Genomic DNA, 72,089 nt, shown 5'->3' with positions numbered 1-72,089 from the left:
AGAATGAGGCATATAACAGGCGGTGCAGAGGGGACTGGGGTAGAGAAGACCTGGAACTAAGAGAGCCCTGCGGACCTGGTCGCGGCTCGACAAACCTGCAAAGAAGGACACTACCTGATCCTTGGAAACCATCTGAGCCCTGCTGACGTTGTCGCGGCTCCCGAGAACACTACGAACCCCGGGGCCTGCTGAGAGACTCGCGGCTCCCCCTGACCCTAAGACCATCGGGGCCTGCTGAGAGACTCGCAGCTCCTCCTGACTCGAAGACCATCAGAGCCCGCTGAGAGACTCGCGGCTCCCCCCCCCCCCCCAACTCTAAGACCAGCTGAGCCTGCCGAGTGAATCGCGGCTCCCCGAAGATCTCCCGATTGACAGTTCCTTCCTACCGGAGCCCTGCGGACGTGGTCGTGGCTCGAGAATACCCTGGTCCGGCTGGACCCAAGCCTATACCGTGTCCCCCGGCTCGAGGATTGAGAGCTGTGCGAAGGATACTCGGCATTGACTTTGAACCTAGAACTGTCCCGCTACCCCAATCCCCTTTATCAAGGACTTACCAAGCTTGTTGTATTGACCAAAGACTACCTTGCGGATCATAAAGATCCAAAGAATCTTAGATAAAGATCTCCGTTTACTGAACCCTACTGTGTGGTGTCCCTTTGTCAAGTAGTGCCAGCTCAGCGAGTGCGATCCTAAAGTACGAGTCCCTTTCCTGGAAGGGCCTCCCCGCCGGTGCTCGGCCTGATTCTGGGAGAGGTGGGTCACGGGGTGGTCAGGAACGTGTTCCGTAACCCCCTGAGATCGCCCCTTCCAACAGTGTGCATTGCTGCCTTCTTGCTGTTGGCGTGTTTCTGCTTGTTTGTGCCTTTTGCATCATTCCGGATGTTCTGGTTTTCTTCCATTATCCAGTTCGGGCTGGACTGTTCCCATAGGGCACAGGGTCAAGACTGATTTGCTTATGGCTGGGTCCAAACTGGAATGGCATGGTGAGCAAAACAACGATGGATTTAGGCCCAGATCTCTGTACTGAGGTGAATGTATGACATTGTTCTGCATTCTGTCCATCAATAGTTCTTTTTGCATTTGTCACCCCGAGTGGGATGGGTATGCTCAGACGTGATTCCCGTGCTCTCCATGCCACTGGAATCAAGCTAACCTGGCTGAAGAGGGGTGATACCCCGAAACCGGTCCTAGGATGCTTGTTTCCAGTCCAGGGAGGACCTGGCCTGGCAGTTTGGGCTGGACTGTTCCCATAGGGCACAGGGTCAAGATTGATTTGCATATGGTTGGGTTCAAACTGGAATGGCATGGTGAGCAAAGAAACAATGGATTTAGGATCAGATCTCTGTACTGGGGTGAATGTATGACATTGTTCTGCATTCTGCCCATTAATAGTTCTTTTTGCATTTGTCACCCCGAGTGGGGCGGGTATGCTCAGACGTGAGTCCCGTGCTCTCCATACCACTGGAATCAAGCTATCCTGGCTGAAGAGGGGTGAAACCCCGAAACGGTTCCTAGGATGCTTGTTTCCAGTCCAGGGAGGACCTGGCTTGGCAGATTGGGCTGGATTGTTCCCATAGGGCACAGGGTCAAGACTGATTTGCATACGGTTGGGTCCAAACTGGAATGGCATGGTGAGCAAAGAAACGATGGATTAAGGCTCAGATCTCTGTACTGGGGTGAATGTATGACATTGTTCTGCATTCTGTCTATCAATAGTTATTTTTGCATTTGTCATCCCGAGTGGGACGGGTATACTCAGACGTGTGTCCCGTGCTCTCCATGCCACTGGAATCAAGGTATCCTGGCTGAAGAGGGGTGAAACCCAGAAACCGGTCCTAGGATGCTTGTTTCCAGTCCAGGAAGGACCTGGCCTGGCAGTTCGGGCTGGACTGTTCCCATAGGGCACAGGGTCAAGACTGATTTGCATATGGCTGGGTCCAAACTTGAATGGCATGGTGAGCAAAAACACGATGGATTTAGGCCCAGATCTCTGTACTGGGGCGAATGTATGACATTGTTCTGCATTCTGTCCATCAATAGTTCTTTTTGCATTTGTCACCCCGAGTGGGACGGGTATGCTCAGACGTGAGTCCCGTGCTCTCCATGCCTCTGGAATCAAGCTATCCTGGCTGAAGAGGGGTGAAACCCCGAAACCGGTCCTAGGATGCTTGTTTCCAGTCCAGGAAGGACCTGGCCTGGCAGTTCGGGCTGGACTGTTCCCATAGGGCACAGGGTCAAGACTGATTTGCATATGGCTGGGTCCAAACTGGAATGGCATGGTGAGCCAAAAAACGATGGATTTAGGCCCAGATCTCTGTACTGAGGTGAATGTATGACATTGTTCTGCATTCTGTCCATCAATAGTTCTTTTTGCATTTGTCACCCCGAGTGGGATGGGTATGCTCAGACGTGATTCCCATGCTCTCCATGCCACTGGAATCAAGCTAACCTGGCTGAAGAGGGGTGATACCCCGAAACCGGTCCTAGGATGCTTGTTTCCAGTCCAGGGAGGACCTGGCCTGGCATTTTGGGCTGGACTGTTCCCATAGGGCACAGGGTCAAGATTGATTTGCATATGGTTGGGTTCAAACTGGAATGGCATGGTGAGCAAAGAAACAATGGATTTAGGATCAGATCTCTGTACTGGGGTGAATGTATGACATTGTTCTGCATTCTGCCCATTAATAGTTCTTTTTGCATTTGTCACCCCGAGTGGGACGGGTATGCTCAGACGTGAGTCCCGTGCTCTCCATACCACTGGAATCAAGCTATCCTGGCTGAAGAGGGGTGAAACCCCGAAACGGTTCCTAGGATGCTTGTTTCCAGTCCAGGGAGGACCTGGCTTGGCAGTTTGGGCTGGATTGTTCCCATAGGGCACAGGGTCAAGACTGATTTGCATACGGTTGGGTCCAAACTGGAATGGCATGGTGAGCAAAGAAACGATGGATTAAGGCTCAGATCTCTGTACTGGGGGGAATGTATGACATTGTTCTGCATTCTGTCTATCAATAGTTATTTTTGCATTTGTCATCCCGAGTGGGACGGGTATTCTCAGACGTGTGTCCCGTGCTCTCCATGCCACTGGAATCAAGGTATCCTGGCTGAAGAGGGGTGAAACCCCGAAACCGGTCCTAGGATGCTTGTTTCCAGTCCAGGAAGGACCTGGCCTGGCAGTTCGGGCTGGACTGTTCCCATAGGGCACAGGGTAAAGACTGATTTGCATATGGCTGGGCCCAAACTTGAATGGCATGGTGAGCAAAAAAACGATGGATTTAGGCCCAGATCTCTGTACTGGGGTGAATGTATGACATTGTTCTGCATTCTGTCCATCAATAGTTCTTTTTGCATTTGTCACCCCGAGTGGGACGGGTATGCTCAGACGTGAGTCCCGTGCTCTCCATGCCTCTGGAATCAAGCTATCCTGGCTCAAGAGGTGTGAAACCCCGAAACCGGTCCTAGGATGTTTGTTTCCAGTCCAGGAAGGACCTGGCCTGGCACTTTGGGCTGGACTGTTCCCATAGGGCACAGAGTCAAGACTGATTTGCATATGGCTGGGTCCAAACTGGAATGGCATGGTGAGCAAAAAAACGATGGATTTAGGCCCAGATCTTTGTACTGGGGTGAATGTATGACATTGTTCTCCATTCTGTCTATCAATAGTTCTTTTTGCATTTATCACCCCGAGTGGTACGGGTATGCTCTGACGTGAGTCCTGTGCTCTCCATGCCACTGGAATCAAGCTATCCTGGCTGAAGAGGGGTGACACCCCGAAACCGGTCCTAGGATGCTTGTTTCTAGTCCAGGGAGGACCTGGCCTGGCAGTTCGTGCTGGACTGTTCCCATAGGGCACATGGTCAAGACTGATTTGCATATGGCTGGGTCCAAACTGGAATGGCATGGTGAGCCAAAAAAACGATGGATTTAGGCCCAGATCTCTGTACTGGGGTGAATGTATGACATTGTTCTGCATTCTGTCCATCAATAGTTCTTTTTGCATTTGTCACCCCGAGTGGGATGGGTATGCTCAGACGTGAGTCCCGTGCTCTCCATGCCACTGGAATGAAACTATCCTGGCTGAAGAGGGGTGAAACCCCGAAACCGGTCCTAGGATGCTTGTTTCCAGTCTAGGGAAGACCTGGCCTGGCAGTTTGGGCAGGACTGTTCCCATAGGGCACAGGGTCAAGACTGATTTGCATATGGCTGGGTCCAAACTGGATTGGCATGGTGAGCAAAAAACAATGGATTTAGGCCCAGATCTCTGAACTGGGGTGAATGTATGACATTGTTCTGCATTCTGTCCATCAATAGTTCTTTTTGCATTTGTCACTCCGAGTGGGACGGGTATGCTCAGACATGAGTCCCCTGCTCTCCATGCCACTGGAATCAAGCTATCCTGGCTGAAGAGGGGTGAAACCCCGAAACCGGTCCTAGGATGCTTGTTTCCAGTCCAGAAAGGACCTGGCCTGGCAGTTCGGGCTGGACTGTTCCCATAGGGCACAGGGTCAAGACTGATTTGCATATGGCTGGGTCCAAACTTGAATGGCATGGTGAGCAAAAAAACGATGGATTTAGGCCCAGATCTCTGTACTGGGGTGAATGTATGACATTGTTCTGCATTCTGTCCATCAATAGTTCTTTTTGCATTTGTCACCCCGAGTGGGACGGGTATGCTCAGACGTGAGTCCCGTGCTCTCCATGCCTCTGGAATCAAGCTATCCTGGCTGAAGAGGTGTGAAACCCTGAAACCGGTCCTAGGATGTTTGTTTCCAGTCCAGGGAGGACCTGGCCTGGCTCTTCGGGCTGGACTGTTCCCATAGGGCACATGGTCAAGACTGATTTGCATATGGCTGGGTCCAAACTGGAATGGCATGGTGAGCCAAAAAAACGATGGATTTAGGCCCAGATCTCTGTACTGGGGTGAATGTATGACATTGTTCTGCATTCTGTCCATCAATAGTTCTTTTTGCATTTGTCACCCCGAGTGGGATGGGTATGCTCAGACGTGAGTCCCGTGCTCTCCATGCCACTGGAATGAAACTATCCTGGCTGAAGAGGGGTGAAACCCCGAAACCGGTCCTAGGATGCTTGTTTCCAGTCTAGGGAAGACCTGGCCTGGCAGTTCGGGCAGGACTGTTCCCATAGGGCACAGGGTCAAGACTGATTTGCATATGGCTGGGTCCAAACTGGATTGGCATGGTGAGCAAAAAACAATGGATTTAGGCCCAGATCTCTGAACTGGGGTGAATGTATGACATTGTTCTGCATTCTGTCCATCAATAGTTCTTTTTGCATTTGTCACTCCGAGTGGGACGGGTATGCTCAGACATGAGTCCCCTGCTCTCCATGCCACTGGAATCAAGCTATCCTGGCTGAAGAGGGGTGAAACCCCGAAACCGGTCCTTGGATGCTTGTTTCCAGTCCAGAAAGGACCTGGCCTGGCAGTTCGGGCTGGACTGTTCTCATAGGGCACAGGGTCAAGACTGATTTGCATATGGCTGGGTCCAAACTTGAATGGCATGGTGAGCAAAAAAACGATGGATTTAGGCCCAGATCTCTGTACTGGGGTGAATGTATGACATTGTTCTGCATTCTGTCCATCAATAGTTCTTTTTGCATTTGTCACCCCGAGTGGGACGGGTATGCTCAGACGTGAGTCCCGTGCTCTCCATGCCTCTGGAATCAAGCTATCCTGGCTGAAGAGGTGTGAAACCCTGAAACCGGTCCTAGGATGTTTGTTTCCAGTCCAGGGAGGACCTGGCCTGGCACTTCGGGCTGGACTGTTCCCATAGGGCACAGAGTCAAGACTGATTTGCATATGGCTGGGTCCAAACTGGAATGGCATGGTGAGCAAAAAAACAATGGATTTAGGCCCAGATCCTTGTACTGGGGTGAATGTATGAAATTCTTCTCCATTCTGTCTATCAATAGTTCTTTTTGCATTTATCACCCCGAGTGGTACGGGTATGCTCTGACGTGAGTCCCGTGCTCTCCATGCCACTGGAATGAAACTATCCTGGCTGAAGAGGGGTGAAACCCCGAAACCGGTCCTAGGATGCTTGTTTCCAGTCTAGGGAAGACCTGGCCTGGCAGTTCGGGCAGGACTGTTCCCATAGGGCACAGGGTCAAGACTGATTTGCATATGGCTGGGTCCAAACTGGATTGGCATGGTGAGCAAAAAACAATGGATTTAGGCCCAGATCTCTGAACTGGGGTGAATGTATGACATTGTTCTGCATTCTGTCCATCAATAGTTCTTTTTGCATTTGTCACTCCGAGTGGGACGGGTATGCTCAGACATGAGTCCCCTGCTCTCCATGCCACTGGAATCAAGGTATCCTGGCTGAAGAGGGGTGAAACCCCGAAACCGGTCCTAGGATGCTTGTTTCCAGTCCAGGAAGGACCTGGCCTGGCAGTTCGGGCTGGACTGTTCCCATAGGGCACAGGGTCAAGACTGATTTGCATATGGCTGGGTCCAAACTGGAATGGCATGGTGAGCAAAAAAGCAATGGATTTAGGCCCAGATCCTTATACTGGGGTGAATGTATGACATTGTTCTCCATTCTGTCTATCAATAGTTCTTTTTGCATTTGTCACCCCGAGTGGGATGGGTATGCTCAGACGTGATTCCCGTGCTCTCCATACCACTGGAATCAAGCTAACCTGGCTGAAGAGGGGTGATACCCCGAAACCGGTCCTAGGATGCTTGTTTCCAGTCCAGGGAGGACCTGGCCTGGCAGTTCGGGCTGGACTGTTCCCATAGGGCACAGGGTCAAGACTGATTTGCATATGGTTGGGTCCAAACTGGAATGGCATGGTGAGCAAAGAAACAATGGATTTAGGCTCAGATCTCTGTACTGGGGTGAATGTATGACATTGTTCTGCATTCTGTCCATCAATAGTTCTTTTTGCATTTGTCACCCCGAGTGGGACGGGTATGCTCAGACATGTGTCCCGTGCTCTCCATGCCACTGGAATCAAGCTATCCTGGCTGAAGAGGGGTGAAACCCCGAAACTGGTCCAAGGATGCTTGTTTCCAGTCCAGGGAGGACCTGGCCTGACAGTTCGGGCTGAACTGTTCCCATAGGGCACAGGGTCAAGACTGATTTGCATATGGCTGGGTCCAAACTGGAATGGCATGGTGAGCAAAAAACACAATGCATTTAGGCCCAGATCTCTGTACTGGGGTGAGTGTGTGACATTGTTCTGCATTCTGTCCATCAATAGTTCTTTTTGCATTTTTCTTCCATTATCCTTCTCCACTCTCAGGCTGCATTCACCTTGTCGAAGATGGCCTGCCATGTACAATGTTTTGTTGCCAATGGGGCTTGTGGGGTTGTCTGCTGGCTCGGGTTGCCTCCATTGTGCTTGGCTGTTGTTTTCTGTTTGGTTTGTCTTTCTTTTTCAGGCTTTTGTTGTGCTTATTCCCGCCTGCCATGTGTGTTGTGGGCCTGTCGGTGCTTATCCCTGCTTTCCTCATCGCGAATGGGCTCATCGCACATTTTTTTGTGTTGTGGTTTGTGTTCCTATCTCCGTCGAGGTGGTTGTACTGCGGACATTGGCCGCGGTTTCGGCAGACTATCGCATGGTATCACCTTGTTGTGAATTCCACGTTGACACTGGGTTATTTTCCCGCGATAGGCTGCGATGTGTAAAGTTGTGTTAGCATTTTTTGGTGATGTATAGCACACGTTCTTGTGAATATCCCCCTCAGTGAACTAAAATGTATTGCCTGCAGTGCTGGAATTGGAACCCATAAATTGCGGGTCAAAGTGTGGCAGAGTAAATGGGGTGGAGTCACGAGGGGCAGAACAATGAAAAGCAGAGGCTCAGCTTATACATTTATGTTAGAAAAATCTGATGCAGAGAAATTGGCAACAAAGACATTTGAAAGTAAATTTCTTCTGGCTTAGTTGGTCACAAAGATGCTGAATTTCGAAACATTCGATAAGATTAAGACACCTGATGTAGAGAACTTTGGGGCATATCAGCAACTCTTAGCGTGAGGATAATTATCGCCGGCTAACGAGGATTTTTATTGCTGAGATAGCGTGCTATTAGCAACGCTAATCTCCTCAGCGATAAAAATCCTCACGCTAACTGCCTAGCGTGAGATTATCGCTGGAAACCCAGCGATAATCTCACGCAATGTGGCGTTAGCTTGCTGATAGGAACTCACAAACTTAGCCATGATATTCACCCTCCATAGGATATCATGGCTAAGTCAGTCCTGAAGCAGGCGTAAGGAAAGTAGCGATAACAGGGGTTATCGCTACTTTTCCTGACGCTATGCTTCATAGTGTGGGGCTTGATGATAGGAGAAATGTCGCTTAGCGACATTTCTCCTGTCATGTTAGGTCAGGAACGCCCACTTTGCATCTCATTAGAGGTGCAAAGCTGGGCGTTAAGAATCCCCACGCTAAAGCAAGGTTTCACGCGTTAGCGTGGCCTTGCTAATTAGGCGATAAAATTATCGATGCTTTTCGAAAAAAAATTATCGCCTGCTTGTAAATATGCCCCTTTGTGTGCCCAGCAATTTTCAGGGGATTATAATAATGGTAAGACGAGACTCTTGTGGTTAATGCAGTTGCGGAGAGTTATGTGTTTTGTCCAATTTATACTCATGAAGTAGCATAGAAAGTTTATGTTCCTGTGCTTAGCACATATTGTAACACGCAGACCACAGATTTGTATTTTCGGTGGTTAGGTAAATGGATTACTGCTTTTGATGCAGCGATCCTTTTGTTATTTCCAGTTCATAAATTGCAATCCGTCTATTATTGCACAGTGAGCTATGAACCGGCATCACGGTGCTGCATGCAAACTGCAAGTCATGGATTAAGAAAGTCTTATTGGTTTTTTTGAAACTTTTGTTATTTTATGTTTGAAAAGAATGGTTCCTCTGAACACAAATACAGTCTTGTTAGTAGAGAAAACCCAAATCACTGCATTACATTTTAAATCCCATCTTTGTGTTTCTTCAAACCATCCACTTTTAACATATAATATTTATATGTGGTTTCTACACCTTGTAACCCTCGTTGTCTTATGTAACATTTCTTGTACATTGATTTGCACACTTTTATGATTTATTCTCTCTCTGTGTGTGATGTAAAGGGCTCTGAAAGCCTACGCTGGGATGAGTAGCTCTATCAAAAAATGTAAGAAAACGTAAATCACTAAGGGGCATATTTACAAGGGCTTTATCTCTGCTTTTTTGGCTTTTTAAGCCAAAAAAGCGGAGATAAAACTATCACCCTATCTACAAGAGGGTGCAAATAAGCATAATCGCATGTTAGCACCCTTTTCCCCAGCGCCTCCCTTTGCATCTCTAATGAGATGCAAAGTGTGCGTCACTGGGCGTACCCCGGCTGGACTACCTTGCAAATATCGCTGATGTTCACATCGCGATATTTACAAGGCAGCCCACAGGATTTTAGCAGACGTTAGATATTGGCGAATCGGCCGTTTTCGCCAAAATCTAACGTCTGCTAAATTCCTGACTTACCTATGTTTGACCATAGGGGGTGGATTATGCTGATACGACCACAGGGTCGTATCAGCAAGGATATCGCCGTTTTGCAGGGAACATCGCTGGAAAACCAGCGATGTTCCTTGCAAAACGGCGATAACCTCGCTGTCTCTGGAATTTTTATCGCCCTGGAGAAACGCGTTGTTAATAACACGCTACCAGGGCGATAAATTCCAGAGATAGCTTGCGATAAGAAATTTATCGCTAAGCACGGCCAGCGATAATTATCACTGGCCGTTGATAATATGCCCCTAAGTGCCATTAAAATCGTTATTTGTGTTATTACTCATAGGCATTCATACTGTGCATGCACATTTCCTAAGTGGGGGAGGCATGGTGGGTGAACAAAGTCAAAAACCTGCTTCCAATGCTACTTTCTCCTAAGTACTTGTGGAGTGATAAGCTGTGTGCCTTTGTTTCCGCCCATTGCATTGCCATCTATGTCATTGACTCCAGATAGCTCCCATCCAGGGTGATACTTGAACACAAGAAGAGATGGTGGATCTTTAATTCAGTCCTTTGCTTTGGGTCCAGCTGGAAGTGAAAATAAGAAACCTGACTAGCCACCTTCAAGTTGCTGCTTCCAACAGAAAGCAGACAACTGCAAGCTGAATTGTGTGTCCTGGTGTCAGCAGAGATTTAAACCAAGACGAAATCAGCTTAGTTTACTGGGTTAGCTGTATCCCATATATGGCTCAAAAATATCTGCCGGAAGTGGGATCCCACTCATTATAGCACTGATTGCTTATTTTTCTATTGAACTTTTGAGGAGAAAAATAGGAGGTGTCATTCGCAATTCCTGGCCCGATGCAGCATAAGGAAATATTGGGCGTTTAACCGCGAAATGAATGGCTCCGTTCTGCATAGTTGTTTGCTTTAACAACAAATCCGTTTGTAGAGTGCTTGGTGGAATCAGTTCCATAGAAGAAATAAACAAGGCTATCTGTCGTTTTCCGGTTCACGGATTTTTGTATTTTTAGCTCTTCCCTCTGAACAGCGGGGTGCCTGCCTTCCATCCTTGGCGTCGTTTGTGTGCAACAAAAACAATGATAAATTAATCAGAGGCATGAAGTGCAGATCCCGGAGGGAAATTACGCGGCCCTCTGAAAAGGAAAAAACTACATCTGCGGCCGTCTGATGGTGTACAAGCCATCAGCCATTGTGCCCAGGCGGAGGCGATTAAATATTAAAAACAGAAGCGGGTCTGGATAAAAGCTCGCAGCATGACAGAAATAGAATTTCCAGCCTCGCAGGAGGGGGGTGGTCCAATCAGAATGCAGAGAGCAGGCTCGAACACACGGGCCTCCGAGTACAAAATGGCCGCTGCTCTGGCTGTACCAGGAACTTGGCTGAGGAGCCCCGTGGCCATAAAAGTCGGCAACAGCCTGATCATTACTTCACTGGAAATTGGGATAGAGTCCTTCAAATGAGCTTTCGTTGAGGCGAGGAGGCCTCCTAGGAGTGCACAGATGTTGTTTGTTACCCTAGTTAAAATGAGAAACCTGCAAAAAGCACTAATTTGAGTGTAGGTGCTGAAGCTACTATGCGGGTGCTGTCCACTCTTACCCATAATGGTATGAATACCTGGGAGATGCACGGCCCTAGCTTTACATACAAGACAACATTTGGGAACACCCGCAAGTGAGATATAGAAAAGGGACATTTCATAATCTTATTGTAGCGATGGAAATTTTAAGAAAGAAAGAATATCATGATTAAAATATCGTAATTTTTCACTAAAAGGTCAGTCTCTCATTTTAGTTATAGCGTCGTTCGCAGATTGACACTGGAGCCATCCACCTGGATTCAGGGGAGGTTACACGCCCCTTGTCTTCATGCTCATATCAGCCCTTCCACTTACTTGAGCAGGGACAAAAGGGAGCTGGCTTACCTCGAGGTGGAGTCTTTTTTTGTTAGCCGTGCCGACTCTGCAACTGTTGTGTCTTGTAGTCTTTTTAGGGAGGCCTTGCGGCCTAGGCACAGAGACGTTTTAATGCATGGGCAAAGTGGGCTCTGGCCCAGGGCCCCAGCCTTCCAGGGGGCCCCCTGACAAGAGTCAGCTCCGTTCTCCAGATTTTTGCCCTAATGACCTTGATTATTTCATAAACGGATTGTTTTAAAAACTGTTTCCCTTTAATTTATGTTTTATGTGCCTGATGTGTGAGAGTTTAGTACATCCATTCTGCAGAGAAATGTTGCGTTTATGTTTCATGCAGTATACAGAAAAAAAGTTTCTTTTAGATCAAATCAAGGCCTAACATATGAGAAATGGGAGGGCGTCACATTGATTATTTGCAGTAATATTGGTGAGCTGCTGCTGTGTTACAATATTGAAAACAGACATACCTATCCCTGAATATTAGATATAAACACATTTAGGGCCTTATTTATGAGAAGTGATGCATCGCTGTGTGAAAACAGGGATGCGTCACTTCTTAGTGCACCCTCCTTGCGACATGACGGATGCGTCATATTTACTGTATGTCGCATCATGTCGCAAGGAGTTACAGATACGTCAGTATTTCTGGCGTATCTGTAGGCGCAAAAATGATGCATTGCTGGGGTGTGTCTGAAAATAGATGCAAGTCCAGCAATGTGTCCTTTCACATGGGACAAGCCCCATGTGAAAGGGCCTACATCAGTCTTTCACCTGCTGTGAGGCAGGTGTAAGATATTGACGCAATGGCCTCCTAGAAGTTACGCACTGAGTTCTCATAGATTTCAATTTGCCACTTCTACGAGGATTTTTGCGGGGGAAAACCCACCCTGCATACATTATACCTGGCGCAGGTATAATGTGGTGCAGGGGTTTACAAAGTGACGCATCTGCCTAGATGCGTCACTTTGTAAATAGGGCGCAACATGGCACATTTTTTTCGCTGCCGGTGCGTCACAAAAAGTGACGCACCAGTGGCATAAAAGTGAAACAAGGCCTCATAAATAAGGCCCTTAGGGGCCGATTCACAGAACTAACTTAAGACAAAATCCTAAACTTACTACTTTTGGTATTCACAGAAGTTAGGATTTTGTTTTAAGACAAAATCCTAACTTAAGTCTGTCTTAAGTCTGTCTTAAGTCTGTCTTAAGTCTGTCTAAAGTCTGTCTTAAGTCTGTCTTAAGTCTGTCTTAAGTTTGTCTTAAGTTTGTCTTAAGACTGTCTTAAGACTGTCTTAAGACTGTCTTAAGTCTGTCTTAAGTCTGTCTTAAGTCTGTCTTAAGACTGTCTTAAGTCTGTCTTAAGACTGTCTTAAGTCTGTCTTAAGTTTGTCTTAAGACAAACTTAAGACAAAATCCTAATTTCTGTGAACACCAAAAGTAGTAAGTTTAGGATTTTGTCTTAAGTTAGTTCTGTGAATCAGGCCCTTAGAATTTGGAAGAGTGTTCCTTTGCACTGTCAGGGACCTAATGAAATTAAATGAAATAATGTATTTAATAAAGCGCGCAGCCACTCAGACTAGAGTGTCCTGGCACATGACAGCGGGAGGAAAACATGCGTAAAAGACCCATCAGTTATTAAAAAGCCAGGTTTTTAAGTTCTTCCCGAAAGAGAGTAGGTCTGTGGTTAGTCTCAGAGACTCAGAATCTATTCCACAATTTTGCGCCTAGAAAGCAGAGGGATCTGCCTCCAGTGCGGGCACAGCATATTTTAGGCACGATGGCCAGGTAGGCATTGGAAGATCTTAGGGGTCTAGATGTTGTGCAGTGATTAACGCGGTTATTTAGGTAGCCGGCTCCTAAGCTGTGGAAAGCTTTAAAGAAGATGGTCATCGCTTTGAAGTTGATCCGTTCTTTTATGCGGAGCCAGTGTAGAGACTTAAGAATAGGGTTCATACTAGATCTAGGATTAGGTCTCAGGATGGCTCTGGTCGCGTTTTGTACTAATTGTAGGTGCTGGATAAGGGCTTTGGGAAGACAGAGGTACAAGCTGTTGACATAGTCAAGCTTTGATGTCACCAGAGCCTGCACCACGATCTTTCTACTCTCATGCGATAACAGTGGCAGGAATTTTTCTAGCATCCGCAGTATGCCAAAGCAAGCTTCAGTTAGATTTTGGGTTGGAAAGCGCATGGAGTGTGTCTGGTCTATGACAATTCCTACGTTTTTGACTTTCTCCTTTTCCGCGGGCGGGGGAAGCAGATCTTTTGGCCACCAAGAGCTCCAGTCAGGAGTTTCTGGATTACTAAAGAAAATAACTTCAGTTTTGTCAGGATTGCACTTCAGCTGATTGATCTTAAGCCAGTTAAAAACCTTTGTGAGGCAAGACCTAATCATTGCACCATCAAAGTCGGTTCCTTTTTCACATGTAAAAATCAGCTGAGTGTCATCAGCATAGGAACCAATTTTGACGCTCTGTTCCTCTACCAGAAATGCAAGGGGGGATAGATATATATTAAAAAAAGGCTAGGACTGAGAATGGAGCCCTGAGGGACACCTACAATCATGGCCGGAACCGGGGATGAGAAAGGTGGGAGCCAGATGTCCTGAGATCTATTTGCCAAGAAGGATGACATCCATGTTAAGGCGACCCCCAGGTCGATGTTAGCAAGTCTCTCCGGGAGCCTCTCATGTGGGACCGTATCGAAGGCCACCGACAGATCGAGCACTATCAGAACAGCCTTGCCTTCCTGGTCCAGCTTACCCTTGAGAAATTCAGTCACATCCAGGAGAGCGGACTCCGTACTGTAGTTAGCCCTAACACCGGTTTGGGACTCATGAAGGAGCTTCCCATCATCAATGTGTTTTTGGAGGGCCTTGTTTACATGCTTTTCTAATACTTTAGAGAGGGCAGGAAGAAGGGAGATTAGCCGGTAGTTGGCAGGGTCCATCAGTTTGGCGTTAGCCTTTTTTATCAGTGGAAGAATCTTAGCATTCTTCCATAATTTCGGCATGTTGCCTGAGGAGAGGGAAGCATTAAAGAGCTGGTTTACCGTGGGGTTTATGGTGGGAGCTAATAGGTTCAGGATATTCGCTGGACATGGGTCGGTAGGAGAGCCAGGCTTAATGCTTTGGGGAAGGGTCAGTGACTCTTCAAGCTGAAACTCAGGGAAAACTAGTAAAGATGGAGGATTCAAGAAGTGAAATTTGCTATTGGAACTAAGGTAGAAGGTCAGTTCTTCCTCTTAGATGTTACTGAAGGCTTGTTGGATCACGGAGATCTTTTTGTGGAAGAATTGAGCTATTTGCTTAGACCATTCTTCCGTACATGGCCCTTCCTTTGTGCCTGCTTTCGGGACGGTAAAGGATTTAACTATGCTAAAGATTTCCTTACTCTTATTTTGGGCATTTTCTATTTTGGTTTGAAAGAAGTTTTACTTGGCTGCCTTCACAAGAATGTAATGAGCTTTTAAGGTGTCTTTATACACCTTCCTGTCCTCAGTTAGATAGGATTTACGCCATTTCCGTTCCATTTTTCTACAATTTCTTTTGCTAGATCTGAGGGGACCGTTAAACCATGGAGCTGGCCGACCTCTTTTGAGGAGCGGGAAACAACCGGTACCACTGTACCAATGTTGGTACGGAGCCATGAATCTATTGAGAGGGCGTCCGAGTCGGGGCAGCCAGACAGCTCCGGTGAGGAACAACCGAGGGCATCTGCTAACATCGGGATGGATATTTTATGGAACATCATGTAATTAGGGACCCTCTGCCCTGTGTTAGCCCGAGGGGCTGTGGCAGAGTTGGGAATGACACATTTTAATAGGAAGTGGTCAGACCAGGTAATGGGAAGAGATAGGCTTTCTTATATGTCAAAGTTGTGAAAGATTTGGTCTAGGGTATGGCCCTTCTCATGGGTGGCCGAAGAAATAGATGGAAACATGTTGCAGGCCTGCAGCGTCCCCAACAAGGAAATTGTTTGAGGATCTTTTCCATTGTCCATATACATATTGAAATCTCCCAGAATAAGGCAATTGTTGTATTTTAAGGCCAGGGAGGTGGTGGCTGTATTAAGCGCAGTAATAACATTTCCAATTGCACCGAGAGGTCTGTAAATCAGAAAAACAGCTATGCTATGATGGGGGGATAAGGTACAGCAGAAGCCTAAGGACTCTGCACCTTCGATGTTTTCATTGGTATGGGAGAGCAGTCTAGTTTTTAATTATAAATTATGGTGACACCGCCCCCCTTCCCACTTTGTCGGTCTCTCCTAAAGATTTTATAACCCGTAGGGATGGCCAAGGTGATAGTAGGGTTGGAGGCTACAGACAGCCAGGTCTCAGTGAGAAATAAAAGAACAGGCTGATCGTCTAAAAGTCGGTCATATGTGTGGTTCATGCATTTGCATAGAATGACAATTTAAAAGGGTGTCCTTTAAGTCCTCTGTTTTCTTATTGTTTTTACACTTACTGTTGCGTGGTTGGATCTTGGGTGCGAGTTTCCTAGGCTGGAGGAGAGACCAGTTGCACTTATTAAATCGAAAGTCTACCTCCAAGCTCGGATCAGCGGCTGTCCACTGACATAATGGTAGCCGCCTAAGGCTAAGCAGTTTTTCCCTATTGTAATATAGTGGAAGAAACTCACCGGAGGAGAACTGGGCAGCATTGCCAGAGCCAGACGCCTCCGGGATGCTGACGGGCGCAGAGGGCCTTGCCTTTGGCACACCAGCGGCACGCAGGAGGCACGCGTCCGTTTGCATCGGGAATATATAGGCTAATGCCTTTGATGAAACTGGACCGCTAACGCAGCTGAGGAAGCAGAAACTACGTGGGCGGAAGTGAGGAGCCCGATAGTAGCCCCAGCCCTCCACACAATCGGCGTATCAGCCACGGCAGACTAGGACTGGAGAAAAAGCGAGATGCGAATCGGAGCAGCTAAGGAGGTGCAGGCAAGCAGAATCAAGTAAAGTGCAAGTGCGCGTAGGTAGAAGAAATTGTTAAAAAGCACAGAGTAGTTCAGCCACAATATACAATTTAAAAAGTATTAAAAAACCTAGTAGTGGGGCAGGAAACACTAAATCCTACTGCTGTCAGCTGCTCACGTCTGTTTGCATCAGGAATATATAGGCTAATGCCTATGATGCAAACTGGATCGCTAATGAAAATGAGGAAGCGGAAACTGCGTGGGAAACAGGGGCTCAAATTGGATCATAAATTCAAAGCAGTTCTGAACAGGGGCCCCCAAAATATGTTTGGCCCAGGGCCCCCAAAATCCTTAAGATGTCCCTGCCTAGGCATGTGGCTGACAGCAGTGTTCCTTGACACTACAGTGGTGACGAGGGCGATGGCATGCCGATACCCCAATGCCAACCCACAAACCTGCACCTTGATCCTGCCAAGACACCAGCAGCTCACTGGAAAAGTCAATATGTGAAATTCAGAGCTCGCACGCCACCTGATACAATGACCAATGCAGCCTAGCCATATTGCCAGGGAATGCTGTGAGTGCATAAGTCACAAGAATACTCGTGTGCAGCAAGCCAGTAAGTGCCTTCAAGCTTGCACACCACCAAGGGACAGAGCAGGCCTACTAGCACAGAAGAGGTATCCAACCGCAAGTGAGTGCCATAAACTTCATCACAAGCAACATAATATTACCACAGGAACTCCAAAAGACATAAGAAGTCTGGACCAAACCACAATTACACTTACACCAGCACTACCACCCTGTGGCTTGGCTGGTACTCCATCCAAACAGGCAGGCAAATGGAGATTGTGGCTGAACAGACTGAAAGTATATTTTGCAGCCCAGGATGTCCTTGCTGGGCAGCAAAGGGACATCCATTTAGGAGGCGAAAGTTTATACAAACTGCCACTCAGTGTGGGGGAAGCAGGCCCATTATTCATGTATGACACACTGGAAACCGTGTTTGATTCTTTCTACCCCGCTAGCTAATCCAGACTATTAGTTATGATTTGTAAAGTGCAAAGCTGCTCGGAAGAGTGTCCAAGCGTTGCAGGTCTCAACCAAGGGGCCTGATTTCTCAGCTGAACTTTAACGTGAAGCAATAACACAGCTTTTGAGGGTCCTTCCAAATACAAGCTCCTCTCTGATAGAACGTAGGTTCCATTTCTTGAGCGCTAGTACTGTGAAAGGATACCCACCGCTTCTCAGGCGGCAGACCCTGGAATTCGCAGCTAAAAGAGACGATGCTGACCTGAGATCCCTGCAAGGTAGGTAATAAACCACACTGTCACAGAAGTATACTGAACCACTTCTGTAAAAAGCCATACGAGTCATCAAAAGGGCTTTAAACAAAATCCTCTTTTTGACAAAGAGCCAATGAAGAACTTTCAAATGGTACACTACTGAGTCCTGCATTGGTATATCTAGAATGTCATACCACCAAATGTTGTAGGGCTCGCAGTCTAATAATCAATGTGTCTGGGGGACCAAGGTCCAGAATGTTGGCATAATCCATCCTGGAGGTTATCAGTGCATGGATCAACCTTTTGTGTGTTGCTAATGGGAAAAAAGTCAAGATTTTTTTAAAGAAACAAAGCAATGCTACCCAAGTTCCCGCTACAGATCGAACTTGAGAGTAAAAACAAAAAGTAACATCAAATGTAACAGCCAAGTTCCCAGCCACTACTGCGGATGCCGGATGGGGAGTCAACTCATCAGGACAGCAGTTTCTGAATAAATTTTCCTTAGCATACCCGAGCTATAAAATGTCTGTTCTTTCGGAGTTGCATTGCACGTGCCTCTCCTGGATCCGCTCAAAAACCTCGGCTATAGAGATTTTAAATGCTGCCAAGGTGGATGCTGACGCAGGACCGATGGATCAAGTGTCATCAGAACAAGAAACCACTCTGAAACCAAGAGGTTGTATCAGCGAGGCTGGGGCTCCTATAGATGTTAAACAAGGTAGGGCTCAAGGAGGAGCCGCGTGGCACCTGTAATGAAGCCCTTTGCTAGTGGAATAGAAAGGAGAACGCCAGACCATCTGTTCTCTCCTTTCTAGAGATCATGTAATCCAGCCCAAAGCTGCACGCATGACACCTCGCTTTGCCATGCTTTGCAGCAGAACAGAACGCAAGCCTGTGCTGAAAGCTGCCAGCAGACCCAGAGGGGCCGGGGGTGCTCTTGCCTTCGCCTACAGCGAGTTTGATTGCTATGAAACCTGCAAGCAAAGTTGTTTCTGTACTGTGACAGAGGCAAAGGCCAACCTGCGGAGACATGTAATCATTTGTTTCAAGATGGGCTGAAAGCTAGATATTTATCAGTCGAGCATTCCAGCTGCTGCCAGCATCAGGGACATTGAAACTGGACAGGGTCGAGGGGTCTGCAGTGGAGTTTCAGCAGCCCTTTTCCAAAGCCGAGTCACCACAGCTGATTCCAATGAGTTATTAAAGAGAGGAGTCGGTGTAGGCGCTATAGTGTCTGCTGAGCTAGCTAGGAGTGCTGGAGGGCGGGGTGCCGGGGGAGCCTGACTCTTAAGGCCTTTTGGGTGGCTCCAATGACAACGATGCCAAAGGCAGTGACGCACAAGCGTGTGCAACAGATGGGCAGCAACTCATCTGGGACTCAAGAAACCGACTAACCACAGGGACAGCGACACCTGCTTGGGCCTTCCCTATCTTTTTCTCCCAAAAAGACGAAAGCTTCTCAGAGAGCTCAGCTATCCCTGGAAGGTCCTGGTTCCAGGCTAACGGGTGTTAAAAAGACTTTGCCGTCTCAAACACTTTCTGGAGGGCTTTTTTGCTGATTCAGTCTTCTCGGCATAATAGTCGGACTGAGCGCGGTAGCTGCTGTGAGGTCGCGTTTCAAAGCTAATTTATGGTCCAGTTTATCTTCTAACCTGCAATCACGCCGCCCACTCAGTTTGAGCTGCTTACAGCGCCTTTTACTTTAAAAAAGTTGTTTACGGAGCTACGGAACCTCTTTGCCTGGAGTTCAGAGACTTCTCAAGAGCGAGGGAATCCGCCGTAGCACCGAGCCAAGAACGCATTGTATCTAAGTCAACATGTCTGCTGCCCGCTTCCGTCTGAGATAAAATCCTGGTTTAGTCCACTTTGTTCCAGGCTCTTCTGTATTCTGCCTTACCTTTCAAAAGCCTGCTGGAGTCCCATTAAACTGGGATAGCGGATTGTGGGATTTGGACCGACTAAATGGATGGGGTCTGGCACCAATTGTTTCAGTATAAAAGCTGTACATGTCACCGACAACCCCCCCCCCCCCTTCTTATCGTTGCCCACGTCCAGATGTAAATTCCGATCACCTACAGCTGTACCATGAGAGCATTGCAAACAGAATGGAGCAATGGACTCTTCCAGGGAATGTAAAAATTATTCCGCATAACCTGGCAGATGATACAAGAAGGCTCCTCAAATTGATACCTGGGGGGGATTCAGAGGGAGAGATGCAAAAAACGAGATTCTCAGCTCCTTTCAGTTTGTTCAGCTGGAAGGTGGATCATTGCACCGTATTTCTGAGGGTGTCAATGCCACCACCCATCCTTTCCTCTATGTCCCCCTATAGATAATAAACACAAGTAGACCTGACTGGTTCTGAACAACTAAATACATTCTAAAGACATTTGAGGAGTTTATAAGAAATGTCAAAGCTTCCTCAAAGGCAAGACACACTACCACTAGCTTGTGTGTCTAATTGTCCAATTTCAAGAAAAAACGTCAATACACCACATATCATATGAAAGAAAGATTTGTGTCCACACAGAATTTGTGGGAAAAAAAATGTGAGAAAGGTAAGAAAGTACCTCACGGTAGTATCTCCAAGGGGGCTTGCTGGTTGGTACTCACTAGCTCACCCACTTACCATCATCAGTAACTTTCTTAACCAAAAGAAAAAAGTGTGCTTCTTCATAGAAGTCTCAGAGGTGAGAAAAGAGAAAGAAACACTGAAAAATGTGTGTAAATGCACTGTCAGTGCTTGTGTCACTAGAGTGCCCACTGGTCCCCGTGAGAACAGAAATGCAATTCACTTGCTAAACATAATTTTATTTGATGCCGTGAGCGTCCTCAATTTTTTAAAAAAATGGTTTATTTTGAACCATTCTCAAAAGCAGAAAACCGACATGTTTCGTTGCCACCTATTTATGCGGTTTTAGGAGACACGGGTACCCTGATATGTTAACCTGGGGTGATAAGGAATAGTTAAGAACAATGGTTCAAGTTTGGCCCAAAAGGTCCCGAAGCAAGAGGGTTGACCTAAAGAGGGGCACTGTTTTTTCTAAAAAGTGAAATCAATTCAGTAGGGAGCAGGAGCAAGAGACAAAGTACGTAAAGGGTCATGTAGGTCAAAAGATGACAGATATTTATTCAAACAAATTCAGTTGTAGAGTGCTCACATAATAAGAACGCGTGTTGTGAAAAAGTGATAGTAGATTTAAAAAGGCATCGCATTCACAACAATAAAGTAGTTGAACTCCATACATGATTTAAACAAGTTATAAGGAATTCATGTACTTTGGGTCACCCCTCTTGCTTTGGGACCTTTTGGGCCATACTTGAACCATTGTTCTTAACTATACCTATTTATGCAACTTCATCAGGGCTGCCAGGGTAACCAGTATTCACATCTCTTGTGAGTCACACCGGACCGATTGGTTGCTGTCATCCCTCGTACCTGCAACCCACTCTTCGGGGAATCGCGCGCCAGATGGTCGCGTGTCCCAGTGATGACTGCGATCGTCAGTATCACCGCTACAGCGATTGCCAGCAGCTTCGTGCTCTGTCCCGAAGATCCCCCTATAGACAACACAGCCTGGTGGAACTGCCTGTGTAATGTCTGTGTTAGAGAAACTTCTTAACCAAGTTCCAGTAAGAAAGATTCCCATTGAGACGACACAAGGCGAAATAAGAGGGGTCAGTTGATAAGTTCCCCACACGCCTAAAAGAACTCGCCAGCACATGTATGCTCCCTGATGAAGTTGACCAAGTCAGAGCACAGTTCACATAAGCATGTCCATCTGCAACAATGAAACTGCAAATCCATCAGGATCTAGGGAAACCCATGACATTCTCGCAGTAGGGAGGCGCCTTGAACTGTATGCAGCAAGTGAGAGAATTTCACACAGAAGCAGCTCTTGCAAACCCTTAAAAGAAAGCCCAATAAATCGAATGCCGCACCACCATTGCCACACTTGAAGCCAAAAGATATAATGTGCAGCCAGCTTGGAGGAACATTTCTGCATGCAGGCGACTGCCCTTCGAAAGAGAAGAAGTGCGGGGATTGACGCAAACCAAACCACTTTGCTAGACTCTGCCACACCACGAAGAAGGAGAAAGACCCAAAGAAAAAGCCAGTGGACGCAGTCTCGGCTTACACACTCGCCACAGACATGGACGACAACGAAGATGAGGAGGAAGTAATACATGTAGTTTACACCATAGACCACTGACTTAAAGGCAAAAGATCACCACCTGACGGCACATTCAATTCAGCAGATACACCATATCTCCCCTGATGTGGGAGTCACCTTCAACATAATACCCAAACGCCCATATGAACTCTTGACGCCCTTACCACCTTCTATGCAGAAGCAAAGCAAAAGTATTCATATATGGGAGCACAAAACCATTGTCCCTCTGTGGGATGTTCAGCACAGAACTAATCTACGAGGTCAAACAGCGAGTGCAAAAATGTATGTCACCCAGGAAGGAGAAAGGACCCTTTTGAGTTGTGACAGTGGAAAAGATACAACTGATATAGGTTGCATATGGAGTCCACACCTAGGAAACAGATCACCTCACTAAAGAATACCAACGCGTGTTCACTGGAACACGATGCCTAAAAGACAGAAATATCAAGTTGCATTTCGACACCTCCATTCAGCCTAATGCCCTCCGCAACAGGAGTGTCATTCCATTTCAGCCCCAAGGTAGAACATTAACTCAACTACTTAAAACATGCTAATGTCATGGAGTGGGTGGAAGGGCCCAGCCCATAAGGGTTTCCTGTTGCAGCTGCCAGGAAGCCTAAGCCTGCCTACCGCTGCCATGAAGCGGCAACACCGTTTGACACTAATATTCGATGACCTGGTGGCCGAAGTGAGTGGATCACAGTGGTTTTCGAAAGTCAATCTCAAATCACACTATCATCACATGCTCCTACACCCCCAGCACCACTATATACCCACCTTCCCCACTCACACAGGACTATCCTGGTAAAAATTACTGACCTTTGGCATATTGAGCATCTCAGCAATATTTGATAATACCATCAGAGAAGTACTCAGGAGGTAGTAGGGCACGTGAGTGACACCATCCTAGCACATGCTTAAACCCTCAAGAAGCACCAGAGTCGATTTAGGGACCTCTTCCAATGGCTCAGTCGTTGTGGTCTCACCCTGAAGTCAAACCAGCCTTTTCAGCTACTAGTTCTCTGGCCACCAGATCCCACTAAGGTAGCCAACGTAAAAACCATTATGACTCACACGTAAACAGCTTGGGCAAGGGGTCTCCTTGGGTTGGTGAACTACTGCAGGAGGTTCGTTCCAAACCTTACAACACTTAAGGGGTCCCTAGAAAGAACTTAGCAAATCTACAACACCATTGGGGGGAAGAGCAATAAGCCAATTTCTAAAAGAGGCACTATTCTCAGAACACAATGCTCCAATAATTTCACTCACAAAAATACATGAAAAAAGCAGTTGACACCATACTGACAGTTCTTGGAGCTATTCTCCCCTGTCTACAACCTTCTAGAGAATGGGCCCTGGTAGCCTACACCGGCAGGGCTCTGACTCCCACCAAACTGGGGTATGCACTGCTAAAAGGAGGCCATAGAAGTACATTGGTGTGCCCCATGTTCATCTATATCTACACGGGTATCCATTGCAAGTTGCCACTGGCCACTGACCACAAGCTGCTAGTCCTGCTAATAAAGGCTTTTCAGTGAAGCCCCCACTGAGAATCGACAAATGGATCCTTTAACTTCAAGAGCACACATTTTCAATGACATATTGCAGAGGCTCCAGAAACCATCCTGACTTTCTACCCAGACATCTGAGTTCGGTGACATGAGAAGAGGAAGATGCAGGTAAGGAAACAGAAGAATACATCTGGTTGGTCATTGACAGATCCAGGCCAAAGTTTATGTCTCTGGAAGAGTAATTGGCAGCCGCTGCAACAGATGAGTGTTTTTAACTCGTCATAGAAGCCGTATGACACAAGCACTGGAATAGAATACAAAAGACTATCAATTCAAACACCTGAAACTTACTGAGAGTCCAGTCAGTCTAAAAAAAGTGAAACATGAACTAGCAGTGACCTCAGAACTTTGGTTTGTTGAGGGAACAAGACTAGTGGTTCTAGGAGGCCCGACCCATTAGCTGATACAACTAACAGACATGAGACATCAGGGAATAGTCAGGACAAAGACACCCTTCACACCAAAGTAGGGTTTCCAGGATTGGACAGATTAGGAGAAGAAACACCAGGGTACTGCCTCCAATACCAAACTGCAAACCCAAAGGAACCAACGACACCCATTGTCACACAAGGGGCCCCACAGCTGTGGGTGAAAGCCAGTGCAGATTTTGACTGAACGTCGGGCACATGATCGTTGTGACCAAAGACCAAAGTACCATGAAGTGGGGAAAGCAGACTCCACAGCTGGAGAACAAGTCATCCTAAAACTATAAAATCATGGCCACACACAGTATCATCTGTGAGCTTTGGTCTGTCAACGGATCCCCATTTTAGGGTCAGGAGGGTGTAGAATATCTTAAATCACTTGGGTGTGAAGCATGTGAGAACCACTTTTAGATGGCCCAAGCAAACGGTGAAGCTGAGAGGTTTATGAAGACTATAGCCAAACCAATCCAAATCACTTGTGAAAGTGTGGAAAGAGCCATTTACACGTTTCTGAGAGAATGTCACCAGATACCACACACTACAAATGGAATATTCTCATAATGCATGTGTCATGGCAGATGAATCAGGGACACCATCTATAGCCATCTATCCTGGACTCAGAAAAACCTTCTTCTGGAGGTGATGATGCAGAGGGGGAAAGCCAGAAACTACAAATGTGGTAGAAGAAGACAAGCTAGACCCATCAGAGTAGGCAATAGTGCTCCTAAAGGCCGGGGCCTGGTGAGCAAACTTTGACGGTCATTTGAACACTCACCATGGCAAGAACCCAAGATAAGAGCAAGTCAGGTAATAGCCAAGAAAAGATTGAAACCATCACTCACAATGTGTCCTTTTTCAAAGATTGATCCAGCAATAAGCATTACCTGACCACTGCCTTTCAAAAGGCAGAGTGGATGATACTGCAGGTGGGGTAATGAATTTGAACTCCTGAATCCCAGATCCAGCACAACTGCCTCTGAATGTCCCTTCGCCCTGGGCAATTCAGTTGCAACACTCACTGAAGTGTTGCCTTCAATGAACTCAGAAACGACACAGACTCAACAATGAAGTATCTAATCCAACCCGAATGAAGATCCCAGACTGTAGCAGAAATATAAACACTATCCAATGGTCATTGTAGGTCTATAGTATATTCTGTACTACCTGGTTTTTTGTTTTGTTTGTCTTGGTTTTATGTTTATGGAGGAGTTTAGGGTTGAGCACACATGACACAGGGAGCCATCCACCTGGCATCAGTGGAGGGCCGTTTCCCCTGGTTTACATACTTACTTGAAACCCTAGTGATGTGAACAGACAAAAAATGGAGCCGGCTGAGCTCCAGGTCGGCTATTTTTCCTGGTCATGTCTTTTTGGGAGGCCTTGAGGAAACTGGCACATTGTCTTTTTTTTTTAAATTTGTTTATTGGTTTTCAAAAAGTCCTTACAACCCCCCCAACTTAGCCTTTCATAAAGACATTACACGTTTTCACCGTTCACATGGTATACAATACGGTTTGCTACGTGCATATCTGTTCGGAGGTACAGACATCAGAAATCATTAACGCTCTTGGTTTCTTTTTTTCAGTTTAAACGCAGAAGTTTATTTATCTGAAATCCAATATAATACAAGGTAGGAAAAAACAGCAAAAATACTGGAATAAAATGCACGGAAACAATAATAAAAGTCAAGAGAATATTTCATGAAAGGGGGGGAAAAGGGAATGAGAGAAACAAGGGAAGGAGAAAACTAATATAACCATAACACTATCATAATATTCAAGAAATAATTGTACATATGATGATCAATGTCTGCATGTAAAAAACGGCAATGTTATTAAGGAAATAAATAATAAAAAAGCATAACAACAAGGAAATCATCGAGAACATAGTTTAAAGTAAGTAAAAGACAACAAATGCATCATGGAGGCTTCCGAACTTCATCAGCGGTTTGGACAAATGGAGCCTTATGTGAGGCAATAGAAGTTAAATAAGAGGGTATAGGGAGCCACAAAAGGTCTCTTTTGATGGATACAGAGACAGGGGTAACAAAATTGGTATCAAGTCTATGATGAAAGCAGACTGCATTCCACCAGGCTCTAAAAGAGATTTTATCAGCATGTTTCCAATTAGAAGTGATTAAGTGAAAAGCTATTGCTAATAATAAATCAACCAACTTAAAGTGAGAAGGGGATTGCGGCCAATGTGGCGATAAAGAGCCTAGAAAAACATTAGAAGGGGAAAAGGGGTCATTCGTTTTAAAGATTTTGTTAATTTGAGATCAAACTAATTGCCCAAAACATTTTACAGGAGCGCAGTTAAAAAGCATGTGAAATAAGTCAGCATTTGTGCAAGGACAGGACCAACAGGTAGGAGTAACATCTGCATTAAAGGAGGATAATTTTGCAGGAGTGAATAAAATACGCTGATAAATAAAAAAGAGGGATTGAGAAGTGTTGCAGCCCTTGACGTTTTATGAATTTTGAGCCATAGTTTATCCCAAAGAGGGACTGTCCAACAAACCAAATGATCCTTTTCCCAAGCCAATTCAACATTTGATTTGTTCCTATCGGAGGAAAAAGACAAAAATTTATAGAGAGATGGGACAGAAGAAGAACTAGATATTAGGGGGTAAAGCAAGGAGCATTTGGAGGACAGGGTAGAAGTCGACGGTAAGGAAAGAAGATATTGGAAGAGTGCTGGATATAAACGATCATATTGAACTGTACAAGAAGAAGGTAAGGAAAATTGTGTTTGAAGATCTGAAAAGGACAAAGGAGTATTATTTAATACTAATTGTGAAATCCAAAGCAAACCCTTGTTTCTCCAAACTTTCCAATAAAAGGAACAATTATTAATACGTAAAAGATTATTATGCCAAAGAGGCTGTTGATTCAATGAAGAAAAGGAAGGAAAGGAGGAGGGTAGCAATGAGGCAAGAATTTTACGGGTGTGAGAGATGACTGGAGTCCGTAGTAAAGAAATATTTTTAGTAAAGGCAAGAGATTCATTAAAATTAAAGGGTGATAAAAAGTGACTTTCTATAGTCAACCACATGGGTGGATGTGTGTTCTGATCCAGAGCTATACAACAAACAAATGATGGACGGAATGCTGACAATGCAGACATTCTCCCCCAGTCAAGAGATCTGGGTTAAATCCATCGTTCTTTTGCCCACTACGCCACCCCAGTTTAGACATGGCCATATGCAAATCAGTCTTGACCCTGTGCCTCATGGGAACAGTCCAGCCCGAACTGCTAAGCCATGTCTTCCCTGGACCGGAATCAAGCATCCTAGGACCGGTTTCTGGCTATCAGCCGTCATCAGCCAGGATAGCTTGACTCCAGTGGCGTAGTGAGCACGGGTCCCACGTCTGGGAATACCCATCCCACTTAGGGCGAAAAGCGTTACAACAAACAAATGATGGACGGAATGCTGACAATGCAGACATTCTCCCCCAGTCAAGAGATCTGGGTTAAATCCATCGTTCTTTTGCCCACTACGCCACCCCAGTTTAGACATGGCCATATGCAAATCAGTCTTGACCCTGTGCCTCATGGGAACAGTCCAGCCCGAACTGCTAAGCCATGTCTTCCCTGGACCGGAATCAAGCATCCTAGGACCGGTTTCTGGCTATCAGCCGTCATCAGCCAGGATAGCTTGACTCCAGTGGCGTAGTGAGCACGGGTCCCACGTCTGGGAATACCCATCCCACTTAGGGCGAAAAGCGTTACAACAAACAAATGATGGACGGAATGCTGACAATGCAGACATTCTCCCCCAGTCAAGAGATCTGGGTTAAATCCATCGTTCTTTTGCCCACTACGCCACCCCAGTTTAGACATGGCCATATGCAAATCAGTCTTGACCCTGTGCCTCATGGGAACAGTCCAGCCCGAACTGCTAAGCCATGTCTTCCCTGGACCGGAATCAAGCATCCTAGGACCGGTTTCTGGCTATCAGCCGTCATCAGCCAGGATAGCTTGACTCCAGTGGCGTAGTGAGCACGGGTCCCACGTCTGGGAATACCCATCCCACTTAAGGCGAAAAGCGTTACAACAAACAAATGATGGACGGAATGCTGACAATGCAGACATTCTCCCCCAGTCAAGAGATCTGGGTTAAATCCATCGTTCTTTTGCCCACTACGCCACCCCAGTTTAGACATGGCCATATGCAAATCAGTCTTGACCCTGTGCCTCATGGGAACAGTCCAGCCCGAACTGCTAAGCCATGTCTTCCCTGGACCGGAATCAAGCATCCTAGGACCTGTCACCCTGAGTGGGAAGGGTATGCTCAGACGTGAGTCCCTTGCTCTCCATGCCACTGGAATCAAGCTATCCTGGCTGACGAGGGCTGAAAGCCCGAAACTGGTCCTAGGATGCTTGTTTCCAGTCCAGGGAGGGCCTGGCTTGGCAGTTCGGGCTGGACTGTTCCCATGGGGCACAGGGTCAAGACTGATTTGCATATGGCTGGGTTCAAACTGGAATGGCATGGTGAGCAAAAAAACGATGGATTTAGGCCCAGATCTCTGTACTGGGGTGAATGTATGACATTGTTCTGCATTCTGTCCATCAATTGTTATTTTTGCATTTGTCACCCTGAGTGGGAAGGGTATGCTCAGACGTGAGTCCCTTGCTCTCCATGCCACTGGAATCAAGCTATCCTGGCTGACGAGGGCTGAAAGCCCGAAACTGGTCCTAGGATGCTTGTTTCCAGTCCAGGGAGGACCTGGCTTGGCAGTTCGGGCTGGACTGTTCCCATGGGGCACAGGGTCAAGACTGATTTGCATATGGCTGGGTTCAAACTGGAATGGCATGGTGAGCAAAAAAACGATGGATTTAGGCCCAGATCTCTGTACTGGGGTGAATGTATGACATTGTTCTGCATTCTGTCCATCAATTGTTATTTTTGCATTTGTCACCCTGAGTGGGAAGGGTATGCTCAGACGTGAGTCCCTTGCTCTCCATGCCACTGGAATCAAGCTATCCTGGCTGACGAGGGCTGAAAGCCCAAAACTGGTCCTAGGATGCTTGTTTCCAGTCCAGGGAGGACCTGGCTTGGCAGTTCGGGCTGGACTGTTCCCATGGGGCACAGGGTCAAGACTGATTTGCATATGGCTGGGTTCAAACTGGAATGGCATGGTGAGCAAAAAAACGATGGATTTAGGCCCAGATCTCTGTACTGGGGTGAATGTATGACATTGTTCTGCATTCTGTCCATCAATTGTTATTTTTGCATTTGTCACCCTGAGTGGGAAGGGTATGCTCAGACGTGAGTCCCTTGCTCTCCATGCCACTGGAATCAAGCTATCCTGGCTGACGAGGGCTGAAAGCCCGAAACTGGTCCTAGGATGCTTGTTTCCAGTCCAGGGAGGACCTGGCTTGGCAGTTCGGGCTGGACTGTTCCCATGGGGCACAGGGTCAAGACTGATTTGCATATGGCTGGGTTCAAACTGGAATGGCATGGTGAGCAAAAAAACGATGGATTTAGGCCCAGATCTCTGTACTGGGGTGAATGTATGACATTGTTCTGCATTCTGTCCATCAATTGTTATTTTTGCATTTGTCACCCTGAGTGGGAAGGGTATGCTCAGACGTGAGTCCCTTGCTCTCCATGCCACTGGAATCAAGCTATCCTGGCTGACGAGGGCTGAAAGCCCGAAACTGGTCCTAGGATGCTTGTTTCCAGTCCAGGGAGGACCTGGCTTGGCAGTTCGGGCTGGACTGTTCCCATGGGGCACAGGGTCAAGACTGATTTGCATATGGCTGGGTTCAAACTGGAATGGCATGGTGAGCAAAAAAACGATGGATTTAGGCCCAGATCTCTGTACTGGGGTGAATGTATGACATTGTTCTGCATTCTGTCCATCAATTGTTATTTTTGCATTTGTCACCCTGAGTGGGAAGGGTATGCTCAGACGTGAGTCCCTTGCTCTCCATGCCACTGGAATCAAGCTATCCTGGCTGACGAGGGCTGAAAGCCCGAAACTGGTCCTAGGATGCTTGTTTCCAGTCCAGGGAGGACCTGGCTTGGCAGTTCGGGCTGGACTGTTCCCATGGGGCACAGGGTCAAGACTGATTTGCATATGGCTGGGTTCAAACTGGAATGGCATGGCGAGCAAAAAAACGATGGATTTAGGCCCAGATCTCTGTACTGGGGTGAATGTATGACATTGTTCTGCATTCTGTCCATCAATTGTTATTTTTGCATTTGTCACCCTGAGTGGGAAGGGTATGCTCAGACGTGAGTCCCTTGCTCTCCATGCCACTGGAATCAAGCTATCCTGGCTGACGAGGGCTGAAAGCCCGAAACTGGTCCTAGGATGCTTGTTTCCAGTCCAGGGAGGACCTGGCTTGGCAGTTCGGGCTGGACTGTTCCCATGGGGCACAGGGTCAAGACTGATTTGCATATGGCTGGGTTCAAACTGGAATGGCATGGTGAGCAAAAAAACGATGGATTTAGGCCCAGATCTCTGTACTGGGGTGAATGTATGACATTGTTCTGCATTCTGTCCATCAATTGTTATTTTTGCATTTGTCACCCTGAGTGGGAAGGGTATGCTCAGACGTGAGTCCCTTGCTCTCCATGCCACTGGAATCAAGCTATCCTGGCTGACGAGGGCTGAAAGCCCGAAACTGGTCCTAGGATGCTTGTTTCCAGTCCAGGGAGGACCTGGCTTGGCAGTTCGGGCTGGACTGTTCCCATGGGGCACAGGGTCAAGACTGATTTGCATATGTGTGGTAAATATTTTAATTACCTGTACTATTTTTGATGCGGAAAACTATTAAGAATAACTCAGTAAAATGAGAGGCAGAATCCGTGGTATTAGAGGTTCTGAAAGGGCTTTATTCCTTATACAATTCGAATTGTAGGCATCATATTCCATCACCACGGAGGTTCAGGAAGTGAAGGGCATACATTATTGACAGGTAATCATTTTTATAGAAAAGGCATTACAATGAAACAGATGCAGGAGGCGTAACAGCTGATAAAATAGGTAAAGATATGCATGCGTAACTAGAAATAGGCGTAGCTAGGCGTAACTAGAAAACGTCATTATACATGATGTCACAAATGGGTGGATCCATGAAGGAATCTTGCAATGTCAGCAGAAATATTTGGCAGAGATGCGCGCGCAGCCGCATGACGTGTGATTGACGTGCAACTAGGGGGTGAAGGGGACTTGACATTTAGCTCTACATGTGGAGACAGAAGTCTGGGGGGTCAAGTCAACCTAATCCCGAATCATATCTAACATCCTATGTTTAAAGAACTATGTTATCCAAAAGGAAAGGTTTCTCGGGCGGAATCTATTCTATACTGACTGCTTAGTGCGTGTACAAGCGTCTAAGTGTCTACATGAGATGCGAGGGCAGAAATCTTCCATAGTAACAGGGGCTATGAATTACTTGCACGAGGACAGCAAGGCCGGGCTCTTCGCTCGGTAGCTGGAAGAATGTTTACCTAAACTACTAGACAGGAATGCATTGGATGAGGAGCGGAGCAGATAATCTTGAAGGTGAAATACAGTTTTTTGGCAGGCAGACAGGTCGAAGTCAGGCACCGTTAGCTGCGCAGGGAGTAGGACAAAGTTCATGGATACAGATGCAGGCTCAGGCCGGAGCTTTCAGAGACAAGAGGCAGGAAAAGACTTGATGACAGGATTCAGGGCCTACTCGCCTGAACTGTAAAACGGGGAAAGTGAACCACATAAAGTCGGTGGCCTTTCATACTTAGGAATGGAATATCCGACCCATTCATGGCAGATCTGAAAGAGGACATGTTGACGGTGGATGCACATGTATTTGCGTCTTCATAACTGGAACTGGAGGGAACATACATGTACTTGTAGCATATACATGGAGCCGTTGGGGTCTAAGATAGGGGACATAACTGATCACGAAAATTCATATTTCCTCATTCCCTCCTTGTCCCCTACGGACCCTCAGGAGATATCAATCTTCATCAATCCATCGATCTGTTCATATAACATCATTTGTTCTTCTTTCTTCATCCGGTATTGTGAACGAAAACTTGGATGTGGGATACACGATGTGGCACACAGACCACAAATCGCTGGCCCACATTGTAGACATAAGCAGCAACTGAATAGTATGAGGAAGCCAATACCTAGGAAGGATAGTATTCTCCATCCCCAGGCTGACAACACGCTCCAGAACCAACCGGACCAAGTCCAGGCGCCTGGATTCTGGTGTATCTGGCTTACAATTTTATGAAGGTGAGTTATAGCTTTATATACAGATGGCGAGTTTTCTGGGATGAATATGCAGCAACTTGATCCGATGACCCTACAAGCTCCGCCCCTATCGGCCAGGATGACGTCAAGGACAAGACGATTTTGAAGAACAACAATCCGCATCGCAGACTGCTCCTCTGTTAAGTTGCCTAAGGCGGAAATAGTTTCATTTACTACGGCTTCAAGGGTCCTAGTTAATCTACGTATCAGCTTACTATTGGTGACTGTACCTATATAGGGAAAGAGACCTTTATTAAAATCTGTATATTTTTCCCATGCCGTCTCAGCGTAATCGACAATTGGGAGATCTCTCCGTTCTCTAGTGTGTACTAAATGGGTATTTCTGTGATAATCAGGAGGGGCTAGGAAAACAGGTGGCAGAAGGAATGCTATGTAACAGGTACCATCCCAATCTAGAGGTAAGCGTGTATATGCGGTCTGGCCACATATAAAATAGGAATGACGAGAAGCTCTAAATGTGGACTTGCCTTGATCACTGAATTTTATTACAGTGGTGCATTTACTATGGCCCATGTGTATGGAACCATTCTTTCTTACACATAATTCCCCTTTTGCTGGGAATACTGACATGGCGGGCAAGATTGGTGTAGCTTCGGATTCAACGTTCAGGATCATGAGGTTAAGTGTAAAATTACCTAATCCATATACTTCATTTTCTAGATCAGTTCCTGTTCTTTTGGGAAGTCCCTCCTTGTTAGGGTAGCAGACTTTAAGCAAACCTAGGTTCAGGTTTCCCCATACCCAGTTGTCTTGATAAACTACCGAGTTTGAATCTAAGGAATTAATTAGACTAACCCATGCTCCACAGGAGCCATTGTGTGTGAACGGATATGGAAAGAGGGGCAAAACTCCCTTATAGTTCTGATAGGGAGGGAGTCGGCCACATATCCAACAATTTGTAGCATTGCTGGTCTGATGGGAATGATGTAACATACTAATGAAAGTGTTATTGCGCAGCGCAAATCTATAGGACAATTCATGCGGAGGTAATTCGCTAAAAGAATGTTCTGCAGTTACATTGTGAGCATGCTTAAGAATAGGGTAATACATGTGCAATAGTATGCTGACAATGATGATCAGAAGACTTAGAAAAAACAAAATTAATAACGTTACTGTGCAATGACTACGCAGTGATTTACAATACGCATGCTTTTTCAACTGCATCTTCCGATTTCTTTCTCTATTCAGGTCTAGAGGATACATGTCAGGGACAAATTCAACCGCTTCACCTTAGAGAGGACTTAAACAATCAAATTGTCTGACTTGCTAGACCTTAATTTTAGTTTATAAAGTTCTTTATCCGGTGGTTCGATCAAGGGGGGCTTTGAGTCAATCGGTGAAGAAACGCAAGGCGTAACGTTTACATCAGATGGTAGTCCATGAAATTTCTTGATATGACTCGAATGTAACCATCCTTTGTGACCTTCGATCTTCACGGCTGTCCTCGTCGTTAGCAGCACGAGTTGCGGCGATTTCCACCTAGGATCCAGCTGAGTCTTCCGGTCAAAATTTCGTACTAGCACCAGGTCCCCGGGAACTACGTCATGGGGTTTTACCTCGGTGTTATCGGGAAAGGCTGCAGCTACCTGTGAACGACAAGATTGTAGTGCAGACATCAAGGAAGCCAGGTAATCTGTCAGCATATTACAGTCAACATCAGTGACTTTGCGAGGTATACGCGTCCCCCACATATTTGGTGGTCTACCGAAGATCACCTCGTACGGGGATAGCCCTGTTCGAGAATGTGCTACCATTCTCATGTAAAAGAGTGCAACTGGTAAGGCTACTATCCAATCGACACCTTTTTCTCTACATATTTTGGACAATCTGATTTTCAGAGTTTGATTATGGCGTTCCACGAGACCTGCTGCCTCGGGATGTCGGACACAGTGGAACTTCCATTGGTAGCCTAACAAAAGGGAAACGTGTTTCATTAATTCGGATGAGAATGGCTGGCCGTTATCTGAGTATACAACACGTGGCAAACCATATCGTGGGAAGAATTCTCGAACTAACTGTTTGGCAGTAGTCGGGGCAGTGTAATCGGAGACGGGATACGCCTCTGTCCAACGGGAAAGAGCGCATACAACTACGAGGACATATTTGAATCCTCGACAACGTTCCATCTGGATATAATCCATCTGGAGGACTTCAAAAGCATGATCGGGAGGTTGAAATCCACCCTGCTCTACGGGGATGCTTTTACCTGGATTAAACTGACAACATATCATACAGGTACGAACTTTTTGTTTAGCTGCTGCTCGCAAGTGTTTGTTGAACCAAATGTGTTGAATGCTGTCTAGCATAGCTTTTTCTCCTAGGTGCGCTGGACTATGTATTGTGTTAATGATGACTTGAACCATTGAATCGGGGAGAAACCATATATATTTTCCCTTCGTCATCCATCCTTGATCCGTTTGGATCCCTCCTAATGCAGTCCATTTCTTTATTTCATCTGGTGTAGCATGTGTCTGTATGTCAATTACATCAAGAGCGGGATCCTTAACTGTCATGCAACATGTTGGTGTCGGAACTATTGTCTTTGTCGTGTCAGTTGTATGAGTCTGATTCTGAGCAGTCTGTTTGGCTGTTCTGTCAGCTAAATCATTACCCTGAGAAATGATATCGGTAATTTTTGTATGGGCTTTGCATTTCATAATCGATATTGCAGTAGGTAGATGAATCGCGTCTAATAGGGCTTGAATGAGGGATCCGTGTTGGATGTGGGCACCGTGAGAAGTTAAATACCCTCTCTCTCGCCACAGCACGCCGAAGTCATGGACGACTCCGAATGCATAACGTGAATCTGTGTATATGTTAACTTTCTTATTTGTGGCTTGAATACAGGCTTGTGTCAGAGCGATGAGCTCTGCTGCTTGAGCTGACAAAGTGTTAATACAATTTGTTTCAATAACTTCAGTTTCTGTTGTGACTGCATAAGCGGCCACTAACTCTCCTGTACTTGTTCTCATGCATGAACCGTCTACATACAACGTCAGGTCTGGATCTGACAATGGGACATCTGTCAAGTCTTGTCTGGGTTTCGTCGTGATAGTAATAACTTCACTACAATCATGTGCTAGTGGGTCTGTTCCGTTTACTGGCAAAAGTGTGGCAGGATTTAATGTACTACAACGTCTGATTTCTATGTGTGGCTGAAACAATGTTAATTCATAACCCGTCAATCTTGCTATAGTCAAGTGTTGTGTTTGTGTTCGGTTCAAGAGAACCTCTACTGCATGTGGTACTTGTACTGTCAATTGGTGTCCTAACACTATGGCATCGCTTTGTCTGATAGCTAAAGCTGTCGCTGCCACTGATTTCAGGCACGCAGGGAGAGCTTGAGCTACGGGATCTAATGTGCTAGAAAAGTAAGCACACGGTTTGTGTGATCCTGCTTGTTCCTGTGTGAGTACTGACAAGGCAGTACCTTCGCGTTCCGTAACAAAGAGTGTAAAATGTTTACTGTAACATGGTGTTGCTAAGACAGGTGCTTGGCATAAAGCTTTCTTTAAGCTTTCAAAGGCGTGTGTATGTTCTTGAGTCCAAGGGAGGACAGTCGATGTGGCTGCCTCCTGTGTTGTCAACTGGATGAGTGGTTTTGCTAGAAATGCATATTGAGGGATCCACTGCCTACAGTATGAAGTGAGGCCTATAAAAGCCCGCACCTCCTTTTGTGTCTTGGGTGGTGACATGTTAGCAATTAACTGGATGCGGTCGGGTGTAAGCTGTCTTCCCTCCTTGGACAGCGAGTGCCCTAGATAAACAACTTGCTGGACACAGAATTGCAGCTTAGAAGGGGACACCTTGTGCCCCTTTTTGGCCAGAAATTGTAAAACCGTCAGTGATGCTTTTTCACATTCAGGTTCACTTCGAGCGGTGATCAGCAGATCATCGACATATTGAAGCAAGGCTGTGTTAACTGGCATGTGGATACTGTCAAGTTCTCGTTTTAGTGCTTGGCTATAGATGCTGGGGCTTTCTGTGAATCCTTGAGGTGCGCGTGTGAATTTAAAACTTCGTCCATTCAAACTGAATCCGAACAAGTATTGGCTTTCCGGATCTATCGGGACGCTGAAAAAGGCATTCTTGAGATCAATTACAGTAAAGAACGTTGCTTTGGAGTCAATGGCTGTCAGTAATGAAGAGATGTCTGGGACCACGGGGTATTGTGGTACAATGCATTTATTTAATTCGCGCAGATCAATAATTAATCGATATACTGGCGGGGCTTTTGGATCAGTTCGTTTAAGAATCGGAATTATCGGGGAATTACATACATTGGAGTTGGTTTCCACAACCACTCCTTGGGAAATAAGCTCGTCAATGATTTGCAGTAAAGCCACCACAGCATCTGGAGGTAACTTGTATTGTCGTATTCGTGGTAATACTACTCCTGTTTTAAGTGTGACTCGATATGGTGTAATGTTCATGCAACCAACATCGGGCCTTGTGCCCATAAGTGTGTAGGTAAATTCTGCAGTCGGTGATCCATGTCTCGGGACACATAGTGTCCTTTGAAATCACGTAAAAATAATCTTACTCCTTCCGGAGAACAACATATTATAGCTCCTAGAGCTTTCAATGTTTTTATACCTAACAGGTTTTCCGGACATGATTTAGTAAGCAATAAATCTGAAGTTCGGGTCAAGGGACCAATCGTAAGTGGAAGGGGTTGTGATACTTCATTAATGATAGGTTTTCCTGAAAAACCAAGGGAAATATTCTGTGAGCCTGAGAGGGGTGCCCCTGGAACTTCACTGCGTCGTATTGTTGTTCTGCTTGCCCCTGTATAAAGTAAAAATTTTCTATCTTGGCCTAATAGTTCACTGTGTACATAAGGTCCCTCTTGATCTACAGGGACCTCGATAAGGGGTAAGCCAACTTCCCTCTCTAGGCTGTTTCATGCGTATCGTTGATAGTCAGGATAGTCATATTGTGCATACTGGTACATCTGTCGTGTCGTTGTTTGTGTGGTAGCAACAGGCTGCGCTGGGGGAGCTGGCATGGACTGTTGTGGAGCTGGCATGGACTGTGCATGCTGAGGGACTCCTTGTTGGTTCTGATCCTGTCTAGGTGGCCGTGGTCTTTCCTTTGTTATACCTGTGGCGATATTGTGTTTTAAGACTGGACAATCGTGTATATAATGACCTGGCTGCTTACAATAGTTGCATGTCCCTTTCACAGGACCTGCTGAATCACTGGACTGTGTCATACCCTTTTTATGACCGTCAACTGGAACTGACTGGGCAACAAGCATTTTCATTTTTGTGTCTTTCATGCGTCTTTGTTCATGGTCTTGTTCCTCTCTAATTCTATTGTGGTGATATTGTAACATCTGTAACATTTGTGACGGGGTGTTACCTTGCCAGGTACTCTCGAATTTCAATACTCTATTCTTAACTTGGGGCAGGGAATTTTCAACTAATTTTGTCACAAACAGATGTGGATATGATTCGCTACTTGCTTTTAGGCCACTATTTATACCAAAACATTTTTCGAATCGAGAATAGAAATCACTAGTGTCTTCATCTTGCTTTTGTTTACAGGCTGAGATTGCACCCCAATCTTCCTTTTTCGTACTTAATAAACGTGGCAGTACCTGTACTAGTAAACCTGGTAACACTTTAGTCTTGTCCCCAAGCCCTGAACCTGGGGCTCGGGCCTTCTCTTCTGTTTCTAATGCTGTCCAATCTATCTTTTGGTCTCCCACCTCCCAATCTTTTTCTTTGAGTTTTTCGTAAATGCCAGCAGGCATTAATACTTTCAATATTTTCATAATGTCGGGGTAGGTATATTCTCCCATGAGTAACATGTCTTTAATCTCACGGTGGAAACCCGCTGGGTCTTTGTCATGACTGGGTACCACTTTCTTCATTTCTAATAGTTCCATTTTAGATATGGGTGTGTATACAAATACACGTTTGAACTCATTGTCATCACCTTTTATTGGGTGCACTTCACGTAAGGGATTCTGTCTATCCATATAATACGTCGTTCTTTCCTTGATGGGCAGTGAGACATGTTCTGGGCATACAGAAAGAATATACTGGTTTCTATATTCTAGTATTTCTCTAATTAAATCAGTACCTGAACCTCTCCATTTATTCGTGAGTAATTCAGTCAATATATCAGGTAAAGGACCAGGATCGGAGTGTTGGCTTTTATATAATATAAGGAGATGTTGGATCATGTATATACCAGCTAAACGCTGTTCATCTGGGGTAACGTTCAAAAACGTGCGAGCTAGTGCATCATCATTGTATTTTCCGGGACTGTCAGCCCATAGTACTGCTGATCTAGCTAATTCTTGTTCGTCCATTGAATCAAGTATATGATATCCCCTTCGTTCTCGGAGTAAGTTGTCGGCGGCTTGGAACAAGTGTTCGGGAGATCTTATATTTATTATAGGTGTTTGGAAATTTCTATTATTTTCTGGACGTATCGGACGTACCGAATCATTAAAGCATCTAGTATTATTAGAAAATCTTCCTCTACCTACATAAGCCATCGTGTCCACGTGTCCTGTTGGCATTCCTGATTCTTCCCCCTCCTCTCTGTTTAGTTCATGCTCGTCTACCTCTAATCTTTCTTCGTGTATTCGTTCTATTTCTTTGCGGATCTTTCGGTACATAGCTACTATACATAACTGTCTATCATGTCTTCCTTCTGATATATTCTGTCCCCAAGTGACAAGTTTTTGCATTTCTTCCAGATTTACCCCAGGTCGGTCTTGATTTCTGATTACACAGTTTATAAGGAAACGTAACAGTTGCCCCTGTACCTCTGCCTTCTGGTACTCCATGGCTCTGCTAATACTTTCAGGACCTCGCCCTGCCTGGACAAAGTGATATATATTTTCTAGATGTGTAGTCATTCCTGGTAGCTTCGTTAAATATATTGCAGCTCGTCGGATACGTAATGATGACAGCAGCATTTCGTCCCGTTTACCGGGCACAGGATCATATCCACAATCTACTAGAAGTTCCTTAAGCATGTCGGGAGTTGCTAATTTGGGCGTACGTTGGTGTGCTAATTCTCTAAGCGAAAGTTTATTTCCTCTGGGTGGTGTAGAAAAAATGTCTGTCGTACCTCCTGTAGCACCATCTGAGGTGCTGGGCGTGAAAGGATTTGTTGGATGTAAGACAGAAACCGTAGATGCGGGAAAAGCGGTAGAAACAGATGTGGATGTCGGAATGTGTGTCAAAGTTTGTTGTTGCGGAGGTACAGGCGGATGATCTTGGCGTTGTGTACCATCGGTAAGCGGTCTATGTGGTGCGGTGTTAACATACTCGGGAGCTGCGTCATCTAAATAAGAGGAAAGGAAAACATCTTCTGCGGTTTTGGGATGCCCTTTGGGATGTACTTTTATCGGAAACAATGGAGGTGGCAAATCTTTTGGTATTTCCGGGGTAGCCTTAGGTAACCCCTCGGTCAGAAGAGGATACATACCATTCATAAGGGCGTTTCTTTGTCTATCTACTTGTTCTGATTTTACTCGGGTACCTTCCTCAATTAAGATATTTTCTTGGGCTTTATTTGGATTCTCCTTACTTTTCTCTTCCTGTCTGAGTGCTTTTTCTGTACGTCTATATGATTCTTTACGCCATAATTCAATGGCATCTTTCTGTGATTGTCTAGCTTTCTTTTTCCATAATTCTTCTTCTACTTTCATGATGCAATCCGCATCCCAGGTCCCAGCTGCGGGCCACCTCTGACTTTCTGGTAATTCCTTGGTGTAGTCCACCCATAAATCAAGAAATAATACGGCGTCTAGGCCATGTTTATGATACATGAAGTACCCTGGAGTGTCCCTAGGAGGAATGGGAACAGCTTCTTCGAGTACCCCTTTTCTAGTTTTGATCTGTCTTAATTTCGAGAAGAGCGGCATTTTGAGAACTGGTTACTTAATATGAAACACACTTAATACGATAAACACAATAATGAACAGTCATTCATACCACAATCTTCAAAACATATTAAAACATTTAACATTTAACTTTTAACATTTGACGAACAATAATGATTAGAAGAAAACTAGTTACCGGCATAATACTTAATACTAGATAATACTGAATTATATACGAGACATACTGGATATACTGCTAAACAGTACAGATACACTGCTAAAACAGTGCAGACCGGATCTGTGTACCCAAACCCGTCTTGACCGGCACGACTTATGTGCACGTCTAAACGCCTCCCCGGCAACGGTACTCACCGGGTAGCTCGGAACGGAAGGCCTCGGAACTGAACTGGACTGGACTGGACCAGACTGGACTCGACGCGGAACTTCGGAACTTCGGAACCTGGTGGGCCTCTGTATACCTCGGATCTTGCTCTCTCTGCTAGGCTCTGGTCGGGATACTTCGCACTTCTCACCGCCTCGTCTGGGTGTTGATCGCAGCCTCAGTCGCCCCCGCTTGGCCGGAGGGAGATACAGGAAATCCTGCAGGTACGCGTTTTTGTCCGTTCAGCTGTGGCAGGAGACCGGGCCTGCAACGCACCGCCGGCGCGTGAGATGAGAAAGTGTCCCTGTTCGGGCGCCAATTTATGTGGTAAATATTTTAATTACCTGTACTATTTTTGATGCGGAAAACTATTAAGAATAACTCAGTAAAATGAGAGGCAGAATCCGTGGTATTAGAGGTTCTGAAAGGGCTTTATTCCTTATACAATTCGAATTGTAGGCATCATATTCCATCACCACGGAGGTTCAGGAAGTGAAGGGCATACATTATTGACAGGTAATCATTTTTATAGAAAAGGCATTACAATGAAACAGATGCAGGAGGCGTAACAGCTGATAAAATAGGTAAAGATATGCATGCGTAACTAGAAATAGGCGTAACTAGGCGTAACTAGAAAACGTCATTATACATGATGTCACAAATGGGTGGATCCATGAAGGAATCTTGCAATGTCAGCAGAAATATTTGGCAGAGATGCGCGCGCAGCCGCATGACGTGTGATTGACGTGCAACTAGGGGGTGAAGGGGACTTGACATTTAGCTCTACATGTGGAGACAGAAGTCTGGGGGGTCAAGTCAACCTAATCCCGAATCATATCTAACATCCTATGTTTAAAGAACTATGTTATCCAAAAGGAAAGGTTTCTCGGGCGGAATCTATTCTATACTGACTGCTTAGTGCGTGTACAAGCGTCTAAGTGTCTACATGAGATGCGAGGGCAGAAATCTTCCATAGTAACAGGGGCTATGAATTACTTGCACGAGGACAGCAAGGCCGGGCTCTTCGCTCGGTAGCTGGAAGAATGTTTACCTAAACTACTAGACAGGAATGCATTGGATGAGGAGCGGAGCAGATAATCTTGAAGGTGAAATACAGTTTTTTGGCAGGCAGACAGGTCGAAGTCAGGCACCGTTAGCTGCGCAGGGAGTAGGACAAAGTTCATGGATACAGATGCAGGCTCAGGCCGGAGCTTTCAGAGACAAGAGGCAGGAAAAGACTTGATGACAGGATTCAGGGCCTACTCGCCTGAACTGTAAAACGGGGAAAGTGAACCACATAAAGTCGGTGGCCTTTCATACTTAGGAATGGAATATCCGACCCATTCATGGCAGATCTGAAAGAGGACATGTTGACGGTGGATGCACATGTATTTGCGTCTTCATAACTGGAACTGGAGGGAACATACATGTACTTGTAGCATATACATGGAGCCGTTGGGGTCTAAGATAGGGGACATAACTGATCACGAAAATTCATATTTCCTCATATGGCTGGGTTCAAACTGGAATGGCGAGCAAAAAAACGATGGATTTAGGCCCAGATCTCTGTACTGGGGTGAATGTATGACATTGTTCTGCATTCTGTCCATCAATTGTTATTTTTGCATTTGTCACCCTGAGTGGGAAGGGTATGCTCAGACGTGAGTCCCTTGCTCTCCATGCCACTGGAATCAAGCTATCCTGGCTGACGAGGGCTGAAAGCCCGAAACTGGTCCTAGGATGCTTGTTTCCAGTCCAGGGAGGACCTGGCTTGGCAGTTCGGGCTGGACTGTTCCCATGGGGCACAGGGTCAAGACTGATTTGCATATGGCTGGGTTCAAACTGGAATGGCATGGTGAGCAAAAAAACGATGGATTTAGGCCCAGATCTCTGTACTGGGGTGAATGTATGACATTGTTCTGCATTCTGTCCATCAATTGTTATTTTTGCATTTGTCACCCTGAGTGGGAAGGGTATGCTCAGACGTGAGTCCCTTGCTCTCCATGCCACTGGAATCAAGCTATCCTGGCTGACGAGGGCTGAAAGCCCGAAACTGGTCCTAGGATGCTTGTTTCCAGTCCAGGGAGGACCTGGCTTGGCAGTTCGGGCTGGACTGTTCCCATGGGGCACAGGGTCAAGACTGATTTGCATATGGCTGGGTTCAAACTGGAATGGCATGGTGAGCAAAAAAACGATGGATTTAGGCCCAGATCTCTGTACTGGGGTGAATGTATGACATTGTTCTGCATTCTGTCCATCAATTGTTATTTTTGCATTTGTCACCCTGAGTGGGAAGGGTATGCTCAGACGTGAGTCCCTTGCTCTCCATGCCACTGGAATCAAGCTATCCTGGCTGACGAGGGCTGAAAGCCCGAAACTGGTCCTAGGATGCTTGTTTCCAGTCCAGGGAGGACCTGGCTTGGCAGTTCGGGCTGGACTGTTCCCATGGGGCACAGGGTCAAGACTGATTTGCATATGGCTGGGTTCAAACTGGAATGGCATGGTGAGCAAAAAAACGATGGATTTAGGCCCAGATCTCTGTACTGGGGTGAATGTATGACATTGTTCTGCATTCTGTCCATCAATTGTTATTTTTGCACTGATCCAGAGCTAGCCAGCTGAAGGATTGTTTTAATGAGAACGCATGATGATATTGTTTGAAATCAGGGAACTTGAGACCGCCAGAAGATTTGTCCTTCTTTAAAGAGGACAAGGCTATTCGGGGTATTTTATTTTTCCAAAGAAATTTCATTAATAGAGTATCAATTTTAAATAAATAAAATCCAGGAATACGTACAGGAATCATAGAAATAATATATAGAATTATGGGAGAGAGCATCATCTTAATGGAATCAAGTCGACTCCACCAAGATAGGAAAAGCGGATGACAGCAATCAATGGAGTCAGATAAGGTCTTAAATACATGATCAAAATTAAGTTTAAGTGTTTCTGGAATGTTTGACGAAAACCACAAACCTAGATATTTTATCTTAGAAGTTTGCCAAGACAAACCAGTAGAGATGAAATCTTGTTTGAGGCATAGCACGTTCAGGGGGAGCACTTCGCATTTATCGGAATTAAGACGATAGCCAGATAATTGAGAAAAGATATCAACCTGTTTCAGAAAGGCCGGAATGGACGTAGAAGGATTAGAGCAATATAAGAGAATGTCATCCGCATAGACAGACAATTTAACATGGGAAGTATCAAGATGAAATCCGGTAATTTGAGGATCCTGACTAATTTTAGTTAAAAAGGGTTCTAAAGCAATTAAAAAAAAAAGAGGAGAAAGAGGACATCCTTGACTTACTCCTCTCAGAAGGGGAAAATAGTCTGAGACCTTACCGTTAACAAAAATAGAAGATTTAGGACCTGAATACAATAATGATTTAGGGGGGAACCCTATCCTCTTAAGTGCGTGGAACATAAAATCCCAACCAATCCTGTCAAATGCTTTCTCAGCGTCCAACGCAATGGCAGCTATGGGATAAGGAAGAGAGGAAGCTTTACTAGGAATATTAAAAAAGACTCTGGAATTATCGGAGGATAAACGACCTTTTACAAAACCTGACTGTTCTGGTCCGATTAAATGAAGTAAGATGGGGTCAATACGAAGAGCAAGAATTTTCGCACAACATTTATAGTCAAGATTAACTAAGGAAATGGGACGATAATTTTTACAAAAAGAGGGGTCTTTGGTGTCTTTGGGAATTAAACAAATCATGGCCTCCTGAAAGGTGCCAGAAGAAGTGCCGTTTGTAATGAAAGAATTGAAAAGTAATAGAAGGCGAGGAAGAAGTATATTAGCAAAGTGGGCATAAAATTCAATAGTAAAACCATCAGGGCCCGGGGCTTTTCCCCGTTTTAGTACTGAAATTGCATGTGTGATTTCTGACAGAGTAATATCCCCCTCTAAAGAGGAAAAGTCAATATTGTGAGATAAAGGAGGAGGAATATTCCGAAAATAAGTGGAGAGATTGGCTAAAGTCGGTTGTTGTTCAGGAGAATATAAGGTTTGATAAAAAGAAACAAACTCCTTTAAAATGTCGGAATCTTTAAATAAAGAAATGCCAGCATTGTTCTGTATGGACTCTATTTTAGTCCGGTCTCGTCGTATTTTCAAATAATTTGCCAATAACTTCCCCATTTTATTTTGACCACCATAATAACGAGCACTACTCTTTAAAAGATAGGTAGATGCAGCTTCAGTAGAAGATATATTAAACTTGAATTTTGCGCCAATACGTTTTTTTAATGAAGAATCTGAGTTTGAATGGTAATAAATATATTCAAGTTGTTTAATTTCTGCTAGCTTTTGAGAGGTTATGGCCTGAGAGGATTTCCTCTTGTGAGAGACAAAATCTATAATAAAACCTCTGGCAGCCGCTTTAAAGGAATCCCAAACCATGACAGGAGAAGAAGTAGGGACAGAATTGAGAGAAAAGAATTCTGAAGCAAAAGAATTGAATTGGCTTGTAAAGTTGGGTTTAGATAATAAAATATTATTAAAACGCCATCTGCGAGTATGTGGAGTAGAGGGCAACAAATGAAAATCAACAAAAACTGGCGCATGATTTGAAATTAAAATGGAACCAATTTCGGAATGGGAAACTTGTTGGGATAGGGACTTACTGAGAAAAAGATAATCTATGCGAGATTGCGAGTGATGTGAGGGGGAATAAAAGCTATATTCTTGGGTGTCAGGATTACAAAGCCTCCAAATATCAACCAAGGCTTTGCGTCGTATAGTGGAGGTAAATTTAGAGTGCATTTTGGTGTTGGAAAATCGGAAGAATGTCTGTCCAATATGGGGTCAAAAACTTGGTTGCAATCACCCCCAAAAATAATATAATCATCATCCAACAAAAGGAGTTTCTCGGAAATATGGGGCCAAAAAGTATTTTCAAGTATAACTGGTGCATAGGTATTAAAAAGGACTAGGGGAATTTGATTAATGAGTAACTTAACTATGATCCAACGACCTTCCAGATCACATTCTTGATGGATAATTGATAACTGATATTTTTTATGACACGAAATAGACACTCCATTTTTTTTGCCTAGGGCTTGAGAAGAAAAAACATTACCTACCCAACCTCTCTTCAGTTTAGATGCCTCAGCGTCAGATAAGTGTGTTTCTTGAATCAAAGCTATATCAGCATTTAATTTGGCCAAATGGGTTAATATACGTTGTCTTTTTATAGGATTGTTTATTCCGTTCACGTTCCATGTAACAACTCTAAATGAAACCAGTAAAACTTAACTTGAACATTAGGATGCAGACACTAAAAAAGCTAAATAGGTTGCTAGAGAGCTGTTGAAAATCAGAACAAATATGTACTTGAAGAGCATTAAGTCGAAGCAATGTCATACAAATAATGAGAAAACTAAATGCATTACTGAAAAAATGGTAGACATTAGAACAACAAAAAGGAAAATAAGAAAGCCAGGATAGAAATAAATAAGAAGTTAGAAAAAAGAGGATGTCATCAAAAATAAGAAGAAGGAAAAACAAAGGGAAGAGAAAGGAGAGACAAGAGGGAAGAGAGGATGGAAGGGAAGAAAGACAGAAGAAAAGAAAACATAGAATAAGAATACATAACAGATCAAACAGTAAGTGAAAAAGCATGCAAATGTCAAAAAGAAATACCACAAAAGAACCATGAGGATGGGGATGGAGGAACCACATAAGGGAAATGGCGCACCAAACGGCAAACTCCAAGAGGGCGCGGCAAAGGAAGCACATCCGCCGGGCCAAGGACGAAATGGGCAAACATCAAAAGGATCACAACACTGCACCTGGTAACAAGAAAAGGAAAACATTAAGAGGGAAATTCAAGATATCACAACTACAGCAAAGACGAAGATAAATATAGACAAAGATAGACAAAACTTCATGAGACAATCAACTCAAATTATAATCGGGGAGTGTCCATAGAATCATCTCTGCATGAGTTGAAGAATTGTTGAAGAAGTGCAGGATCTTCATAGTTTGTCGTTTTGTTATTGTAAGTCACTTTAAAGAGACAAGGGTGAAACAGTCCATAACGCGCATTCAAGGAACGAAGAGCAGGTCTCATATCCAGAATTTTTCTGCAACGATCTGCAGTAACTTTAGCGTAATCCTGAGCAAAAAAGAGATTAGAGCCATGCCAAGTGATTTTCCCTTCTTGTTTGGCAGCTAGGATAACTTTGAGTAAGTCCGTATATTCTAGGAAATACAAGATGACACCTCTGGGTTTCGTCGAAGTGGAAGAGAATTTGGCAGAACGAAAAAGTTGACCTAAACGGTGTGCTTGTTGAATATTCAAGGGAGGAAAACTCGGGAGACCTAGAAGTGAGGGCAGGAAGGATTGGAAGAAAGGTATAGGATTGGAACCTTCAAGGCCTTCCGCCAGACCGTAAATACGTAGGTTGTTTCGTCTATTTCGGTTTTCCAAATTTTCGACCGGTTGTTTAAGAGATTGTATTTCTCTGTGTATTCCTGGCACCTGGTCAGAGATCACTTGTACTGCGGTCATTTTCCTATCAAGGTCCGCAACTTGTTGTTCAGTATGAGACCAATTATCCTCCAGACGCTGAAGACGAGCATTCGTTTCGGCCATATAAGGTTTAAGTGAGCGTATCTCATCAAGGAGAAGTTCCATGGATACGGACGAAGATGTGTTAGTGGGAGATGAAGGATTCGTCTTCACCCGCTTTCCTGATGTGGAAGGTATTTTGGAATTAGGTTTAGAGTTTGAGCGAGAAGAACTAGGAGAGCAATACACTGAATGGGTTGATGTCTTCTGGCGGTACGCAGTTATCATTAATATGTTGAGAGTTACTGCGATTAGAGCGAGCCATCATTACCACAATTGTGAGTGATGAGGATATTATCAGGCAGGCACAAGGTTCCAAAATGGCGCCTCAGAAATGAGGAGAACTAAAAAATTCAGTCCATGAGTACCAAAAACAAAATCCTTCCTCAAAAATGTATTCCTAGAGTTAACGATGAAAAGTAAACAGCAAACCAGGTGAAATTGCAGCATCAGGGCAGAAAGTAATGAAGAAATAGAGGCTGCAGATCTAAAATGGAGTCAGTTAATGTCTATGCTGAGGAGATGTCAGACCTGTCAGCCCTAGGGTGGTCTTTCCCTGTATTTTTGCCCTTGCCTCATTTTTCCAGCCCCTTTTTCGTTGGCCTTAGGTCTCCGAGCGCCTTTTCACTGCTAATCAGTGTTAAGGTGCAGGTGCTCTCTTCCCCCAAGATGGCTGCCACAGGCCCCTCCTACTGCGGAGTGTCCTTTTTAGTAGCACCCTAGTTGCCAGGAGCTGGCGGGGACCCTACAACAATGTTGCGACACCAGCCCGCCTTCTTGGTCCTATAGTTAGAGTGGGGAAGCTCCTGGAACTTGCTGGAACCTTCTAGAAGAAGGGTGGGGTTTTACTTTTGCCACCTTAGAGGGTGGTCACCTGACCTAGGGCTACTTAAGAGAAGGAGGGAACATTTTTTAGTCAGTTGGGGTGACGCAGACCTGGGGGATCCTACGCAGGAGTTTTAGGCGGTAGGGCCTAGTCAGGGACCTATGCCTCTGAAAGTGACAGGGCTTAGGTGCTGCCTTTTAAGTGAGTGAGGGATCCTGAACTAGCCCACTGATCTGGCCCAGCGGGAGGGGAACCCAGGGGCAACCTGCCAAGCCTGACTAGGAGTTATCTAGTAACCAACTCAACCTACCCCCTTCCCCCAAGGAACAAACCTACTAAGGGCGCCAGATACATCAAGTGCCAAAAGGATGAGGAAACTTACCCAAGACCTTACTACAGAACTTACCAACGAACTTGCTACAGAACTTACCAAAGAACTTACCACAGAACTGCTGGGGGATCAACCAGGTACCTGCGCTGTGCCATTCCTGCGCTCCCTGGCGTCGCCTGGGCCCCCTTCCTAGCTGGTTCTGCCACTGGCGTGTGGCCTGCCACCTCCCAACCTACCTGCCCTGAGCCAGGGCGTCGCTGTGAGGAAAAAGGGGGCGCTAGGCGCCGAGCACATCGCCACCCCGAGCTGCAGGCCACCCCTTAATTTTAGTCACCCCCATCGGGGTTGCCCAAAAGAATAACTCACTTGCCTGTCCCCCTGCCATCTCCAGGGCCCCGCCGCTGCCGTCGCAGCCGAGGTATCGCAGCCCCCAGGGCGGAGAAGGCCGCCGGAAAGCAGCGAAGGCTGCGTAGGCCCGAAGCCAAAGACTCAAGTCACCTGACGGGGGCGGAATGCCAAACGCCGCCCCCGCCGTTGCGCTATTCGTGGAGAGGGCCGCGCCCCCGCAGACCGTGCTGTCATTGGCGGCTGCGGGCGCGGGCCTTAGAAGCTTGCAGGAAGTCTCTCCGGAGCCGTCGCTAATTCCCGCGGAGCTCCACGGCCACGTCTGGCCCGGCCGGGAGCCCCGCACCTTAATCCCCAACCACCTCGGTGGTTCACCACTGCGGGGGAGGCCCTCGACCCGGACATCGCCGGGAGGCCGGAGATCCCGCCGCGAGGTCCCCGCTGGGAGGCTCGTGAGGAAGAGGGATCCCCTTCCAACAGAGAACCCGGCGCAAGGGCCTGGAGAAGGCCGAAGACACAGGTAATCTCCGGGGAGGAGGGCGGGAGGCCCACGAGGCCCGGAGCAGGCCCCTGCCCCGGGGAGATCCAACGTGAGGCCCCCTCCTACCCCAGAGCGTGACTGAACTGGGCCACGGCCCCTTCGCTTGGTGCCTCACTGGAAGAAGGGCTAAGCAGGTGCCTAAAAGACTTGGCATGGTTAGAGCGCTATGTGGAACTGCCCTCTCTGAAGCGCTAGTGAGTTCCCATTCAAAGCGCTATTGATTCACTGAGTACTACGGTCTGCTTGAGGGCCAAAGTTGAAATGCTATGTTTCTCCACCTTGTTGAAAATGCCAAATTTGACGTGCTAGTAATTTGCTATGTGCAGCGCTAATTCAAAGGCTCTATTTGAAGCGCTAGTAATTGGCTATGTGCGGCGCTATGTTGAAATGCTCTATTTGAAGCGCTAGTAATTGGCTATGTGCGGCGCTATGTTGTAATGCTTTCTTTGAAGCGCTCTTAATTTGCTATGTGCAGCGCTATGTTTAACCGCTGGATTTGATGCTCCCCCAGGATCACCAGGTGGCGCGTTTTGGTTCCATACCAGGTTTAATGTATTCAGGTACTGCCAATCTAGTCATAATGAAATGCTTTTGATCCTACTGTGATTTAGATAAAACTGACTGGTTTCATTCAAACGTACTGTGTGGTGTCAATTATTGCGTGCGTTCCCTGTTTCAGTGGATGTGTGTGCTTTATGGTCACTTTACACGTAAGCCTTTGGGTGCCTACCTGCTCGAGTCACGTTACCCCCTTAGGGCCTGGTGACCCCCGGTCCTACATTGTTGTCCAGCGGTGGGATAAGGACCTGTGACTATACAGCACCCTCCAGTGAGACGGAGGGCGCCACAATTGGACGCCTATTGTGTATTTTAGCCCTGCATCTTTTATTGCTGCATTAATTGACTCCCACTGTCTAGACTGAGTGTGTAGAATCCTGGTTAGCCTAATACTGTACCTGCATCCTAGTATTTTTTCTTGATGTCTAGGTCCTCACCTGTCACAATGGAGTTCCAGTTAGCCGACCTTGAGGGGTATACAGTAAGTCAGCTGAGAGAATTCGGGCAGGGGATGGGGGTGCCTGGGGTGTGGAGAGCCAAAGGACCGGAACGCCGTACAGCCTTGAGGGCATGGGTTGAGGCCCACCCAGAGGGGAGAGGGTATGGGGGACAGGAGGGGCAGGGTGCCCCTCAGGAGGAGACCGCGCAGGAGGAGCTAGACCTAGGGTCTAGGAGGAGCGCGTCTCCAGAAGAGTATGAGGACAGGAGGGAGGAAAGGCAGTTGAAGTGGGAGCTGGCCAAGTTAGAACAAGAAAGGGAAAATAAAAGATTAGCAATGGAAGAAAAGAAGCTGGCGCACGACTTGCAGCTGAAAGAATTGGAGCTGCGAGCTCTACAGTTGATTGCGTCCAGTAAGGAAAATGGTGGCAGCGTACCAAAGGCTCAACAGGAGCCAAAATTCTATTGGCCAAAGGATGTAATTGCCAGTTACACGGTGGGGGATGACATCGCCAAGTGGCTGGAGGCGTACGAGGTGGCCTTGACAGCCCATGGGGTACCTGAGAGCAACTGGGGAGGTGGCCTGTATCGCTACATACCTCCCAATGTCAGGGACACCCTTTTGTACTTATCCAAGGCGGATCAGGTCAGGTATGCCCCCATGAAAGAGGCGTTACTTAAGAAATGTGGCCTCAACCCTGAAAGGTATCGGCAGAAGTTCCGTGGCAGCCATAAGCTGTCCACACAGAATTGGGTGGATTTTTTTGATTATGCCCGTAAGGCGCTAGATGGTTGGGTGCGTGGCAGCGAGGTGCAGGATTACGAAGGTTTGTATAATCTGTTTTTGAGAGAGCACCTCTTGGATAAGTGCTTTCCGGAGCTGCGCCAACATCTGGTGGACCGCAAGTTAACTGATCCCCGTGAGCTTGCGGAAGAGGCGGACATTTGGGTGAGCACCCGGGTGTCTCACAAGGGCCCCGGGGGAGATGGCTCGAAAGGCGGACAGGGTTTCCCCCAGAAGAAAGAGGGGGGAGATAAAAAGGTGGAGTTCTCGCGAGGCCCACAAACCAGACAGTTTGGGAAAGGAGTAGGTACCCCACCTCAGTCCAATTCCCCAAAACCCACCTACCCTGACAAGAGTCAGCAGCCAAGGATTGTGCGGTGCTATGAATGTGAGGAGATTGGACACTATTGCAAACGCGGGACGCACGGGGACGCACGGGGAGCTGCAGGATCTCAAAATGGCAGCCGCTACTTAATAACGAGCCGCGTTTGAAGAGAAATGCTGAAAAAACGCAAATTAGCTCACCCCGCGCCTCCGCTCCGTTAACAACGCATGGAGGAGCATTTTCGACGCATTCATGGGCAGCGCCGTGGCCGGACAAGCAGCATGACGCCAGGAGAAGTCCTGTCATTTCACGGACTCTCTGAGCATCTCAGGAAGGCGGCCATTCCTTACGGCGCCTAAACCACGCCCCAACGCTCTTAGATGCTGCCCCTCTCCCTGTCATTATTAGAAGGCCCGGTTTACAGCAGTGAGGGTCTCCTGTCCAGTAAGGGGACAGTTCTCGTGTTAGGCTATGTAGTGGTTGTGTCGAGTTCAGGTGCAGTCGCCCCTTCTGTATCAGTCAGTTTTAGGTAGGATGTAAAAGGTTCCCAGATGTCTTTGGGTCATGTCGTTAGGAGCAACAGTTCCCAATATGTCGATAATTGTTCCTGCCAGTATGAAGTATCTTCTATCCAGGCTTGTTTGGTCGGTGTTGGTCGTCTTCCCCAATGTATCGCCACTCTGCCTTTAGCCAACAAAAGCAGCATCACTGTGAGGCATCGGCAGCCCTTCAGGACATTCTTTATGTAACCCAGCAGGAATACAATAGGGTTTGGCTGGGACGGTGCCCCGGCGTCGCACACCTTGGCCCAAAAGCGCGCTACTTTGGAACAGGTCCATGCTAAGTGCTAAAAAGTGGATTCCAGGCTGTGGCAACGTATACATTGCGAATCAAACCTCAGGCCAATTCTATGAAGTTGTGATGGCGTACGATGCGTCCTATGTAAGTAGTTAAATAGTATCAGTCGCAATCTATAGTTGGGGGATAGCTGTTCTGTTTGGGTGCAACAATAGTAGTGGTGCAGATCAGGGCATACAAATTCTCCCTACTTCCACGGATAGAGTAATTTCACAGATACACGCACATACACTCATCATACGCTTGGGCCCATTTCACTAACATACACTCAATTACTCTATGGGAACTGATCATGAGAGAAACTCCTAAACACCCTGTATCCACAGTGAGGCCAATGCGACCAGTTTGATACTGTCCTGAGTCATGATTTAAACAACAATAATCAAAATAGAGTACTCAATAAACGACAAGAAATAACCACCAACACTGTATTTAAAATAATAATGCTTTATCTAAAATTAGTTCAAATGAAATTCAATCAAGCAAATCATTATTCTCATAATTACCTATTCTAGCTAAATGTCATGAATGGGTCAGGACAGGTCTCTCAGTAGAAGTCTCCCGAGTCGCCGTCCTCACAGCATCGATCCTCACCAACGCAGGTTTGGGAAGAAGTGGCCTTAGACCCTCTCTAGTCTAACAATACTTATAGCAAATCTTACAAAAATAACGCAACATAAAATGTTCTGAATATCCGTTAATCCACTGAGCAGAGCGAGCAGGAAAGGATGTAGCATCGCTACATTTGGAAAATCTCCGCTCAGAAAAATCACAAAAATAAAAAGACGGAAGAAGGAAACTCAAGTTTTGCAAATGTTACTTTCGCGCACACATTTCCTCGGAACCACCACTGTAATCACAAAGTTCATTGTGGCTCTCTTGTCCTCCAAGGTTATTTGGACGCTTGCCTGGAGTCACTGTCATCACGGAAACTTTCAAAACTCCAGCAGAAGCCATGGTCAGGTGACTGTCAACCATGTTCAGCAAGGCCCTCTCATCAAAATTCGATCACTCGAGTGCAGGCTGTAAAAGGCAGCCATTTTGTCACAGGCCAAAACGGACCATCTTAATTAAAAGAGACAAAAACAACGTTACCACAGCATAGTGATTAAACAGTGTTAACCCCACTAATACCCTTATGTGTATGTAATTATCTAGCCTTTTGCAACACAATAAAGCATTAGTACACGTTATTTCAAAAGCGTTTTGTGCTTTACACAAACAGCACTTAGCAACATTCATTTAATTAAACCCGCACATTATTATTAAGCAACATATATGCATTCCCACGTGTAATTTCTCAGGTTAACCATGTTGGTTAGTAAATATTTTCACACAAAACCATTAATTATCGATTACAGATTAGTGAATTTTAGTCTCGACATATAGACAAAACTGGAGCTTAAAAACCCAATCAATTTTCAACAGAAAACTCTGCTCCAGCAATCCCCCCTTTGGTGATATTATCACCAAATAAACAACCCAAAAAAAAAATGTAGTCCCATTTTAGGACAAATTGAAAATGTCTTTTTCTCTTTTCCACAACACTACACACCAGACTCCCTTTCATCATCCCTCTTCGTTTCCAAGTAAACACTCTCCCTCAATTCTTCTAATTCTATCTCTTGTGGATCTCTCCTTGACCTCTTTTGTTTCATCTCAGCATTACTTCTAATTATTCTCTTTTTCCCTCCCCTGTTTTTACAACACAAACACACCAATCTTAATATCAACAAAGCAAGAATTACACAGGTCAAAGGAAACAATATCTTACCTATAATAGTATTACCTATCTCAGCAATAAAACTCTTAACAGCTATCACTTTATTAGCTAATTTAGTCCAGATACTTTCAGCTTCCAGTGGTTTTAATTCTTCATGCAAATCAGTAATATTTTTGATATAGACCTTCAGGTCTTTGCTTTCGTCAGGAATGTAAGTGCAACAATGTTGAACTTTCAGCATTCCACAGACCCCACCCTCCTTGGCCAATAAAATATCAAGGGCAAGTCGATTTTGCATAGACATGGCACGTACGGCAATCATCTCCGTATTCACCAAAAGAAACCCTCCAGCGGTACTTGTCGATAAGCGATCCACCACTGTTGACAGTTTTCGAATCCCATGTGCATTTAAAGAAATTCCCACTGCTGGAATTAAAGCTCCAAAAATATCACCTATAATTTCTGACCAAGTTTCTCTCTTAAAACGTGTTAGTAAATTAATATGTTCTACATCTTCTATTCTATCTATATGAAAGATCTTTGGAAAGACCAGGCCCACATAACACGTGCCATACCAATGGTCAGGCAACCTGTAATAAGCCTTGTTCCCACAAACATAATACACTCCTGGGAAAACTGGATCTTCTCCTCCCTTGAAACCCCATCCTGTTGCAATGAAGTATGTATCATGACACTCACTAGTCCCAACAAAATATGTATCATATTGGGATCTCTTTCTTGTAATGCATAGCTTGCCCTTCTGTGGTGCATCTAGAGCTAAAGTTGGACTAGCCCCATTTCTCAATTCTTTCCCCATCTCAATGTCCCAAATTGTCTCACTCATTTTATATTTCCCTGCCTTTTCATGCATACTCATTCTCCTTTCCTCCACCATGTTTAGGAAAGCCTTCTCCTCTTCTTTCAAACTGCAAGTTAAATTGTTCTTAAAAATGTAATCTAATGTTAATTCTTCTTTTTCAATAAAAATCTCACCAAAAATATTAGCTTCTTTAGCTGTATTCAGCCTTTTCTTCATTGGCAATTGCCCAAAAATGTTATCTTTGTTAGACATCTCATAATCTATTTTCCCGAGCAAATAAAAAACACTACTCAATACACTACATGAAATTCCATACGTAGCTGGTAAATGGTGATAAGTAACACCCTCTGAAACGGATGCAGGTAATTGCATACATACGTAGCAATCCCTAACTTCCATTGTCTTCACATATTCGTACAACAACTTTGAAAAAACATTGCTAGAAAAATCATTAATTGACCTATCTTTATGTATGTAAGTGTTGCTAATTCTAGTTGGAACTACTTTATGCGAACTCTTCTCTGCATTAGTCACATTCTCAGTCTGTATCTCAAATGTACCTATCGTAACTCTAAAAGTAACTAATAAAGCTAGTACACCCCATAATAGCATTAATAATCCAGTACAGCAGCAGCACATTCTACACCATCTTTTTAAGAAGGCACATCTACTTTGATTATTCTCTATGTTAGCCATTTTACTACTTTGACCGTGTCTTTTGACTTAGCCTCTTTATTTCACTACTGGCACTACTAAAACTTTGGATAACTTCAAACAGCTTAATTTCAGACTTTCTCTTTTCACTTTTCTCCAAGTGACTCCTTTAGTTCACTCAATTTGGATATTCATCATTCTTTACTTCAACTTCTTCGACATCAAATTGTATTAGATCTCCAACAATATCCTCAGTATCTGACTTTTCATCAATGTCAGTCAAGATAACTTTCAGAATTTCACCTGTATCTTCCTCAACCACTTCCTGTACGGTCTCCTCTGGATTTCCTTGACTATCTGCCTCTTCACCTTCAGACAGTGCCACGTGCGTCCATTCCGGCGACCTATACTTTAGGTTAATTTTTCTGATTCTTTTGATCCCCTCTGGTTCTTTTGTAACCTTTTGGTTTTCAGCCTTTGCCTGATTCTGACTCGACACCTCGTTCACTTGTTCTGCTTTTGATGTATTTGCTCGTATCAGTCTGTATCTCAGCCTTTTTATCCTGTTGTTAGGCCAAAGATCTCCTCTCACAACCTTTTTCGGTCTTACTTCTTTATTATTCCTTTCTCCAATCCAAGTCCTCTTTCTCAGAACTCGACCCTCTGATTTCTCATTCTCACTGTTATCCGATTCTGTTTCAAATGCCTCTTGTTCTTCAGCAGTTTTCTTTCGCTCCACAGTCTTTTCCACCACTGTTTGAGACTTCCCTATTTCTGTCCCTCCTCGGGTCTCCAACACGCAATCTTCTTGCTGTCTACTTGTCCCTTCACCTAGCTTATCAAGAATGTTCCCTACACCTCCTTGGGGGTCTTCCGCAAACTGTCCCTCTCTAACTTCTACTGACCCTGCTTCTTCAGGTGTAATCTCAAGTGGATTCTCAATTTCTTCTTCTGATTCAGACGTAATCACTGTGGAGTTGTTCCTTTCTCTTCTGTTTTCTCTACTGCTGGTTGGAACTTCAGACACTCTTACAGAATCTGATCTTTCTTCTGAGACTCTCAATGGTTCTCTTGAAGCCTCCTCTGAATCTCTTCCAGAATTCTGATTTCTTCTCACTGACTCAGTTTCTTCATCATCGCTGGAATCTGACTCTTCAAAATACTCCTTACCAGTCCCATCCTTTGGATTTGGAACTCTCAGAGTATGACTTGCATGCACCCAGTTTTTCACACCAGCACACTTTACTGCAGTTGTCGTAGTCAGAATAACTTGTCTTGGCCTTCCCCACCTTGGAACCAAGCAATTTCTTCTTCTGTGCACTTTAATCCTCACCCAGTCCCCTGGACTCAGATCATGAGCTTGCTTCTTCTCAAGTGTGGTAGCGTCTTCTCCAACCTGGTGAAACACAGAATGAACTGCGTCAGCCAGGCCTTTACAGTAATCCAAAATCATGTCATCAGTTATTGTCATCAACTTATTGACAGGCACAAATGCATGTCGCATTGCGCGTCCCATCAAAATCTCATGTGGACTCAAACCAGTAGTTCTATCTGGAGTAGATCTAATAGTCATTAGCACTAGAGGCAAGACATCAGGCCATTTCATTCCAGTGGCTAAACACATTTTACCAATCCTGTTCTTGATTGTGCCATTCATCTGCTCCACCACGCCAGAAGCCTCTGGTCTGTATGCACAATGTAGCTTCTGCTGTATGCTTAATGCTTCACAAATTAAACTCATGAGTTCATTATAGAAGTGTCCACCTCTATCAGACTCAATCGTCACTGGAAACCCGTACCTAGGAATCAACTCTCTTAACAGCAACTTTGCAACTGTTATTCCATCATTCCTCCTAGTCGGATAGGCCTCCACCCATCTTGAGAACAAACAGACTACCACTAGAACATACCTCAATCTGTTCACTTGTGGCATTTCAATGAAATCAATTTGCATTCTCGTAAAAGGACCACCTTCTCTGCCTATCGTTCCCAGACTCACCACTGTCTTTTTCCCAGTGTTAAATTGCTGGCAAATCAAACATCTTTGGCAGGTGCTTTCTGCAATCATCCTGAACTTTGCATTGTACCAAGTCTGCTTAAAAGACCTGATCATCGCATCCCTTCCCAAGTGTCCCTGGCCATGATACATCCTTGCCATTGTCGACAGCATAGAGTTAGGCATGACTGGTCTACCATCTCTATAGATCCAGACATGATCTGTTTCTCTTGGGGCACAACCTGCCTTGATCCAGTCTTTCTTTTCTTCCTTTCCTGCCTCATCCTGCAACTGTTTCACTTCATCCCACGTTTCTAGGACATTAGTAAACATCACAGAACACAAAGACATTTCCCTTTCTCGTTCCCTGTTAATCGAGTGATTATTTTTAGCACAATACTGTGCAATGTCGTTTGCGAAACGATTCCCAAGGGTAACAAAATCATCTCCTTGTCCATGAGCAGCACATTTTACAACTGCTAATTCTTTAGGCAGCTGTCTCGCCTCAAGTAATTTCCCAATCACTTCAGCATTCTTTATTGGAGTCCCACTCGACGTCAAGAAACCTCTCTGTAGCCAAAGCTGGCCAAAATCATGCACAACTCCAAATCCATACTGACTATCAGTCATCACAGTCACTCTCAGATCTTTCCCAATTTTGCAAGCTTTTGTCAATGCCACCAATTCAGCAACTTGTGCAGATTTCACTCCTTTCAATGGTGAAGCTTCCATAACTTCTGAAACCTTGCACACTGCATATGCTGCACTCAGCACACCCTCATCATTCCTCAGACATGATCCATCCACAAACAGCACATGGTCACTCTCGGGCAATGGAAGATTTCTTATGTCTGGTCTCGGTTACGTACAGAAATCAAGCACATCCAAACAATTATGATCATCTTCGTTCTTCACACCCACGTTTTCAGTATCCGGCAATAATGTTGCTGGATTCACATTCACACATCTCTCAAGAGTCACATTTGATGCTCCCAGAATGACTTTCTCATATTTAGTCAGCCGACTATGTGACATGTACTGAGTTCTGCTTCTTGTCAAAAGAATTGCCACATTATGAGGTACGAATACCCTTACAGGATATCCCATTATGATTCCCTCACTCTGTTCCAGACTTCTGCATGTAGCAGCTACTGATTTCAGACAACCTGGCAAACCCACAGCTACAGGGTCAAGTGTCGATGAGAAGTACGCAATAGGCCTCCTCAGTTGTCCATGTTTCTGGATTAACACTGAAAGTGCACATCCATTTCTCTCACTACAGTACAACTCAAACTCTTTTTCATAGTCTGGCATTCCCAAAGCAGGGGCTTCACACATTCTACTCTTCAATTCCTCAAATGCTGCCATTTGTTCTCCATCTAGTTCCAATGGGTCTTTCACCTCACTTTTTGTCAGCTTAATCAGTGGTCTTGCTATCAGAGAGAAGTTACTAATCCACTGACGACAATAACCCACCATCCCCAGAAACATCCTCACTTCCCTCTGTGTCCTTGGGGCCTTCATTCCCCTGATAATTTTGATCCTGTCATCAGTCACCTTTCTCATACCCTTTTCAATATTGTGTCCAAGATAATGCACCTCTTTCTTGCAAAATTGCAATTTGGCTGGAGATACCTTTAACCCTCCATCTGCCAGATGATTCAGTAAAGCTATGGTATCTACTTCACAAGCTTCACGTGTCTTTGATGCCACAAGTAGGTCATCAATATACTGCACTAGTACTGAGTTTTCAGGCATGATCAAACTCTCCAACGACTTTTTCAACAGCTGATTGAATATCGAAGGACTCTCTGTATACCCCTGTGGGATACGACACCATGCTAAAATACACTGGCCAAACCGTAATGCAAAAATCGGCTGGCTGTCATGATGCAATGGAATTGAAAAGAAAGCATGACACAAATCAATCACTGTGTACCACTCAGCATCATGTGGAATCTGATACAAAATCACTGACGGATTTGGCACAATGGGACAACATGCCACCACAATTTTATTAATCTTTCTCAAATCTTGTACAATCCTGAACTTCCCATTCGGCTTCTTTAGCCCCATTATCGGTGAATAACACGGGCTACTCAGTAGTTCTCTCAAAACTCCTTGCTGAATCATTTTCTCAATTATAGGAGTTATTCCTTCAATTATTTCTGGTGTCATTTTGTACTGAGGAATGTTAGGATAAGTAATTCCCTCTTTCACTGAAATTTTCACAGGATCTACATTATTCATCAATCCCCCATCCTCTCCAGTAAAATCCCAAACTGTTCTTTTCACTGTGTCTCTCAGCTCTTGAGGCAAATCCTCCGGATTAAACACAGCATATGCACCAACCATCTCACTCTCTCTATTATCTAGAGTCATTCGGTACAAAATCCTCATCTGGTGTTTCAAAAGCTATTCCATCCGGTGTACAAAAAATTGTACAATTCATCTTGCACAGCAGGTCCCTGCCTAACAAGTTCACTGGACTAGTGTCACAGACCACAAATCTGTGCATGTCTGAAAATTTCCCTATTCTCACCCTTACTGGTTCAGTAAGACGTGTCTTGATTTGTGTATTGGCTACACCTACTACTTGGATTGCTTCATCCGAGAGAGGAAGATTTCTAATATCTGCTGACCTGACAGTTGATCTTGTCGCACCTGTGTCTACTAAAAAAGTAACACTTTCTTCATTTATTTTCCCATCTACAAATGGTCCTGCCTGGTCTATTTCTAGAGTTGCACCAAGTATGCACTCTTCCTCCTCTCCTCGGCACCGTCAATAATCACCTTCAGACTCACTCCCTTCATTCTTTAACAAATACTGTTGTACCTGGTTAGAACGCCTTGGTTTGTTTACCTGCTCATCATTGTAGAATCCTGAATCCTGATTGTACTTTTGTGACCCTCTATTTTGCGGCAAGGGCGGTTTTGGCTCTTGGCTCTGCTGTCTCACAACCTTCTGTTGTTGCTGCTGTTGATTATTCCCCTCGTTCTGCACCTGTTGATTTAAGGGTTTACTCTCGTTATTCGCTAATGGTGGATTGGTACACTCGGATCTCCAATGTCCCAATTGGCCACAGTTGTGACAAGGGAACTTTTTCTTTGCTTCCTCAAGATTCCCCTTTCCTTTCCCTGCATATCTGGGCCTATTCCCTGAATTATTTGCCTGTTCCACCAACTGTGCTTCTTGTCTTTCCGCAACCTTCACTTGTGCCCACATTGCCTTTTCTTTCAGCTTTCTTTGTTTTGCTTCAATTTCATCACTGAAGTACTTTGCATGTCTCAGGATCTCATCTATTTTCTTACTCTGCCAGTCCACTGTATGCTCACGAATTCTCTCACTAATCTCAGGTCTCAGGCCATATACAAATCTGTATACAAAATGACTCAAATCCTTGTCACCCAGGTGCTCATCCCCACTGAATTGTTTAAAAGCCAGTATCAGCCTCTCATAAAAAGCATGAACTGATTCTTTTACTTCCTGATGTGTTCGATCTATCTTAACCCAGTCTGTCTCTTTTGGAGGTACTTTACTTTTCAGGTATACAATCACCTGATCATACTTCCTCATTACCTCTGGATCTGGTGCTCCTGTTCTCTGATCTCTTGGATATTCCTCAGTAGGCCAACTTACAACTATTTTGCACTCAGCCCACAAGTCTGCTGGAACAATTATATCAAACAGACTATTCAGGTCAATCCACAGCACTTTTGACAATTTCACAAACCTGTCTACCTGCCTATACCACTCGACAGGCTTTTCTCTCAGTCGAGGGAAATCATTCGTAAATGATAAAATATCCTGTCTGGTCCATGGAACATGTACATATCCTCCTCCAGGTATTTCTCTCATAGGATAAGCATCCACTGTTTTCTCTTTTTCTCTCACAGGAAATGCTGAATAAGTCCTGTCCACTGATTCTTCCCTTTTCTTATACCACCTATCCTTCCATTTTTCTACATCACCCCATTTTCGCAACAATGCAATCATTTCCTTAATCTGTCCTGTTCTACCAGCACCATTCAAATTTTCAATATCTTTGTCCGTGAAATCCATCCTGTAAGACTTCTGCAATGCTTTCACCTTATCAATGTCAACTCCTTGTTCATTCGCTATTGCTCTTAACCTGTCATGTGTATTTTTAGCTCTCCAGGTGATGTTTTTGCACATGAATAACAGTTCTCCATCATGATGGGTTTTGAGTATGTCTGTAGAAATTGTCCCTGCAACAAGCTCCTCCAATTCAATGCGTAACCTGGCCACATCAATTGCCTGTGAATCTTTATCCCTCTTTTGAAGGACTCTCATCCAATCATTCAAATCTTCAGCTGTTATTTCAGTAGTTTTTCTCACTGGAACCACTTTTTCTGGCATCCTCTGTGGTTCTAAAATTGGCATCCCTGAACAACTAGTATCACTAGTATCCAATCTCGAATTAGACTGTACCTCTGATCCTCCACTACATGTGTCATGTCTGGATTGTCTCAAATCACTACTTTCTGTCCTTTTTCCTGACTCTCCTGAGGGACCAGCCAAACTTGTTATCTTATTCCCAACATATGGGACCACCAAACCCTTTTCACCCGTTCTCTGCTTATCAAAAATAGGCATAACCGGACCTATGGTTACAGGCACCGTAACAGCTTCTAGATTCTTCGTCAGTTCTCTAATCTTTTCAGTCAGTTCTGATGTAGTTCTGGCTAATTCTCTCGTATTTTCATCACCACATATTTTCTCTTTTTCCCTGAAAGAACTACCACTTCTTAAATCAGGTGTCACAACTTCTATCTCAATGATACGCAATGTATCTCTTATCGGAGAAGCAACTGGTGTGCTCTCTTCAGGTTCTGGTCTATATGGAGGTGGTCTCTTGTAAATCATGTCATCCAAGACCTCATCCTCATAATCATTAACTCTATATCTTTTTACTTCTGCCTCAGGAACCCTTTCCGTACCCTTCCTTTCTTCCTTCTCGTCAACTGTTCTCATAGGATATAATCCCTGTGACATACTAGCATCTAACCCAATTGTCCAACCATATACAGGTATGATACCCATATTTTGCAACCATGAAGGATGCAGGCGTTTTCGCTGGAGGTAACAATTCACCTTCTCTTGTTTTAATGTCTCTATCCTTGTCAAACCATCTTTTAATTTTTCCGAACAAGGATTTCTTCTTTTTCTCTTCTTGGTAATACATTTTAGCGTTTACCAAAACTTTCTAATCCCTTCCGTAATACAACTGTACGATACAATCTTTCGTCCAATAACAGCGCGACTCACACCAACGCACCAATCCTGGAGCGCCTACGTCACCCTGTACTCCTTCCAATCCTTGCGCGGCTCACACCAACGCACCAATCCCAGCGCGAACCCTGTTCTGATCCACTACCCAATCAGAGTGCGGTCTCTATGACGTCAGCAGCCGCTGACTGCAGCTTCTGCTCTGTCTCCTTCACTACCATACACACTTCTTTTATACTGAAAATATGTCCCTAATAGTAACACACGACAATGTCACTGATTCCGAACCCAGACAATGTGACGCGCAACTTCAATTGTCACACGTTTCTCCTGCATACGTACAGGACCAACAATCCCGTCTTTCCCGAGAGCAATATATACTTTCCTCTGCCCTACTACGGAACTGCCACCAGCTCCCAAGTTCCAGAAGCACTACATATAACTCAATACGACGACTCCAACATATAGTATTAGTACATATACCAACATCAATCAATAATCAATGAATCAAAAAGCCAATGTACAAGCAATCTAATCAGATCAAGACAATAATCAAAACCATCCTCTGCTACCAGGAAATTGGTGCAGATCAGGGCATACAAATTCTCCCTACTTCCACGGATAGAGTAATTTCACAGATACACGCACATACACTCATCATACGCTTGGGCCCATTTCACTAACATACACTCAATTACTCTATGGGAACTGATCATGAGAGAAACTCCTAAACACCCTGTATCCACAGTGAGGCCAATGCGACCAGTTTGATACTGTCCTGAGTCATGATTTAAACAACAATAATCAAAATAGAGTACTCAATAAACGACAAGAAATACCCACCAACACTGTATTTAAAATAATAATGCTTTATCTAAAATTAGTTCAAATGAAATTCAATCAAGCAAATCATTATTCTCATAATTACCTATTCTAGCTAAATGTCATGAATGGGTCAGGACAGGTCTCTCAGTAGAAGTCTCCCGAGTCGCCGTCCTCACAGCATCGATCCTCACCAACGCAGGTTTGGGAAGAAGTGGCCTTAGACCCTCTCTAGTCTAACAATACTTATAGCAAATCTTACAAAAATAACGCAACATAAAATGTTCTGAATATCCGTTAATCCACTGAGCAGAGCGAGCAGGAAAGGATGTAGCATCGCTACATTTGGAAAATCTCCGCTCAGAAAAATCACAAAAATAAAAAGACGGAAGAAGGAAACTCAAGTTTTGCAAATGTTACTTTCGCGCACACATTTCCTCGGAACCACCACTGTAATCACAAAGTTCATTGTGGCTCTCTTGTCCTCCAAGGTTATTTGGACGCTTGCCTGGAGTCACTGTCATCACGGAAACTTTCAAAACTCCAGCAGAAGCCATGGTCAGGTGACTGTCAACCATGTTCAGCAAGGCCCTCTCATCAAAATTCGATCACTCGAGTGCAGGCTGTAAAAGGCAGCCATTTTGTCACAGGCCAAAACGGACCATCTTAATTAAAAGAGACAAAAACAACGTTACCACAGCATAGTGATTAAACAGTGTTAACCCCACTAATACCCTTATGTGTATGTAATTATCTAGCCTTTTGCAACACAATAAAGCATTAGTACATGTTATTTCAAAAGCGTTTTGTGCTTTACACAAACAGCACTTAGCAACATTCATTTAATTAAACCCGCACATTATTATTAAGCAACATATATGCATTCCCACGTGTAATTTCTCAGGTTAACCATGTTGGTTACTAAATATTTTCACACAAAACCATTAATTATCGATTACAGATTAGTGAATTTTAGTCTCGACATATAGACAAAACTGGAGCTTAAAAACCCAATCAATTTTCAACATAAAACTCTGCTCCAGCAGTAGCACTGTGCTTCCGATATCTCAGAGTGTAGGTCCCCCTCCCAAGCCATTCGGGCCTTCGTAGTGTCAATTGCCGAGGCTGCTTGTGTTAGTGTGTAAAGTTGATTTTGGAGTTTGCTTGGCGAGGTAGTTGTGTGCACATATTCTAGTGCTGTAAAAATGGGAAGGGGGCATGGAAAGAATCATGCAGTGTGCGGAAAGTGGTTCTAATTTGATATATAATATATATATTTTATATACAATATAATAGCATGTCCGAGAGCGTCTGCGCTCCTGTGTCGGTGTTAATTAAGCTAGGAAGAATTACGCCGCCTGGATATAGGTCAGCAAAATTTTTTATACCGTGCATGCCTGCACATTTAGCCTCTCCGGTATCTTGCAGAGGAGGGAATGCAGGGTTGTCTACTAGGGAGGCAGTGGGCACGTATGTCGCCATGAGGTCGGCTCGCCTACGTAGGCCATCCCATGCCCAGCGTACACACTCCACGGTGCTGATTTCGGCTTTGGGGGCCTTGTATTGTTGGAACACCACAGTTTTTATTTGCCATCAGCTGGTCCTGTTAAATCGCCAAATGCGGCTGAAATGGGGTGGAATGCAAACAGTGCTGTAAGAATTGTGCCTGGGCGCACAGCGCATATTGCTTCATGTCCGGAGCGCCCAGTCCACCGCGTGCTGGCTTCAGTGTTAACTTGTCATATGACACTCTAGGTTGTCGATCCACCGATGTGCATGTGATCCAGTTGGACCACAACCATTAAAAAAATTGTGCAGTAAGTGGGGTGGGGATATTTAGAAAGAGGTACATGAATTTTGGAAGCACAACCATATTAGCGATGGCTATGCGGCCAGTTAGTTACAGTGGAAGTTTGATCCACAGTTGGATTCAAGTTTCAGCCAATCCATAGCATGCCCATAGTTCGTCCTCCATAGTTCTTCAGGGTCTTTATTAAGCCATAGCCACAGATACTTGACAGGTTCCACCTCTGATTTCGAAGGGTTTTCGGTTGCATAGGGTGGTGCAGAGTCCATCAGTGGAAAAAGAATCGATTTGGCCGTATCAGACCACCTCCTTTATCACTGGTCCCAAATTCATTTCCGGGTTAGGCACATACAGAGCCACATCGTCAGTGTACATGGACACAATGAGGCTGCGAGTTGTAAAGCCCATGCCCCGTTCCGCATGATGCTGTCGTAGTCTGGCCACTAAAGGCTCCAAGACTATGGCAAATAAAATCGGGGAGAGGGGGCATCTCTGCCTGGTGCCACAGGTAATGTTTATTGGGTATGAGAAGCCTCCGATTAGTCTAATACATGCCATCGGAAGGGTGTTGAATTTTCAGAATGAAGTTATGGCTCAATCTCAAACGTCAAAGTAGTGGAAAGAGAAAGGGCCACTCCAGAGTGTCAAATGCTATGGTGGTGTCCAATAGGGAAGCCACAAAAGGGGTATCAGTGTGTATATAGTGCATAATCGTGGAAATAGTTTGGATATTGTGTGACATTGTATGCCCGGGGACAAACCCTGACTGGTCCAGCCGTACCATCAGTGGCAGAAGAGGCAGCAAACGGTCCACCAGGACTTTCGCATAGATCTTATTGTCTCTGTTTATTAAAGAAAGTAGGCGATATGAGTCACATAAGTAAGCGGGTTTGTCTGGTTTTAGGATAGTCACTATTATCGCCTCCCTCAATGAGGGGGGAAGTCTTCCTAATGTTAGTGACTCATGGTACATCGCGAAGAGATGTGGGATAAGTATGGGGCCATATTCTTGGTAAAAGGCCTGTGTCAGTCCATCAAGACCAGGGGCTTTATCCGCTGGCATACTTGCTATAACTTGGGCAATCTCTTCTGGTATGATCAGAGTATTTAGATAGTCTTTGTGTCCTTGGTCCAGCCACAGGAGTTGAATGGAGTCAAAAAATTCTCGCAGTGACTCTGGTTCACTATCTATTCCAGGGGTATACAATCGGGGGTAAAAAGAGGACATTACTTATGGTAATTTTAACGGTGAACAGATCAGTCAGAAGTCTTCTCCCCGTAATTCCGTAATTGTGGCAGTGTGAGGTTTGTGCATTAATCCAACTAATGTCTTACCCTCACTATACCCGGGCCGCTTTGCCTATGTGGTGAGTTTTTCTATCTGCCTCCTCTTCGTAAGCTGAGATTCTCTCTCTGATGTCGACTAGTACAGAGGGATCCAGAGTTCTGCAATAGTTCTGCAATAGTCCCTCTCAAATTCCAGAATTTCTGCTTCTAACTTGTCAAGTGTGCCACGTAGCACTCGCAATACTCCCTTCTGTTGCCAAATGCAGGTTGTTTCTACGGGATTGTGATTCTGAGTCCTAGTTCTTTGCATTTATGACCTCTAGTACTTTGCCCATGTTTAGCCTCCTCTGTTGGTTACCCATTCTTTGATCTTCAATATCCGATATCCTGGTATCCATGTGCTCTAAGTGGTCATCATGTGCATCTACATGGTGCTTAACCTAGTCAAGACGAGCAGTGAGGAGGTCCAACTTGGATCTATCATTTTCTGTCTTGATTTGACATCCCTAAGAAGCGAGCGGATATCTTCGTCTTGTGTTTCTGTTTCTGCTGGCTGCTTGGTTTGCCCGTCTGCATCCTGGGTGGGTTCACCCTGCCAAGTGTGGCGGCATAGTTCAAATGTGAGTTTGGGCTGCTTAGTATCAGTCTTACCCATTGCCCTCATTAGTGTTCAAGCAGCCCTCCCTTTAGTTTTCTGTCTGTATTTTTGAATGCGACATGCGAGGGGCAGGGGGGACCAGCAATGTTCACAGTGACATCTGTAGGTACTTTCTGTGGTTTATTGTGGGGAGTTGGGCAGGCGATGAAGCATAGGTTGTGCTTCCAGCTGTGTAGCCACCTTTATAGGCAGTGGCGTCTCTTCTCCCAGGCACTTAGCAGATGTGTGATAGGTGCAGGACAGGGCCCCAGTGGTGACTTCTCATGGGCAGCTTGGTTTTTTGTGAATTTCGATGGGGGCCCGGGGTTCAAATCCGATCTCCCCACTCCCAGAGGTAGTGCTGTTCTGATCTCATCGTCAATTGGCCCCAGCACCCAAGTGGTAATGCCTCCTACCTTGGTGTTGAACTGATGATCTGCATCTCTCCTGGTAGTTTTTCGGGGCGTTGCCCTTTTCCTGTTGCTCTATCCTTCCACGCTATTTTGCGCGCCTGACATGCCGTCTGGTGGTTGTCCCCTCTGTCGTCTTGGCGGTTATTCCTGGAGCTGCTTCCAGCTGCGGTGAGTGTGATCCGCCCTGCTTCCCCCCGTCCCTCCATTGAGGCGGGGATGCGTGACCAGCCCTCACTGGGTGGTGGTTCGCTCCTAGAGGGGGGATCTGGCAGCTCCGAGTGGGCTTAGTTAGCGACACCCTCCTGGCCGGAGGGCAGCACAGGGCTGTCCAGTGGGGGGGGGGGGGAGGCGAGGGGACACGGAGCGGAAGACTGACCAAATGCTTCTGGGCTTGGGCGTGCCTGCCCGATTTAGGCTCATGGGGTGATTGAAGGTGCCTGCTTGAAGCCCATGGGGTGGCCTACGGGAGGGGGCTGCTCTCGCTCTCGGGTGGCAAGGTCATCTTTGACTGGCGCAAATGTGACGGGGGAGAGCAGGCGATGCACCTGTGGCGGCCCATTTGCCGGTGCCCGCTCCCTGTCCGCATGGGCCTTCCTCCCCAGGTCTGAAGAGAGCGTTTTCATCCCCACCTTGGCACCCCATGCCCAAGGCCTGCATCCACCTTTTGAAGGGTTGTCCGATCGTTGCCGCTCGTGGCGAGTAAGTGGCTCGGCGTGTTTCTGGTCGTTCTTCGTGCGCCTCCTCTCCTACGACGTTCGTCACGGTGAGTGCACCATGCCACCCACCCTTATGACCTGGACTCAGCATCCTAAGATATTGGGCGTTTGACGTAATACCGAGCCCACCTGAAAAGAATATTTTCTTGGGGGTGTTGGCAGTTTCCATTTCAATGTTTAGCACGGGAGAATCTGCGAAGATCGGCCTTCAACTGAGGATGCAATTTGGATGCGCTGATTTTGCCTGGGGAGGCCACCAGTGTGCCCAGCGGGTTCCGCTTTTATTGGTGGCAGGCCGTGCTCCATGAGTGAGCACTAAAATGTATTTGTATTATAGTATTTATAAGGGCACACATCATCCCCAGGGGACCGTCTCAGTGGAATAAGGAAGTCTCTAGTTCTTAAGTGACTTGTTTATCCTGCGCATCAGCAGGGGAAGGGGTCCTGTATGGGTGCCTTACAGGCAATGCCTTGGTGTCATGTTTCAAAAAGCGCAGGGCGGGCAGCTCGGGATGCAATGACCGCGTCCAGCATGCACAGTTGAGATCGGCGCACAGGGACCTTTTGAGACGAGTGCAGTTGTAGCCTAAGGTTATTTCGCCGTAACATGCGCAGTTGGTGTACCGATCTATCCCCAAGGACATTAACATAGTCAGACATGCCAGCCAAGATTTACACTTTTACTGATATACATGCAACACACGCTTTATGTGGCAGCAGGCTGCAGTCATAACGTGTGTTCATTATCTTCACCGGAAGAGGGTAAATGTCTAGACACAATGTTACAACAATCGAGTATGTATAGTTGTGTATTCTGATTCCTGGGTCATGGTGGCCAGGTTACACAGGTCTAGGGCCCGCAGACTGGTGGTGATCGGGTTGGGGCCAGATGCCATGGGCGCCCAATCAAAGTGGTGTTGATACCTGCACCTCTCCTGCGACAGTCGCGGGCGCGGCACTAGCAGGCCATGGTTTGGTGGATTTGCAGCTCCGGTTCAGCTGTGCAAATCTTGCACATTCATGGGTTGTTGAGGTTCTCGTCGGGGTGTGGCCGGTCAGGCCTGCAACGCACATTTCAATTGGATTTATCAAGCAGTGTATATAGCGCATACGTTATCTATTTAAACTGGCATTCATTTATCAGCCTCGTTTTGCTTAAATCCACAATATGTGAAAGTCAACCCTGGACTTTCATAGGGCTGCTCCACTCTTAATAGTCAGCTCCGGCATGTGTGAGTCTGCCATTAGTGGGCGCGGTTTGCCATACGTTGATTGCCAAAGGTGTCGCTTTTGAACTAACGCAGGCACGCGTCAAGGGAGGGGCCTCTTGATACCATGCTACTCCATAAACCTAACCTGGTTTAGTAACCAGGCCCAGGAGGGCTCGGTGACTGAGGTGCTGGAGATGGTTAGTGCATTGGCATGCCTGTCCTAGGGCAACTTTGTAGTAAATCAACTAGCCTGACTGGTTCCTTAAGAGGGATTACAGAGCATCATCTATAATAAGTATCCCTTGGACCAAAACAGGACCGAAAAAATTGAGAATTGGTGGGTGTCACAGAGACTACTGGCAGTAATATTAGGGAGCTGCTGCTGTGTCAAATTGCGGCAAGAAAGACAGTTATCCTGCATCATATGGACCGGCTGGTAGCAGGACTTTGTATTCTTTGTAGCCTGGCAGAGAACATTTTAGGGAGGCTGACGCAATTCATGCCACATCCTCAACTTATCACTGGCGGAGAAGAAAGCCTGCATCCAGTTAGGAATGCTTTTATGTAGAATGCTTATGTGAAAAATATTGTTATTTAATCTTCATTTAATTGTAGCAGCGCCTGGAGCCCAGTGACCCATAGTGGCCTAAGCCTGCTGCTTATATGGGCAGTTATTGGCTTGCGTTTCCATATGGCACGTGCCAGGTTAGGGATAGGTGGCCCAGGCCTTTACCTAGACGTTAAGTGACATCAAGGGTAACGTGTACGTACAAGATACAGCCCACAGTGAAAGGGCATGGTCAAGCGCAGTGTCTGGCGAACCTCAGCCTACATTATTCTCAGGGGGCACTCAAGCTTCGTGCAGGGCGCGTTGTTCATGGGTGGATCCTTCAGCGGTGCCTTGGTGAATGACTTGCGCAGGGGGTTGGGTTTGTGGTGCCTTTCCTTTGGAGTTGGGATGTTCGGTGTAAACCTCGGTGTCCTGTTTGGCGCCTGGGTGGCGTGGGCCGTGAGAAGTCTGTTGCGTATTATTGCATTTGGCGAAGAGTTCACTGCTTGGCCAACAAGGTCCTTTGGCCACCAGGAGTTATGCATGTGGCCCTTCTCAATGTCTTATTGATGAATGTGCTAGTGATGACAAATGATAAAATGGTTGTCGGTTTTGGCCGGGGCTCGGCACGTTTGGTTTCATCTTTCTCACCTAATACTTGTGCATTATCGGCCTAGAAGCCAAGTATACTTCAGGGGGCTCTGCTCACACCAAGGTGGGCCAAGATCACACAAAGTACAGGATGTGAGTGCGGTGTCAGTCATATATGACGAATTAGGAGAAATATGCCAGAGGTAGCGAATATGACATCACAGACTTGATCAGTGATAATATCATGGTTCAGCTTTTGTCCCAGTATAGACAAAAGTTAAGGACAGGCTCTGTTTTGCAAAGAATAGTTATTTTGTCTCCACATGTGCCTCTTTCGCAGTACAACGAGGTCAATTTTGTCTCCAACGCAGGGATTGTGCGCCGCTATTCCGTTTCCAAAGGGTTCCCGCTTTCCGCTTTCGGCACCGGGCTTACGTGCAGGTGACCTGTCTGGCTGTTGCGGAAGTTGATTAGTGTAATGGTCCCAATTGCGGTTGAGCTTGCTACTCATCGAAGGGAGACACTTAATGCAATGTTCAACATGTTAAGGTGACAGTCCCATCAGTTCAGAATGGATGCATGTTCAATATGCTACGCAGCGAAGCCTGAATTGTGGCTTCAGTTATGTTATGCAACTAACAAGCACTGTTAAAGCCAATGGTACTGGCATCTTGTAGGTGTACTGTGGTTTTGTAGTATATATCCAGAGGCAATGTCAGAAGCCACAAATTAACAGTCTGCCTTTGCCACCGGTTACCAGCCCAATGGTGGGAAAGTATAATTTTACACTTACTCAGGAAATTTCAACGCAAAGAGAGGTACTGTGAAATACTGAGACGGCATTGTGCAATTGGCTACGAGGGCCTTCATGGGGAACACATGCGGGCACCATATAGAATCAGGTACCATGTACACTGGGTGGGCATTCCTCTGCAGCCAAGGGCAGGTATCAAGTCGCATCAGTTAAGACATATTCACCCGCGCTTTAACCAGGGCAGCAGGCGGGTGGTGGTAGTTGTCAGCTAACAAGTGTGCTGTGGCGCAGAAAAGTTTGGTAAACACAGCATTAGTGCCAATTGGCGACAGGGTATTATAGACCTTTTGGCATCCCAATATTCAGGAAAGGGCAGGTGTTTGCACAATATGTTCCCCCTAGTTCCCACAGACTTGTCTGCTCCCTGGTTATCCTTCTAGGGGCTAGAACCTGAAACTGGAAGGGGCATCTTCTACGACCGGTGTCCCAAATATGTTGATAGTCAGTGCTGGGGTAGATGTTCCTTGAAGGGCATGATTACTTCTTGGCCTGTCCCAAATTTTGGGGTCAAACTGGGTTGGAGTATTAAGTCCACAGTCCTTAGGAATCATCCAGCATTCCTTCAATCCAAATAAGGGCAGTTAGCGATACATCAGCGAGTGGGTAACATACATCGGTTATCAGCGACATCATGCCCCGGGGGCAGGCGCGCTTCATATAAACACAGAGCTGCAACCAGTAGGGTACCAAGTGGCAGAAACCAGTAAATAGGTTGAATATATGTGTCTCTTTGGCCTACAGCTGTGTGGAGCCGGTCTCATTGAGGGGTCGCCCAGGTAAAAATTGTGTGCTTCTTAAGGTTCTCATGACCAATACGTTTTGTGGTAGCACACCAAGCTGATTGTTTAAGGTCATCTGGGCCGCATTTACACAGCCCAGTAGGAGCGTTACAGCTGGGTGGAGCCAGTCCCATTTA

This window comes from Triturus cristatus, chromosome 12, assembly GCF_964204655.1.
Source record: "Triturus cristatus chromosome 12, aTriCri1.1, whole genome shotgun sequence".
Classification (NCBI taxonomy): Eukaryota; Metazoa; Chordata; class Amphibia; order Caudata; family Salamandridae; genus Triturus; species Triturus cristatus.
The sequence above is the reverse complement of the archived record's forward strand: the minus strand, read 5'-3'. Positions refer to the sequence as shown.